This window comes from Drosophila bipectinata, chromosome 4, assembly GCF_030179905.1.
Source record: "Drosophila bipectinata strain 14024-0381.07 chromosome 4, DbipHiC1v2, whole genome shotgun sequence".
NCBI lineage: Eukaryota > Metazoa > Arthropoda > Insecta > Diptera > Drosophilidae > Drosophila > Drosophila bipectinata.
Window position 1 is genome coordinate 9,741,300 of NC_091740.1, and position 51,314 is coordinate 9,792,613.

General features: G+C 37.5%; 4 protein-coding genes across 4 annotated transcripts; 3 read left to right on the forward strand and 1 right to left on the reverse strand.

Moving 5' to 3' along the window:
* Positions 1-1,392: 1,392 nt before the first annotated feature.
* Positions 1,393-4,987, forward strand: LOC122322069 (uncharacterized). The gene is made up of 4 exons (XM_070282505.1): positions 1,393-1,645; positions 2,649-3,182; positions 3,385-4,585; positions 4,705-4,987. Exons 1-4 carry the CDS (start codon positions 1,393-1,395, stop codon positions 4,985-4,987), a joined length of 2,271 nt encoding a protein of 756 aa, XP_070138606.1.
* A 401-nt stretch (positions 4,988-5,388) lies between these two features.
* Positions 5,389-6,024, forward strand: LOC122322054 (uncharacterized). The gene has a single exon (XM_043213306.2). It carries the CDS (start codon positions 5,389-5,391, stop codon positions 6,022-6,024), a length of 636 nt encoding a protein of 211 aa, XP_043069241.2.
* A 303-nt stretch (positions 6,025-6,327) lies between these two features.
* Positions 6,328-8,506, forward strand: LOC138926899 (uncharacterized). The gene is made up of 2 exons (XM_070282506.1): positions 6,328-7,033; positions 8,334-8,506. Exons 1-2 carry the CDS (start codon positions 6,328-6,330, stop codon positions 8,504-8,506), a joined length of 879 nt encoding a protein of 292 aa, XP_070138607.1.
* A 15,488-nt stretch (positions 8,507-23,994) lies between these two features.
* On the reverse strand, positions 23,995-29,199 carry LOC122322071 (uncharacterized). The gene is made up of 3 exons (XM_043213426.1): positions 28,764-29,199; positions 27,816-28,490; positions 23,995-27,587 (listed from the first exon to the last, which is right to left on the reverse strand). The coding sequence occupies exons 1-3, from the start codon at positions 29,197-29,199 to the stop codon at positions 23,995-23,997; spliced, it is 4,704 nt and encodes a 1,567-aa protein (XP_043069361.1).
* Positions 29,200-51,314: the final 22,115 nt, after the last annotated feature.

The following is a 51,314-nucleotide window of genomic DNA, read 5'->3' on the forward strand; positions in this document are numbered from 1 at the left end:
ATAACATGTCAGGCTCTTTCCTACATCTATATCGAAAATATTATTCGATAGAAACTTGGATAAAAATTCCTTTTTTACTTCGCCACGTACAATTATATTGGAAAACTTGTTTAGTGGAGAAACTACATCGCTTAAGCAGTTATAGGGTATTTTTCCTTCCATCCAGTCCAATCCGTTAATGTTTTTTCGATGAATATTATGTTGTTGTAATGTATCATAATTTAACTTCTTAATGTTGTATGGAGGTTTGAAGTGAAACAGGTTTGGTATTACAGTTCCTCCAGGCATGAAGGCCAATTCCTTAACAAAAATTTGAATGTTTATTTCCAACAACATATTGAAAATCTACTATAACGGAATTTGATCTATCAAATTTAGTCATTTTAGAATGACTGACTTTGGTGTCTACATTTTAGGTCTTTATATACCATTCATTTTATTATATAATACATGCATTATGTAATATATAATATAAAAGTTGCCCTCTTATCTTAGGAGTTTGTATATATGGATATATATTTCATTTCATTATTTCATTATACATAATGTATAATAAATATTTATATATGTTACCGCCGTCATAGAATTAAGTTTATATTTAAAAAACGAAATCGTTAAAATTAGTGTTGAATAATGTTTAGAATAAGTTTTGAAAAAACGCTAGACGTAAGCTTATCGATATACGGAAAAATGGCGGAAGAACGAGGCGTTTGCGATCGCTAGGTGAAGCTAACGAGGCGAGGGAAAACGACGATGTTATTTTTAGCTCTCTCTCTCGCGCGCCATGATTTGAGTTTAAATAAAGGAAAGAACAACCAAATCCATGTTTGCTTAAAAAATCGTGCACCAACCTCGCCCCGACCTCAACATTTCTAAAAAAACTTCCTCCAAAACTTCGTTACCTGCGGATTAAGGCAGAAAAACAGCGTCAGTCGGAGGCGACAAATTTTGGAAGTAACAAAAGTGAAGGCGTCGCGTCCCTAGCAGCCAAGGCTAGGTTGAGTTGAGCACGCCATTCTTGGGGAAAACCAGAACTCTTGCGGATAAAGGCAGATATAAGGCGTCGCGACCCTAGCAGCCACAGGCTAGGTCGAGTAAGCACGCAGTGAAAAAGAAGAAAAGCAGACGCCATATTGCACGCACGCCGGACGACGCGAAGCATGAACATTGAGGTGTGCAGAATTTGCGAGAACAAAAACGAAACAGCGTCAGAAAATTGGGTGCAGTGCGACGTTTGCGGAAGGTGGTACCATTTCGAGTGTGCCGGCGGAGAGGACGACATTGAGAGCAAGGATTGGAGCTGCGATTACTGTCTTGCGGGTTTGCAGCCACATAGCACCGTTCAGCGGTATGCAACGATCACCAGTACAGCCTCAAACACGTGAAGACGCAATGGATACCCCTGAACCGCACGGCAAAGCGCTAGCCGTCGATACGCTAATCGATACTGCCGGCAACGGAAAGAACATGAATGTTCGGAAAGGCAATCCGGACATGAACAAGAACCAACTCTTGTTAGATATGCTCAAGAAGAAAAGACAGTCTGAGGCAAAGTTCATAGAAGAAAAGTACAAAATTCTCATGCGGATGAACCCCGCTGACGTAGCGGTAGCTGGGATGTTTCGAGCCACAGATTCACCTACAAGTACTTAAATAGCGGCCCGGCAAGCTATACCCAAGGACCTTCCAACATTCAGCGGGGATCCTGAGGACTGGCCGTTAATTATCAGCACATTTGAACACAGTACGACAGCAGCGGGATATACGAATGTGGAAAACATGCTACGTCTGCAAAAGTCGCTTAAAGGGAAAGCTCGTGACTTGGTTAGAGATAGGGATGTCGGAAATATATCAAAATATCGATATATCGATATATTTTCTCTTAAAAAAATATTATTATCGTGATATTTTTTGGGCAAAAATAGTCGATAATAATATTTTTGAGTTGGTGTTCTCCGATATTAGTTGCGAAAGAAAGGAAATGCAGGTTTACTTGAGTATGCCATTTTGTAGTTGGGAGACAAATCCGTTGGAATTCTGGAACTCACAAATTTCAACGATGCCGATGCTAGCGAAGGTTGCTTTAAGTTTTCTTATCACGCCTGGAAGTTCGGTTCCATCTGAACGGTTGGCTTCTGCCATTAAATGTATTGTCTGTGACTCCCGTAGTCGAATGACACCCCAGCATATAACCGAAAGAGTTTTTTTTAAATCATTGAAGAAAGATTCATTTTGTAATTAAGAGTAATTAAGAGCATTAAATAAGAGAATTAAGTAATTAGCATTATTAAGTACATATTCCATGAATTCCATGAAACCTTTTTTTTTTTGTATTAAGTTTTTTTTATAAATAAATTTGAATACAATGTCCTTAATAATTTTGTTATTTTTTATTTCAAAGAACTTAAATAAAAGTTGCTTGAGAGTGGGTATAAATATTTGTTGTTTTTTCAATTCACTTTTTAAATAAAGAAATATGTCTTATTTGCAGTCCATGGCGGATGAAAACACATATTAAAACCTTTTTTTTAATTTAAAAATAACCTTTTTTCAAATTTAGCTGACTATAAAAAATATCGAAAATACTCGATATATCGATTTTTTTTGGTGATATTTCTGAATATTATCGATTGATATTTTTTTCACAGCAAATATCATCAATACGATATTTTTTCAAAAACCAACAACCCTAGTTAGAGATAAACTCCTACTTCCTAACCAAGTCCCAGAAGTCATCAGCACTTTGAAGATGTTCTTCGGCAGACCAGAGCACATCCTAGAAAGAATGGTGGAAAAGGTGCGAAGACTGGCGCCACCCAAAGACAGATTGGAGGCGTTAATAGAGTACGCGCTGGCAGTGCGAAACGTCTGTGCTACTATGGAGGCGTGCGATCTGAAGGCGCATCTCAACAATCCAATGCTGGTCAAGGAGCTGGTAGATAAGCTTCCCAACCAACACAAGCTAAACTGGGCAATGCAACCCCGCGACGATAGAGTGGCCGCAGTCAAGGCGTTCAGTGTTTGGCTGTATAAAATCGCAGAGGCAGCGTCATTAGTGGTGGCGCCATCGTTTTACAAAACGGGCGCAGTTAATTCCCACAATAGTCGCCGCCACCAGCACGAGGACAAACACGATCGAACGCGATCCATACTGAAGCAGCTCAGCAGCAAGTTCAACAGAGGTGCGTAGCTTGCGGCGACCCGAGTCACAACCCAGCACATTGTCAGGTATTCTTGAACCTTGACGCGGAGCACAGGTGGCAGGTAATCAGAGCGGGTAAAGCCTGTTTCTGCTGCCTCAAGGTACACCGGAACAGATGCCGAACCGGGAACTGTGAAATTAATGGAGACACCATGAATATGTTCCTAACACAATCGGCCAAGACAGACCACAGAGTCACGTGAGTACGCACCGAGACGACAACCACGGATGTCAGTTCTTTCGCATCATTCCAGTCAAGCTGCATTACGGCAGCAGGCAGACTGAGATCTACGCCTTTCTAGATGAAGGATCATCCGTGACCTTAGCAGATGCATCCGTATTCCAAAGATTGGGAATACAAGGCCAGGCAGCGCCAATGTGTTTGCAGTGGGCCGCACAGACGACTCGACTCGAGAGTGGGTCCGTGAAAGCATCCGTCCAAATCTCGGAAGTGAACTGCGATAAGGTTTACTGGTTGAACAACGTCCAGACCGTTCAGAACCTAGCATTACCGAGACAGACAGTCAACATGAAGGAGCTATGCGAAAGATTCCAGCATTTGAAAGACTTGCCGCTACGGTCCTACTCTGCCCAGCAGACTTTGCTAATCGGAACTAATAACTGGAAGCTAGCAGTCCCTCGCAAGATCCGCGAAGGAAAATGGAACGAGCCGATAGCATCGAAGTGCATGCTAGGATGGAGCATCCAAGGATCGGCGAACCCACAACGATTCATTTTCATGCACCACTGCGACTGCGACTGGCAAGAACTCTATGATGACATCAAGGAACATTTCAACCTTGATGCACTCGTACCACGAAAGCTGTACTCAGCTGAAGATGAGCTGGCAGCGAAGATACTGGAAAACACGTGCCAAAAGAAGTCCGGAAAATATGAAGTTGGACTTCCGTGGCGCGGTGGTATCGACAAACTCTCTGAGAGCCGGAGAAACGCTCTGAAGCGGCTTACTTGCATGAGGATAAAGGTCTCTCAAGAACCAGATCTGTATGAAAAGATTGACGCCCAAATCAGGAACCTCCTAGACAAAGGATACGCGGTTAAGCTATCCGAGGATGAAACCAGCCGGGAGAACAGCCGTACATGGTATCTGCCAATATTCATAGCGCTGAATCCAAACAAGCCGAAAAAGATAAGGCTCGTATGGGATGCAGCCGCAAAGGCACACGGACACGCGCTAAATGACTACCTACTCAAGGGACCAGATTGCCTGAACCCACTCATAGATGTCTTGCTAGCCTTTCGGGTCAACAAAATAGCGATTTGTGGTGACATTGCGGAAATGTTTCACAGGATCAACATTCGCGAGGAGGATATGCAGGCGCAGCGATTTTTGACAAAGGCAGCGACAAAGAAGACACCTATGTTATGCGAGCTATGACTTTTGGAATTAGCTGCGCGCCGTTTATAGCGCACTTTGTTTGAGATAAGAACGCGGAAACCCACCAAGAAGAGTTCCCATTTGCCTTAAACTCCATTTAAAGGGCGCACTACGTTGACGACTTCATCGAGAGCATGAGGAACGAACAGGAGGCCATCCAGATCACCAGACAAGTCATAGAAGTACATCGCAGAGGTGGATTTGAGATCCGTACCTGGTCATCGAATTCGGAAGAAGTACTTAAAAGCTTTCAGGATAATGGCAACGCTGGAACCCAAAAGCCCGTGGATTTTTGTGCAACAGAAAAGATATTTGGCATGTTCTGGGACCCACAAAATGATATCTTCAAATTTATCTGCATTTATCTTTTCAAGGCTGAAGCGTGATGTGCTGGCGGAAAACGCAGTCCCTACCAAGCGAGAAGTATTACAAGTTCTGATGTCGATCTTCGATCCATTGGGATTTTTATCATGCCAGACGATTGGACTAAAAATACTTCTCCAGTGCATATGGCGGCAAAAAATTGAATGGAATCAGGAGCTACCTGAGAGAATTCTAGAAGAATGGCGCCAATGGAAAACCATTTTGCATGACATAAGGACTTTCGAGGTCCCTAGATGCTTTTCCCCAGCCACATCGGAGCCATGTCAAATTGGACTCCATACATTCGTCGACGCCAGCGAGCACGCATATTCTGCAGTCTGCTACTTGCGTCGACAGAGTCGTCGTATCTTTGGTGATAGCGAAATCTAAGGTGGCACCTTTAAAACCACTTTCGATTCCGCGTATGGAGCTGCAGGCAGCAGTTATGAGAGCACGTTTAGTCCAAAAGGTGATGAGCACACGCAACCTACGAATTGACAACGCCACATATTGGTCGGACTCCAAGACAGTGTTGAAGTGGCTAACTATGGACCCCCGCAACTTTCATCAGTTCGTGATGCACAGAGTCGCCGAAATTCTGGAAACAACACTGGTCGAGCAATGGCGGTGGATTACTTCAAAGCTGAACTTGGCAGATGGAGCTACCAAGGTCACCGGGCAAAACCAACAAGAGACGTGGATATCGGGCCCGGAGTTCCTGAAGACCGATGCGAGCAACTGGCCAATATCCAAGAAGCAAGAGAGCATCATCGATAGCTCGGAGATCCGGAAGCATGTGACGACGCATACGAAATCAGTGGTTATGTTCAACGCGAACTATTTCTCAAATTGGCGGCGGTTATACAGAGCAGTAGCGCTAGTACTCCTGTTTATCGATTGGCTGCGATCGAAATCTGCCGGACAAGATATGCCAGCAACCACGACAATGGCTCATGTAAGCAAGGCAAAGATGCTGCTATACAAGCTATACAGGCGATCTCAATCCATCGCCTTCGCAGCAGAACTAAAAACGTTATCCGCGGAAACGGCGCTCCTCTAGGGAAGCAGATTGGCCGGATTGAACGCATACGTGGACAACGATGGAGTACTACGCACAAGAGGCAGATTGAACGCAGTTGACATAGCTGAGGACGCCATCATACTACATGTAGCTCATGGATGCCGGATATCCGACCTCATAGTTAGGAGCTTCCACGAAAAGTATCACCATCTCGCTCACGAAACTGTAATAAACGACATCAAAAATTCGTTTTATATCAGCCGGCTACGAGTATTGCACAAATCTGTGAGAAACACATACCAACGATGCAAGATCGACAGAGCAGTTCCCAGACCACCCCAGATGGCACCGATCCCGAGGGCAAGAGGTGGAAGCTTCGAGAGGCCGTTCACCTATACAGGCGTTGACTATTTTGGCCCGTTATTGGTGAACGTCGGCCGTCGCAAAGAGAAGAGTTGGGTAGCTCTGTTCACCTGTCTTACGTTGCGCGAGGTGCATTTTGAGATCGCGTACAGTCTAGATACTAGTTCATGTATCATGTGCCTACCCAATTTTATGGCCCTTCGAGGGACACCGAGGGAGATATTCTCAGACAACGGTACAAATTTCAGAGCCACGGAAAAAGCCGTGCGCGAGGAGCTGAAAAAGATCGAGCACGATAAGATCACTATTAAGTTCGACGGCATAAAGTGGCGATTCAACCCATCAGGAGCACCGCACATGGGTGGAGCATGGGAGAGACTCGTCCGGACAACGAAAGGAATCTTGAAGAACATTTGCCCAAGTTACTCTTTCAACGACGAGGGGTTGAGAAACGCACTGAAGGAGGCGCATTTTATCATCAACTCGCGACCCCTCACGTTCGTAAGTTTGGATTCCGAGGATGACGCTGTCCCGACTCCAAACCACCTGCTGCTAGGATCAGCGAACGGATACGCTGATACCTTTCAGCAAAAGGTACCTCCAATCACCATCGGAAGCTTTATTAAGCGTCGCTCCACCACCACAAACTTATTGGAGTTGACATCCTTTGTCATAGATGGCTTTTGTAAGGGATATCAAACCGATGTAATTTACACAGACTTCAGCAAAGCATTTGATTCAGTTAATCACTCACTCTTGTTGAGTAAACTAAATATACTGGGTTTTCCTAAAGACCTCTTAACGTGGATCTCCAGCTGCCTAGATGGAAGGACACAAAGAGTCTTATTTAAAAACATACAGTACCGTCTGGTCCGTGCTACATCCGGCGTCCCTCAAGGAAGTCATCTTGGCCCGTTATTATTTACGTTTTTTATAAACGACTGGCCCCCTGCTTTAACGAACTCTCTAGTTCTTATGTATGCGGATGATGTAAAGCTTTGTCTTCAGTACAAGTCCATCTCTGCCCAATGCAGTCTTCAGTCTGACCTTGATAACTTTCAAAAATGGTGTTTAGCTAATGATCTAATACTTAATGGATCGTTCTTTTTATCGTTCTTTCCCTCTGCAAGCTACTTATTCTATTAATGGGATTGCCTTAGAAAAATTAACCCAGGTTAATGATCTCGGCATCCTATTAGACATCAAACTTAAATTTGTCGACCATATTTCCTTAATGGTTAATAAGGCTAAAGGAGTCCTTGGTTTTATCAAAAGGTGGTCAAAAGAATTTAATGACACCTATATAACCAAAACATTATTTATTTCCTTGGTCCGTCCTATACTAGAGTACGGTTCATGTGTCTGGAGTCCCCAATATGGAGTACATAAGGACCGCATAGAATCCGTACAAAAGAACTTTTTAATATTTGCACTTAGAGGTCTATACTGGGATGCAAATCTTCAACTTCCATCCTACAGTAGCAGACTTTTACTTATAAACTTACCTAGCTTAACAAATCGTAGGACAATGCTCGGTGTAGTTTTTCTGCATAACCTGATTAACGGGGATGTAGATAGCCAGCATTTACTAACACGCTTAAATTTTAACATTCCTAATAGAAGGACTCGAAACTTTAGTCCTCTGTTCCTTAGCCGTTGTAGCTCGACATATGCACTGAATGACCCTTTTAGGGTATTATGTTCGAACTACAATGGTCTCTACTCTATTACATCTCTTTCCTGTCCCTCTAGTTTAAAATATAGAATTTTAAATTTCCTTACTAACTCCTCTTAGCTTAACAAATTTCAAATAGCTTAATATGTACTAACAAATCGTTTCTCGAGCGCCCCTCGGTCGTCTGGGCCTCTAAGCTTTATGATGAATACCGGAATGCTAGCTGATGCTCTTATTGATGCACAAGCCATTCCCAAATTCTGAAAGACCGCGAAAAAAAAAAAAAAAAAAAAACAAAGCATCGTCGTAGTCGTGGATGAGCTTCTTCCCAGGAACCTGTGGCTAAAAGGACGCGTGACTGACGCAATGATGGCCAACGATGGACAAGTTCGGCGGGTTACCATCAAGATGCAGCATGGTGCTATAGAAAGACCAGCAACAAAGGTAGCAGTTCTGGACGTCGACTTGGAAAATGGTAACTGACCACGGATCGGGATCAATTACGGGGGAGGGAATGTTATCGCCGTCATAGAATTAAGTTTATATTTGAAAAACGAAATCGTTAAAACTAGTGTTAAATAATGTTTAGAATAAGTTTTGAAAAACGCTAGACGTAAGCTTATCGATATACGGAAAAATGGCGGAAGAACGAGGCGTTTGCGATCGCTTTTTATTTTTAGTTTTTTTAGTTTTTTTTTAGCACTCTCTCTCGCGCTCAGATCAGATAAACAATATGTTCTGATACTAAATCAATTCGGTAAAAAAATTGAAATAGATAGTGACACTTGGAGATCATTAATTCGCCTAGCTATATTTATACCCTTGCAGAAGGTATTATAATTTTGTCCAAAAGTGTGCAACGCAGTGAAGGAGACATCTCCAACCCTATAAAGTATATATATTCTTGATCAGGATCACCTCCTGAGTTGATATGAGCATGTCCGTCTGTACGTCTGTCTGTCCGTCTGTCTGTCTGTCCGTTTCTACGCGAACTAGTCTCTCAGTTTTGAAGCTATCGTCTTGAAACTTTGCACACACCCTTCTTTCCTTTGCACGCAGTATATAAGTCGGAACGGCCGGGATCGGCCGACTATATCCTATAGCTGCCATATAACTGATTGATCGGAAATGGTATAACTTTGGTGTTTTTAGAGTTAGAGACTTCAAATTTGACATGAGAGCTATTTTGGGCAACAAATTACGACATGCCAAATTTTATAAGGATCGGCCTTAAATTTTATAAGGATGTTTTTGAAGATAGAAAGCTGGAACTTGGTACAGATTATATTTTTAGGAAATTTCATTAGGATCGGCCAACTATATCCTATAGCTGCCATATAACTGAACGATTGGAAATGGTATTTGGTAGATATATCAACTTTCTTATTTTTGAAGATAGAAGCTTGGGACTTGTTTTAGATTTTTTATTTTAGTTAATTGGTTTTATTATGATGTGTTCATAAGGATCGGCCAACTATATCCGATGTTTGCGATATATATCCGGTTTTACCCGCAAGGGTATATAAACTTCGGCTCCGCCCGAAGTTAGCTTTCCTTTCTTGTTTTAACTACAAATATCCTATCTGTACTATAATCATATCATTCCAAAGTGTGTCTCTTTACAAAAATTTGATATTCAATTATCCGATTTAGAAGGTAACTATGATAAAAACGTTCAAATAGATTTAACACGTTTATGTTTCGAAATATCTAAAAAATGACAAAAGAAATAAAAGAAGATGTAAAAGAAATCATTAATCTCTAAGACCTCAAACATTAACAATAAAAAATAAGTTTTTTTTAAAATAAAAATGAGTAAGCAACAAGTTGTTGAGAAATACATAAAACTTGTAGAAAAAATTTTTTACGTCGAAAGTTTGTTCAAAAAGGGTTGCATGATACTTGGCAAATTGATTTGGTTGAAATGATCCCATATTCCAATCAGAATAATGGATATAAATATTTACTAACGGTTATTGATACATTTTCAAAAAATGCTTTTGCTAAGCCTGTAAAATCAAAATCGGCAATGGATGTTGCAACTGTTATGAAATCTATATTGAAAGATTCAAAATACAAGCAAAAAAATATACATTCCGATCAAGGAAAAGAATTTTTTAATCAACTCTTTAAAGAACTTATGAAGAAAAATAATATAAATCATTATCATACATTTACACACCTTAAGGCTTCGATTTGTGAACGATTTAACAAACTTAAAAAAATAGGATGTGGAAAATGTTTAGTTTAAATGGAAATTATCGATGGATTACCCATTTGCATTCGCTTGTAGAAGACTACAACCATTCTTACCACAGAACTATAAAAATGAGGCCAATCGATGTTTGTAAACAGAATGAAGAGTTTATTTTGAAAACATGTTATAACATTGTTAAGGTATTTCCAAGGCATAAATATGTAGTAGGAGACCATGTTAGAATAAGCAAATACAAGGGTGTATTTGTTAAAGGATATGAACCTAACTGGACAACTGAAATATTTACAATTTCAAAAATTAAGACTACATTCCCAGTTACTTACGAGCTCATTGATTATAAGGGTGACCCTATAAAAGGTACATTTTATGAAGCTAAAATTCAAAAAGTTAAAGACAAAAGTGCATTCCTAGTTGAAAAAGTAATAAAAAGAAAAAAAAGACCAGATTTTTGTAAAATGGTTAGGTTTTGATGAAACACCTAACTCATGGATAAATAAAACAGATTTATTAAAATAAAATTTTACAAATTGGAATTTATTTATACAAATTATACATGCATATATACATTTTTAATTTTTATACCCTTGCAGAGGGTATTATAATTTTGTTCAAAAGTGTGCAACGCAGTTAAGGAGACATCTCCGACCCTATAAAGTATATATATTCTTGATCAGGATCACCTCCTGAGTTGATATGAGCATGTCCTTCTGTCCGTCTGTCCGTCTGTCTGTCTGTCTGTTTCTACGCGAACTAGTCTCTCAGTTTTGAAGCTATCGACTTGAAACTTTGCACACACCCTTCTTTTCTTTGCACGCAGTATATAAGTCGGAACGACCGGGATCGGTTGACTATATCCTATAGCTGCCATATAACTGATTGATCGGAAATGGTATAACTTTGGTGTTTTTAGAGTTAGAGAGTTCAAATTTGACATGAAAGCTACTTTTGGCAAAATAATACGACGTGCCGAATTTCATAAGGATCGGCCGACTATATCCTATAGCTGCCATATAACTGAACGATCGGAAATGACCCAACTTTCGTGTTTTTAAATATAGAAAGCTGGAATTTAATACAGATTATATTTTTGGTCAATTGATCCAACCTACCAAATTTCATAAGGATCGGCCGACTGTATCCTATAGCTGCCATATAACTGAAGGATCGGAATTGACCCAACTTTTGTGTTTTTGAAGATAGAAAGCTGGAACTTGGTACAGATTATATTTTTGATCCTACCAACCTACCAAATTTCATAACAATCGGCTGACTATATCTTATAGCTGCCATATAACTGAACGATCGGAAATGGTTTTTGGTAGAAATACCAACTTTGGTATGTTTGAAGATAGAAGTTTGGGACTTTTATAGATTTTGTATTGTAATAAATTGGATTATATATTCATATTCCCATAAGGATCGGCCAACTATATCCGATGTTTGCGATATATATCCGGTTTTAACTGCAAGGGTATATAAACTTCGGCTCCGCCCGAAGTTAGCTTTTCTTTCTTGTTATACTTAATATGTATGCATAATGCAAACAATTTTCTTTAGAATTTTCTATATCCAATATATCAATATGGTTGCTTTTAACTTCTTTAGTCCTAATTGTAGGACCTTCTATGCGACCTTTATAAATTTCATATGGGCATTTCCTGGGGTCGCGAACGTACGTTCGTACGCAATTAGTGCCAAAAAATTAAAGAAAAAAACATTTTCTGATACTTTTTTTTCCGATAAATTAAATTAAATTAAAAAAGGGGTAATTAAAATAATTAGTACGGGTCGCGAACGTACGACCCGTACGTACGTACGAACGTACGATTTTTCCCCACATACAATTTTTTGTATTTTTTACCTTTTTGTTTTTATAAATAAATTTATATTTTTTTAAAAAATCATGTTCCACCACATTTTTTTTTTACATTAAATTTTAATTTTATTTTTAATTTTAATTAAATTTAATTTTAGTCGTCACTTCTTTTATCCATCTAAAAATATTTATAAGCTTGTTAAACAAAAAAAAATTTTTTTTTTAAATAATATATTTTATACGTACGTCATACATATGGTCGCGAACGTACGCCACTTTAAAATTCAATAGAAAACAAATTTCTTGAAAAAGTCGGGATTTTTTGTTAAATTTCAATAGTGTAAATAGTAAATTTCAAATGACTTAACACATAAAGTTTCATCCACCTGCTTTCACTTAATGCGAAGCAATTACAATAAAATTATGTTTTGGGTCGCGAACGTACGACTAGAACATCAAAATACAAATTACGACTAGTTAAAAATCAAAATACAAATTAAGAGGTAATTGAACATTTTTTCGCCCTCTTTGAATTTTTTTCGTCTTATTAGATTGTTATTAAGAGATTTAGTACAAAAAGAGCAAACACATCATATGTTTTCCTTGAGAAATAAATAAACATAAAAATGTCTTTAAAAGTAAACAAGAAAGGAAAGCTAACTTCGGGCGGAACCGAAGTTTATATACCCTTGCTGTTAAATCCGGATATATATCGCAAACATCGGATATAGTTGGCCGATCCTTATGGGAATAGGAATATATAACCCAATTTATTACAATACAAAATCTAAAAAAAGTCCCAAACTTCTATCTTCAAAAATACGAAAGTTGATATTTCTACCAAATACCATTTCCGATCGTTCAGGTATACGGCAGCTATGGGATATAGTCGGCCGATCCTAATGAAATTTGGTCAACTGACCAACTGACCAAAAATAGAATCTGTATTAAATTCCAGCTTTCTATCTTCAAAAACACGAAAGTTGGGTCATTTCCGATCGTTCAGTTATATGGCAGCTATAGGATATAGTCGGCCGATTCTTATGAAATTCGGCATGACATAATGTTTTGCCAAAAATAGCTCTCATATCAAATTGGAACTCTCTAACTCTAAAAACACCAAAGTTATACCATTTCCGATCAATCAGTTATATGGCAGCTATAGGATATAGTCGGCCGATCCCGGCCGTTCCGACTTATATACTGCGTGCAAAGGAAAGAAGGGTGTGTGCAAAGTTTCAAGACGATAGCTTTAAAACTGAGAGACTAGTTCGCGTAGAAACCGACAGACGGACAGACAGACGGACAGACAGACGGACAGACGGACTGACGGATATGCTCATATCAACTCAGGAGGTGATCCTGATCAAGAATATATATACTTTATAGGGTCGGAGATGTCTCCTTCACTGCGTTGCACACTTTTGACCAAAATTATAATACCCTCTGCAAGGGTATAAAAAAATGGTAAAAATTACCAGCTTTTTTTTTTTTTTAAAAAGCTGAGATATGCTATGAATCCAATAGATTGTGAAAATTTGGATATTTATTTATGAAAAAACAAAAAAAGAATCGAGGAATATGGACATTAATTTTTTTGGTCCTGGTTGACCATCTGCTGGAATAGCTTATATACATTTATGCTGTAATTTGAATACGTTATTTTTCTCGAACAGCTTTATTCCATCCTTTGTAATTGGAAACTCTATTCCCGAAAATTGTAATCTTTTTTGATCATATTTTATAATGGGTTGGCTAATATCCAAAATTCCATAATATTTCTTTTCCTTATACCATTAGGTGCTTCAATATATCCCGAACCAGGAAGATGCTCCAGCTTCAATATTTGAATTTCATACAATATAAAATGTTTAATAGCCCATCCTGAATCCTTTCCTGGAATTCATCAGCTTTCGCAATTAGTTCTTCATCATCATTGTTTAAAATTTCTTCGATGTCGTTGTATGAACTAGCGTAAATGGCTTTTTACGTTGTTGAAAAATGTTTAGTTTCTTCATGAAACTTATCAGCTTCTTCAGTTGGTTTTATATACTTTCCATGAACTGATAGACGCACTTTCATAGCTCTTAATTCGCTTAGTGCATATTTTATAATGTTTTTAAGATGAGGTTTAAATTCAGTGTAAAAATCATTTAAATAGAGTTCGCGCTTTCCGAATACCTTATATTTTTTTATATAAAAGTATCACTTTGTTTTATAGGAAAAATGTTAGCATTTTGCCACACAAGTTTCCGCGGTCCTTCACATCGCTCATAATGGGTTATAAACTCATTCACACTAATAATTTTAGAGCACAAGTCACATGCAACTTTCGACTCAATTTTTAAGTTTTTGGGTTTTTGTTTTTTTATTTTTTGTAAAAAGAAGAAGCGTAAAAATTGCTTTAGCCGGCAAGGCTAGATTTATACTAAAAATTTGATTCTTAGTATAAACCTCAAAACCTATTGATCCTCGAAAACGGAAAACAGGTACTTGTGTTTGAATGTATTGGTATCATCAATACATGTACATGAGTTAACGCATGAAAAACACCCCAATTTTCCACACATTTTTCCGGTTAATGAATCGGGAAAACCAATCAGAAGACTCGAAAGAAAAGATAACGCTTAGAGCCTAGAGCCTACAGTAGGGAGTAAATAGGCAATCGGCTGATTTCTTGCGTCATATCCGTAAATGCAAGTTATCCAACCCCTAAATACAAGCCACTTATGGCTTTTATAAACAATATTTTCAATCTCTGCATTTGCCTTTGGCTTGATATTTGGCTCAATTATCCAACCCATAAGTAATAAGTTTTTTTTTTAAATAAAAATGAGTAAGCAACAAGTTGTTGAGAAATACATAAAACTTGTAGAAAAAATTTTTTACGTCGAAAGTTCGTTCAAAAAAGGTTGCATGATACTTGGCAAATTGATTTGGTTGAAATGATCCCATATTCCAATCAGAATAATGGATATAAATATTTACTAACGGTTATTGATACATTTTCAAAAAATGCTTTTGCTAAGCCTGTAAAATCAAAATCGGCAATGGATGTTGCAACTGTTATGAAATCTATATTGAAAGATTCAAAATACAAGCAAAAAAATATACATTCCGATCAAGGAAAAGAATTTTTTAATCAACTCTTTAAAGAACTTATGAAGAAAAATAATATAAATCATTATCATACATTTACACACCTTAAGGCTTCGATTTGTGAACGATTTAACAAACTTAAAAAAATAGGATGTGGAAAATGTTTAGTTTTAATGGAAATTATCGATGGATTACCCATTTGCATTCGCTTGTAGAAGACTACAACCATTCTTACCACAGAACTATAAAAATGAGGCCAATCGATGTTTGTAAACAGAATGAAGAGTTTATTTTGAAAACATGTTATAACATTGTTAAGGTATTTCCAAGGCATAAATATGTAGTAGGAGACCATGTTAGAATAAGCAAATACAAGGGTGTATTTGTTAAAGGATATGAACCTAACTGGACAACTGAAATATTTACAATTTCAAAAATTAAGACTACATTCCCAGTTACTTACGAGCTCATTGATTATAAGGGTGACCCTATAAAAGGTACATTTTATGAAGCTAAAATTCAAAAAGTTAAAGAAAAAAGTGCATTCCTAGTTGAAAAAGTAATAAAAAGAAAAAAAGACCAGATTTTTGTAAAATGGTTAGGTTTTGATGAAACACCTAACTCATGGATAAATAAAACAGATTTATTAAAATAAAATTTTACAAATTGGAATTTATTTATACAAATTATACATGCATATATACATTTTTAATTTTTATACCCTTGCAGAGGGTATTATAATTTTGTCCAAAAGTGTGCAACGCAGTTAAGTAGACATCTCCGACCCTATAAAGTATATATATTCTTGATCAGGATCACCTCCTGAGTTGATATGAGCACGTCCGTCTGTCCGTCTGTCCGTCTGTCTGTCTGTCTGTTTCTACGCGAACTAGTCTCTCAGTTTTGAATCTATCGACTTGAAACTTTGCACACACCCTTCTTTCCTTTGCACGCAGTATATAAGTCGGAACGACCGGGATCGGTTGACTATATCCTATAGCTGCCATATAACTGATTGATCGGAAATGGTATAACTTTGGTGTTTTTAGAGTTAGAGAGTTCAAATTTGACATGAAAGCTACTTTTGGCAAAATAATACGACATGCCGAATTTCATAAGGATCGGCCGACTATATCCTATAGCTGCCATATAACTGAACGATCGGAAATGACCCAACTTTCGTGTTTTTAAAAATAGAAAGCTGGAATTTAATACAGATTATATTTTTGGTCAATTGATCCAACCTACCAAATTTCATAAGGATCGGCCGACTGTATCCTATAGCTGCCATATAACTGAAGGATCGGAATTGACCCAACTTTTGTGTTTTTGAAGATAGAAAGCTGGAACTTGGTACAGATTATATTTTTGATCCTACCAACCTACCAAATTTCATAACGATCGGCTGACTATATCTTATAGCTGCCATATAACTGAACGATCGGAAATGGTTTTTGGTAGAAATACCAACTTTGGTATGTTTGAAGATAGAAGTTTGGGACTTTTATAGATTTTGTATTGTAATAAATTGGATTATATATTCATATTCCCATAAGGATCGGCCAACTATATCCGATGTTTGCGATATATATCCGGTTTTAACTGCAAGGGTATATAAACTTCGGCTCCGCCCGAAGTTAGCTTTTCTTTCTTGTTATACTTAATATGTATGCATAATGCAAACAATTTTCTTTAGAATTTTCTATATCCAATATATCAATATGGTTGCTTTTAACTTCTTTAGTCCTAATTGTAGGACCTTCTATGCGACCTTTATAAATTTCATATGGGCATTTCCTGGGGTCGCGAACGTACGTTCGTACGCAATTAGTGCCAAAAAATTAAAGAAAAAAACATTTTCTGATACTTTTTTTTCCGATAAATTAAATTAAATTAAAAAAGGGGTAATTAAAATAATTAGTACGGGTCGCGAACGTACGACCCGTACGTACGTACGAACGTACGATTTTTCCCCACATACAATTTTTTGTATTTTTTACCTTTTTGTTTTTATAAATAAATTTATATTTTTTTAAAAAATCATGTTCCACCACATTTTTTTTTTTACATTAAATTTTAATTTTATTTTTAATTTTAATTAAATTTAATTTTAGTCGTCACTTCTTTTATCCATCTAAAAATATTTATGTTAAACAAAAAAAAATTTTTTTTTTAAATAATATATTTTATACGTACGTCATACATATGGTCGCGAACGTACGCCACTTTAAAATTCAATAGAAAAAAAATTTCTTGAAAAAGTCGGGATTTTTTGTTAAATATCAATAGTGTAAATAGTAAATTTCAAATGACTTAACACATAAAGTTTCATCCACCTGCTTTCACTTAATGCGAAGCAATTACAATAAAATTATGTTTTGGGTCGCGAACGTACGACTAGAACATCAAAATACAAATTACGACTAGTTAAAAATCAAAATACAAATTAAGAGGTAATTGAACATTTTTTCGCCCTCTTTGAATTTTTTTCGTCTTATTAGATTGTTATTAAGAGATTTAGTACAAAAAGAGCAAACACATCATATGTTTTCCTTGAGAAATAAATAAACATAAAAATGTCTTTAAAAGTAAACAAGAAAGGAAAGCTAACTTCGGGCGGAACCGAAGTTTATATACCCTTGCAGTTAAAACCGGATATATATCGCAAACATCGGATATAGTTGGCCGATCCTTATGGGAATAGGAATATATAACCCAATTTATTACAATACAAAATCTAAAAAAAGTCCCAAACTTCTATCTTCAAAAATACGAAAGTTGATATTTCTACCAAATACCATTTCCGATCGTTCAGGTATATGGCAGCTATGGGATATAGTCGGCCGATCCTAATGAAATTTGGTCAACTGACCAACTGACCAAAAATAGAATCTGTATTAAATTCCAGCTTTCTATCTTCAAAAACACGAAAGTTGGGTCATTTCCGATCGTTCAGTTATATGGCAGCTATAGGATATAGTCGGCCGATTCTTATGAAATTCGGCATGACATAATGTTTTGCCAAAAATAGCTCTCATATCAAATTGGAACTCTCTAACTCTAAAAACACCAAAGTTATACCATTTCCGATCAATCAGTTATATGGCAGCTATAGGATATAGTCGGCCGATCCCGGCCGTTCCGACTTATATACTGCGTGCAAAGGAAAGAAGGGTGTGTGCAAAGTTTCAAGACGATAGCTTTAAAACTGAGAGACTAGTTCGCGTAGAAACCGACAGACGGACAGACAGACGGACAGACAGACGGACAGACAGACGGACAGACGGACAGACGGACATGCTCATATCAACTCAGGAGGTGATCCTGATCAAGAATATATATACTTTATAGGGTCGGAGATGTCTCCTACACTGCGTTGCACACTTTTGACCAAAATTATAATACCCTCTGCAAGGGTATAAAAAAATGGTAAAAATTACCAGCTTTTTTTTTTTTTTTAAAAGCTGAGGTATGCTATGAATCCAATAGATTGTGAAAATTTGGATATTTATTTATGAAAAAACAAAAAAAGAATCGAGGAATATGGACATTAATTTTTTTGGTCCTGGTTGACCATCTGCTGGAATAGCTTATATACATTTATGCTGTAATTTGAATACGTTATTTTTCTCGAACAGCTTTATTCCATCCTTTGTAATTGGAAACTCTATTCCCGAAAATTGTAATCTTTTTTGATCATATTTTATAATGGGTTGGCTAATATCCAAAATTCCATAATATTTCTTTTCCTTATACCATTAGGTGCTTCAATATATCCCGAACCAGGAGGGTGCTCCAGCTTCAATATTTGAATATCATACAATATAAAATGCTTAATAGCCCATCCTGAATCCTTTTCCTGGAATTCATCAGCTTTTGCAATTAGTTCTTCATTATCATTGTTTAAAATTTCTTCGATGTCGTTGTATGAACTAGCGTAAATGGCTTTATACGTTGTTGAAAAATGTTTAGTTTCTTCATGAAACTTATCAGCTTCTTCAGTTGGTTTTATATACTTTCCATGAACTGATAGACGCACTTTTATAGCTCTTAATTCGCTCAGTGCATACTTTATAATGTTTTTAAGATGAGGTTTACATTCAGTGTAAAAATCATTTAAATAGAGTTCGCGCTTTCCGAATACCTTATATTTTTTTATATAAAAGTATCACTTTGTTTTATAGGAAAAATGTTAGCATTTTGCCACACAAGTTTCCGCGGTCCTTCACATCGCTCATAATGGGTTATAAACTCATTCACACTAATAATTTTAGAGCACAAGTCACATGCAACTTTCGACTCAATTTTTAAGTTTTTGGGTTTTTGTTTTTTTATTTTTTGTAAAAAGAAGAAGCGTAAAAATTGCTTTAGCCGGCAAGGCTAGATTTATACTAAAAATTTGATTCTTAGTATAAACCTCAAAACCTATTGATCCTCGAAAACGGAAAACAGGTACTTGTGTTTGAATGTATTGGTATCATCAATACATGTACATGAGTTAACGCATGAAAAACACCCCAATTTTCCACACATTTTTCCGGTTAATGAATCGGGAAAACCAATCAGAAGACTCGAAAGAAAAGATAACGCTTAGAGCCTAGAGCCTACAGTAGGGAGTAAATAGGCAATCGGCTGATTTCTTGCGTCATATCCGTAAATGCAAGTTATCCAACCCCTAAATACAAGCCACTTATGGCTTTTATAAACAATATTTTCAATCTCTGCATTTGCCTTTGGCTTGATATTTGGCTCAATTATCCAACCCATAAATCCAGGCCACTTATCGCTTTCCACTTATGAATTTTATAAACAATATTTTCAAACTCTGCATTTGCCTTCGGCTTTGTCTTTGGCTCTGAGGTCCGATCTCGGTTCCCCATTAACAAATCAAAATCAAAAGTAAACATCAGCTTCCCTCCGAAGCCCAATAAATTACGCCTTTTGCGTTTCAAGTACCCGATCTGCATCGATCAGCTTAATCGAATTTCACAATAAGATGCGACAGTTTCATCTTAAGCCTCTAATCTAAATACAACTAATAAGTTAAAGAAAAATAAGTTAGAAAAACAAGTTAAAAGCAAAAAAGGAAAGCTAACTTCGGGCGGAACCGAAGTTTATATACCCTTGCAGTTAAAACCGGATATATATCGCAAACATCGGATATAGTTGGCCGATCCTTATGGGAATAGGAATATATAACCCAATTTATTACAATACAAAATCTAAAAAAAGTCCCAAACTTCTATCTTCAAAAATACGAAAGTTGATATTTCTACCAAATACCATTTCCGATCGTTCAGGTATATGGCAGCTATGGGATATAGTCGCCGATCCTAATGAAATTTGGTAGGTTGGATCAACTGACCAAAAATAGAATCTGTATTAAATTCCAGCTTTCTATCTTCAAAAACACGAAAGTTGGGTCATTTCCGATCGTTCAGTTATATGGCAGCTATAGGATATAGTCGGCCGATCCTTATGCAATTCGGCATGACGTAATGTTTTGCCAAAAATAGCTCTCATATCAAATTTGAACTCTCTAACTCTAAAAACACCAAAGTTATACCATTTCCGATCAATCAGTTATATGGCAGCTATAGGATATAGTCGGCCGATCCCGGCCGTTCCGACTTATATACTGCGTGCAAAGGAAAGAAGGGTGTGTGCAAAGTTTCAAGACGATAGCTTTAAAACTGAGAGACTAGTTCGCGTAGAAACAGACAGACGGACAGACAGACGGACAGACGGACATGCTCATATCAACTCAGGAGGTGATCCTGATCAAGAATATATATACTTTATAGGGTCGGAGATGTCTCCTTCACTGCGTTGCACACTTTTGACCAAAATTATAATACCTTCTGCAAGGGTATAATAAACGGAACTCGCGCGGTCAACAACTCAACATTTTTAGTGGAAAAATTAAAACATCCGCCAAACGACACTACCAAGTGACAATGATCGTTAACAACAAAGTAAATGGAAATTAATTAATGAAATAATCCATAAACAGTGAATTAAAACAAAGGTGGACCGAAATTTTAAACCAAACAATTACAAGAACACAAAACTAAAAATATCAACGCACAAAAAAAAAACAAACAAGAACAACAAAAACAAATAAAACGACAACTCCAACAAGAAAAACCAAGGAAGGAAGGCAGGGCATTCTCAAATAAAAACGACAACTCGCTCCAACAAGAAAAACCAAGGAAGGAAGACAGAACATTCTCTATCCATTTATCAACTGTATCCAGGAAGGACGATCAACCACCAACCACACAGAAGGAAGACCCCAACGGGACAATATCGTGAGGTATTAATTTAAAATAATAAAAAAATGTAAGTCTATAATTTAAGATCTGTGAATTTGAGAAAAATAATATAAGATTTATATATTGCAAAAAGTAAGATTCGCGATTTAACAAATTATATAAAGAATAAATCTGGAAGATTTGATAAATAGCTTTTGTGAATTAAATCTAACAATGGCAACCGGAGGTTCCGCACCAAATTTTTCTGCAGGCAGTGTAGCCACAGCCGGCAGTTTAACAGTAGAATTGATAAACAGATTAATAAACGCTCAATTGAATGAAGTTAGCAGGAAAGTAGAATGTTTAGAAGGAAGGCTAGGCACAGATGCAAAAACTGTGTAAGATTATAAAGTACAAACAATTGACCCAGCTATAAAATGCGATACAACACTTGAGGTTGAGGTTGAGGTTGAGGCGGCGATGAGGGCCGGTTCTGACCCCCATCCACTTGAGCCGCTGGGGCTCCTTGTGATACCGCACAGGCAAAGATCCTACAAAAGGACCTCTCCCTTCCCACTACTTATGTGCCCAAGGGGTGCTCTATCCTTCTTGAAGCGGCTCGCGGTCCCATCCAGATTTACGGATGAAGGTTACGAGTCTGTGCAGAGCGACCTCCGCGAGGTCTGTAAGGTCTGTAAGTATTGCTGCGCCCAGGAATTTGAGTCGGATGCGCCCCAGCGCAGGGCATTGACACAGGAGGTGTGCGACTGTCTCTTCCTCTTCTTCGTCTCCACAGCTCCTGCAGTAGTCATAATGAGGCACCGCTAGTCTAGCCGCGTGTGCTCCTATTAACCAATGTCCCGTAATGGCCTTGATCGCCAGACTACAGTCCTGCCTATTCAGGGCGATAAGCATCATTGACCTCTTCCTAGATCGGATTGGCCATATCATGCGGGAGTTCCTGCAGTTTTGGAGGTTTCTTCATTTCCGCAGTGATGCGCGGTCAAAGTGATCCCTGCATTTTAGCCTACACAAGGGGATACCTACTGGTTCCTTCTCCGGTAGGAGAGGATTGGTAGTACCTGCTCTTGCTAGTTCGTCGGCGGCGCAGTTACCCTCGTGGTCCCTATGCCCGGGCACCCATATGAGGTGTATGTCATGCTGCTCTGCCATCTCGTTAAGAGATCTGCGACAGTCATTCACTGTCTTGGAGTTGGATGAAAGACCGTCAAGGGCTTTGAGTGCCGCTTGACTGTCTGAGAAGATACAGATTGTGTCCTGATTACCAATAAGTGCTGGGGATCTGAGTGCTTCTCCGATAGCTATTACTTCTGCTTGGAAAACACTACAGTGGTCTGGGAGTCTGAAGGACTCATTTAAACACAGCTGTTCGCAATGGAAACCGCCTCCCACCTGGCCATTCAATTTTGAACGGTCTGTGTAAATATGGAGGGAACCGGTTGGTCCCGGGATTTGTGTGTCCCATTCCTCCCTTGTTGGAATGTAGACCTTGTATTTTAAGGTGGGATTATCGACAGGATACAACACTTGAAGTGGTAAAATCTTTACCAAATTTCACAGGGGAAACAACAAAATATGTAGGTCGGAGGGAAGCTGCAGAAACTGCAATGAGTCTCTATAAAATTGAAAGTGAACAATATTTTATCGCCCTAACAATTTTACGAAATAAAATTATGGGAGCTGCCCATGATGCTCTTACCAATCATGGCACAGTTTTTAACTTTAAAGCAATCTTATCCCGATTGGACTTTATATATAGTGACAAACGACCAATACATGTTCTCGAGTCAGAACTAAGTATCCTCAGGCAAGGACGAATGACAATTACTGAGTATTATAACGAAGTCAATAAAAAAATGACCTTACTAATAAACAAAACCATAATGACATACGGAAAGGACAGTGTAATTACCAAAGAAACAAACAATTCAATAAGGGGAAATGCTCTACGAGTATTTATATCCGGACTTAATGGATCTATTTCAGAAACTCTTTTCTCATTAAATCCACCAGATTTGCCCAATGCTTTGGCAAAGGTCCAAGAGTTAGAATCAAACAACTTCCGTGCTCAATTCGCAAATAGGTTTAATGGATTTAAAAATGAAAGTAAATATCGGGGAAACAACTTACGATTTGATCAAATAATAATACCACTTGTTTATGAATAGTGGACTGTATTTGTTTTTTGTATTAGTTTTATGCATTTATTTTCACTATTTAGCGGGTTTACAATACTTTAAGCGGGGTTGCTATCAGCGAGCGGTTGCGGTTAATATCAACAAGCGAATGCGGCCGGCTTGCAAAACGTGCATAAAAAGAACAGAAAAACGATCGCGTGATGTTCTAATACTAACGCATTGCACTGCAATTTCGGCTATGCGTGTGAGCTTAAAGCTCCCAAATGGTTACAATACAATGATGTGCGCAAAAATAGGTACTATAGGTAATAGGTAAAAATAGGTAATAGGTAAATAAGCAAAAGTAAAGAAGCAAATGTAATACTATTTAAATGCAACAAAAAGACGAACTATTTCCCAACATACCGGCCCCCCTGAACGACGGTTCAGTTCAAAGGAAGCACAGCAATTTTCGTAACAGGGCGCTTGTAGATTCCCTTGGCGGTTTTAACGGTGACCACCCGAACCCTCTGATCCTGGCCAGGGTGAACTTCGGTGACTCGTCCTAGCATCCACTTGCTTGGCGGTTGATTGGGCTCCTTCAGCACAACCAGTGTGTCCACGGCAACATTTGGAGTATCTTGATGCCATTTCGTGCGAGGTTGAAGCGTGCTGAGATACTCGAGATTCCAACGTTTCCAGAAACCTTGAACCTTGGCCTGTAGTTGTCTCCAGCGCTGCAGTCTGTTGATATTTACATCCAGGAAAGATGGTTCTGGTACCGAAGTGAGAGGCTGACCTGTTAGAAAATGAGAAGGAGTTAGCGGGTTAAGACTGTGATCGCTAGGTGCGCATGAAGGGCGAGAGTTCAGAAGCCCTTCAATCTGAATTAACAGGGTCGAATACTCCTCGAATGTCAAGGCACTGCTGCCAATGACTCGTTTTAAGTGCAGCTTTATGGATCTCACACCAGTCTCCCAAATGCCTCCGAAATGGGGAGCAGATGGCGGAATGAAGTGCCAATTAATCTCGTGGCTGGCCATGAAGCTTGAAATTTCTTCATCTTGACTTTGAGCTATTGCCATTCGTTGCATTTCAGCTAAATCTCTTTTGGCTCCATGAAAAGTCGTTCCATTGTCCGAGTATAAATCCGATATAGGTCCACGTCGAGACCAAAAGCGTTTGAAAGCGGCTATAAAGGCGGGTGTCGTCAAATCGCTGACCAATTCTATGTGAATAGCTTTTGTAGATAGGCAGACAAAGATCGCAAACCAAGCTTTGCCAAATCTTGGTGTCCGGCCTGTCGATGTTTTGATTGACACAGGTCCAGCATAATCCAATCCAGTGTGCAGGAAACAACGAGCGGGTTGAACTCGAAACTCCGGTAAATCAGCCATAAGTTGAGAACTCGTGTGTCTTCGCTGCAGAAAGCAAGTTCTGCAATTGAATACAGTTTTGCGGACGAGGTTCCGAGCTCCTAGAATCCAATACCTTTGGCGTAGACTATGAAACGTGTATTCGACTCCAGCGTGTAACAATGCAGCATGTTGATAGCGAACTAGCAGACCAGCTATTGGAGATTCCTTAGGAAGGAGAATGGGATGCTTTGCGTCATAAGTAGCTATAGAATTATCGATGCGACCACCAACACGCATTACTCTCTGCTCGTCTAAAAAGGGTGTGTAGCGAATCAACTTCGATTTCTTCGACAATGGCTGTCCGGTAGTTAACTGCTTGTACTCCAAGTGGAAGAACTCTTCTTGAGCGCGCGTGAAGATCTTAGCTCGTGCATATTGTAGCTCCCACGCCGATAGGAATGGTGAAAGTCGATTCCTCTCACGAAGACGATGAACGAAGCGAAGGCAGTAGCTGACTATCCTTAATAAACGGGACCATGAGGACGATTTGTTGATCATACAAGATAGCGAATTTCCGTCGTCGGAAATGTGTAGATTAACTTTCGTTTCAGCCTTCATCTCTAGGCAGGCCTCTTCTTCTGTCGACAGAACAAACTTAGCTTTAACAGGTGGCCAAGCTGAACGTGACTGAGATAGCCAAGGTGGTCCATTCCACCATATTTGATGATCCACGAGGTCCTTTGGCAGTACTCCTCGCGATGCGCAGTCTGCGGGATTATCACCACTTCGAATATGTTGCCAGCAGCTGCGTGGGCAAACCTCTAGAATTTCAGCAGTGCGGTTGCAAACATAGGTGTTCCAAGTCCTAGGCGGAGAAGATAGCCAATGCAGGACTATTTCAGAGTCTGACCAACAATTAATTCTGGAAATAGGAACAGTTAATGATTGCTTGACCAGATAAATCAGTTTAGAGAGTAAATGAGCTGCGTTTAACTCTAGTCGCGGAATGGAGATAGGCTTAATAGGGGCTACGCGAGTTTTAGCCATAATCAGTTTGACAGCATATCCATTGTTGACTTCGACGCGGCTATAGATGACGGCAGCATACGCTTGAGATGATGCATCAGCAAATCCGTGCAGTTCCATTTCTTGATGTGGTGCAGATATGTAGCGAGGAACTCGACAAGTTTCCAATAAATGCATTTCCGATGCAAACTGTTGCCATCGTGTACATATTTGCTGCGGTAGTACTTCATTCCAATCGACAGAACTTAGCCAACTATCTTGAAATAGGATCTTCAGAAAAACAACAGTTGGCGAAAGCAAACCCAGCGGGTCGTAGATCTTGGCTAGTTCTGAAAGCAATATGCGTTTAGTAAGAGCAGTCGTAAATGCGGGGGTTTCTAATTTGAAGAAAATATAGTCCGGTTTTGGTTCCCAACACAATCCCAGGACTTTAACAAATCGAAATGAGCGGTCTTCCTCTAAATCCTCTGGTGGATACTCACAAATCTCCTTTGGCAACGACTTTAAAAGGGCGTAACAGTTTGAGCTCCACTTTCGCAATTTGAATTGAGCTTCGCTAAGAAGCAGAATCAATTCATCTTTGAGTGCAATGACATCCTTGATGTTGTCGCATCCAGTAGGAATATCATCAACGTACGCGTCTCTGTTGAGCACGACAGCAGCGGTGGGATACAATTCGGCATAGTCATTCGAGAGCTGTTTAAGAACTCGAACTGCAATAAACGGCGATGAAGCTAATCCATATGTTACTGTCAACAGTCGATAATGATCCAGCGTAGCGTTTTCATCCTTCCTCCAAACTATGCGTTGGTACTGTGTATGTTCGTCCGACACCAAAATGCCTCTAAACATCTTCTCGATGTCTGCACAAAATACATAGCGATGCTGACGAAATCGAAGGCATACTCCAATTAAGTCCCTTTGAATAGGCGGACCTATATGCAGTCGCGAATTAAGAGAATGACCCGTGGAATCCTTTCCAGAGCCGTCAAATACCACTCGGCAACGTGTGGTAGTACTATCTGGCTTAAAAACTGCATGGTGTGCCAAATAGTTGTAGCGTGCGGGATCCTCACCGCCTGCAGCAGCCGGAATCAATTCCATATGTCCTCGATTTAAATAATCATCCATGAAATCCACATATTGTTGTTTGAGTGCGGGGAATCTTCTAAATTTCCTTTCCAAAGCGGCGAAGCGGTTTAAAGCCTGTGGCAAAGTGGAGCCAATTGGCGTGCGGGGCTCCTTGAATGGGTATTGAACAATATAAACACCATCTTCTCTACGAGCATGTGTTTTCAGAAAATGTTGTTCGGCGGGATCACTGGCGTCTATCGTTGTTTTACTCGGATGCACTTGTTCCATGTCCATAAATGAGCGAACTAAGGAATCCAAATCTTCATAAGCATGATGAACTTGTGCGTGCGCAGATGCTTCGTTACAATCAATATAGCTGCCTGTAATAACCCAACCAAAATTAGTATGCAGTGCAATGGGGTATTCGATACCAAACTCTCGGCGATGTCCAGTATATAAGTTCCACAGCTGATCAGCGCCTAAGATAACGTCGATTTTGCCCGGAGATCCAAACGTCGGGTCAGCTAGCGGTAGGCTGCGAATCTTGGTCCAAATAGTTGCATTTGATTTGACCTGCTGAGCTGGAATCGTAGAAGTTAGAGAACTCATAATTAGACAAGAGACTTCCAATGATGCAGTCGTGGTTCTTGAGAGTAAGGTGAAGCTAGCGCGACCTCGGCTAACACCAGCCGGGTTAGCACCTAAACCAACTACCGAAATGCGGGCATGCGTGCGAGGAATACCGATCCTTTGGATAAAGGACTCAGATACCATAGTTATTGTTGATCCAGTATCGAGCAATAACCTACATGAGGTCTCGTTTCCCCATGTGTCAATTACATTGGCGACAACAGTTGGCAGTAGGGCTGGATTGTTGGCCCTCTCCAAAATATGATGGCTAACAGCGGCAGTATTCGTATCAACGACAGTCGAGTGCGCAGGTGCCACAGGAACCGATCTCGCTTCAATCGGGTGTACTAACGTGTGATGCTTAGCATTGCACTGACGGCAAGTGTTCGATGAATTACAATCCCTGACTTGATGCGATCGACTCAAGCAGTTGAAGCATAATTTTGTATCCTTGGCGAAGGTGCGGCGACCGACTACATCCAGTGCCTTGAATTCATTGCATGAATATATAGAATGCTGTCCTTGGCAATATATACATTCGCGAGACGACTGAGTTGATCCACTGGCATGAAAGGCGGATTGGCGGCGTCTACTCTGGGCTGGTCTTGAGGGTTGCGTTGCGGGTAAGTCCTGACAAGACTCCAAAGTATCACAATGGGCGAAAAGAAAGGCGAACAGCTCATCTATGGTGGCGTCTTCAGTGGCCGATAGACTGCAGTTGGCCCAAGCTTGTTTAATTTCTGAACCTAACTTTGACAGCAAAATATGAATGAGCCATACATCGCGGCTGTCACAGTTCAGCGCATGTAAGCCTCGAATGCATTCGTCGGCCGAGTCAATTACCTTGCGTAATTCTGCAATATTCGAATTGTTAGCGGTTGGCAACGATAAAAAATTCTGAACAAACGATCGAGCGATGAGCGACCTTTTATTATAACGATTTTCTAATTTTTCCCATGCGTCTTGGTAATTATCGTTACAGACGGCAATATGTTTAATTAGGGACAGTGCTTCTCCCTCCAGATATGATTTGAGATAATGAAACTTTTGGCAATTGGAGAGCTTTTCGTTACTATTTACTGAGCTTAAGAACAGATCACTAAACTGGCTCCAATCCTCATATTTACCAGAAAATGTGGGAATCCGAATTTTCTCAAACCTTAAATCAGCAGTTCCCGATGAAGTATGAATTTTCTCCAAAAGGTTGTTTTGTCCCTCAAATAGACGTTCCACTGTACTTGAAAGTAGAATGTTCGACTGGTCCTGTCCATGATCTTGACCTCCCATGTCCTTGATGGCGTTACTAAAAATAGCATGCGCGGCGTAGAACTTGTCCTCGTATTCGGGTATGTCCAATCCAGGGTCTTCATATCCCTCCTCCAAGTGAAATTCCACTAAATCATCTGAGAGCTCCATAAAGTGGTTGAAAGTAGCGACCAAACGCTCCAGCTTGAATTGCAATGTTTCCACATTTTCACATCTTTGTGAAAACTCCACAGCACTGTTGAGGGTGCGCGTTATTTGCCCCTTGCAGGCACCACGTTGTTGAATCTTTCTATGCATTATCGCGTTCATGACGAAAAAGCGGTAAATTTGTCTCTAATGTTCACAAAAGTAAATGCACAAATAAACGCGGGTATCCGGCTCGAAGGACCAAAATTTTTATTATGTTTATGAATAGTGGACTGTATTTGTTTTTTGTATTAGTTTTATGCATTTATTTTCACTATTTAGCGGGTTTACAATACTTTAAGCGGGGTTGCTATCAGCGAGCGGTTGCGGTTAATATCAACAAGCGAATGCGGCCGGCTTGCAAAACGTGCATAAAAAGAACAGAAAAACGATCGCGTGATGTTCTAATACTAACGCATTGCACTGCAATTTCGGCTATGCGTGTGAGCTTAAAGCTCCCAAATGGTTACAATACAATGATGTGCGCAAAAATAGGTACTATAGGTAATAGGTAAAAATAGGTAATAGGTAAATAAGCAAAAGTAAAGAAGCAAATGTAATACTATTTAAATGCAACAAAAAGACGAACTATTTCCCAACACCACTAAAATGGGAAATAATTTTAATCATAACCAAAATTACATTTGGCCCCAAAAGGGAAATTTTTGGCAAAATAATAATCAAAATAATTATCATAAGCAATAAGCTATCGAGCCAATGGATGTTGATCCACCGATTCAACTCCAGAATAAATCTAATAACAATCGGCAGCCGAGCCAAAATTGGCAGTCAAATAGTAACCAAGGAAGATATAATAATTGGCAGGCAAACGATAATCAAGGTAGATATAATAATAGCTATCATCAAAATAAAAATTGTTCAAATTTCTATAACACAAATCAAAATAGAGAGCAAACTCAAGCTCAAAAAAGGGAATCAGATGGAACAGAAAGTCAGCCAGCTAATAAAGTAACCAGATTAAATAATATTAATGAAGACCATTTTTAAGACCAGACCCCTACAGAGGAATGCCTTATTTAAATAGGATAGATCGAAAAACCAAGAAGCAGCTAAAAGTTTTAATAGATACAGGAGCCACTGCTTGTTACATAAAAAGGGGAATTTTTGAAAATAAAAACGAGCTACCAATATACAAAAAGGTAAAAACAGTTCATGGCTACTCAATTATTAGGTATTACCATATTATAAATATATTTGAAACAAAACAATTATTTTATGAAATCGAATGTTTAGAATCTGATTTTCTAATTGGATTCAATTTATTAAGAAAAATTGGAGCTATAATAAATATAGATAAGGGAATATTGGAATATAATGCGAAACAGGAGAAGTTAAAATATTATGATAATGAGGAGAAAAATGAATACGTTTAATTGAAGAAAATAATATTCTTCCGTTAAAAGAATTTATTATAAAAAAGTATTTTAATGATAATGGTAGCGAAAACACATATTAATTATTTGTTGAAAATAGTGAGAAAAGCTTGGGAATTAAAAATCCCTAGAACGCCGACGTAGAAATATCCGTCAACAAAAATATAAATATCTTGGGAACTAAAAATTCCGAGAACGCCGACGTAGAAATATCCGTCAACAAAAATACAAATGTCTTGGGAACTAAAAATCCTGAGAACGCCGACGTAGAAATATCCGTCAATAAAAATAAAAATATCTTGGGCATTAAAAACCCTGAGAACGCCGACGTAGAAATATCCGTTAATAAAAATAAAAATATTTTGGGAATTAAAAATCCTGAGAGTGCCGACGAAGTGAATACCGTCAAAAATCAAATAAATAATATAGGTACCGACCAATTAGGCGGATTGAGGGAAAAGATAGTTCACTATATTGAAAAGGAGCATTCAAAGATAAATATGCAAATTCCTTTTAGAACAGACATAAAGGGGGAAATAAATCTTATCCACGATAGGCCTATATACGGGAAGCAATATCCGTATGCTCTATCTGTCAACGACTTCGTGAATAGCGAAATCAATGCTATCAGAAAAAATAATAAGGCCTAGAAGCCCTTACAATTAACCACTTCTGGTAGTCCCAAATAATAAAGCCTAGCAGAATCCCTTACAATTCACCACTTCTGGTAGTCCCAAAGAAAGGAGAGAATCAAGACGGAAGCCGTAAATCAAGACTCGTCATTGATTATAAAAAATTAAATGAAAGTACTATACCTGACAGGTACCCAATGCAAGACCCATCAGTAATTCTATAAAATTTGGGAAAAGCAAGATATTTTTCAACAATAGATTTAGAGTCAGGATTTCATCAGATACTAATGAAAGAATCTGATGTCGAAAAAACAGCTTTTTCAATAAATAATGGAAAATACGAATTTTTAAGAATGCCATTCGGATTAACAAATGCACCAAGAATCTTTCAGAGAGCAATGGACGATATTCTAAGAGAACAAATAGGGAAAACATGTCATGTCTATATGGACGACATTATAATATTCTTAAACTCAATTGAACAACACTATACAGATCTAAACGAAATTATAAATATGTTATTGAGGGCAAACATGAAAATCTCTTTAGAAAAATCTAAGTTTTTCAAACGCGAAACCCGTTTTCTAGAATACATGGTATCCTATAACGTCATCAAGACAGACCCAGAGAAAATTGAAACCATTAGAAAATATCCGCTTCCAAAAAATATTCGGGAAATAAGAAGTTTCCTAGGTTTTACGGGCTATTATAGAAAATTTGTTTCAAACTACGCCTACATAGCCAAACCTCTAACAAAATATCTTGGAGGTCATAATGGCAAAATCTCTAAAAGAATGTCAACAAAAATGTTACTTCAGCTGGATGAACCAGCAATTAAAGCTTTTAACGAGCTGAAAAAAAATCTCATTGCTCAAGCAGAACTAGTTCAACCGGACTATAATAAAAAATTTACCTTGGCCACCGACGCTTGCAATTTGTGCAGTTTTATCTCATGAAGGAAAACCAATTACTTTTATTTAAGAAACCTTGTCTAAAACAGAACAAGCTTATGCTACTAATAAGAAGGAACTTTTAGCGATAGTATGGGCTCTTAAAAATCTAAGAAATTACTTATACGGAGTTATTGGAATTTAAATTCAAACCGACCATCAAACTTTATCTTACACAATTTCGGATAAAAATCCCAATGTAGATATGAAAGGATGGTATTCTTTCATACAAAGTTTTACACCGAAAATAACATTTAAGCCCGGTACAACAAATGTAGTTGCAGACGCATTATCTCGAATTCAGATAAATAATATTACCAACAGCGATATAGAACAAACAGACCAGTCAGACTCAGATCAGAACACACTGCATTCAGTTTTGAAAATGTAGTACAAGAGACCCGTAAACCGTTAAATCAATTTAAACAATACAATACATGAGTCACTGAAAATCTTTGACAGGACCCGATATTTAATTGAATATGACACACCAGAAAGTTTAATAACTATATTAAGAGAGTATCTCCCACCTAACATTACGGTAGGAATTCATTGTACCTTAGAGGACTTATTTCAAATTCAATTACCTTTAAAAAATAATTTCACAAACACATTCTTTTTTACAAGAATCTTTCTACAAGACGTGGAAAACGAGGAAGATAAAGCTATAATAATAGAAGAAGCACACAGCCGTGCTCATAGGGGGCTAGAAGAGTATTAAAAACAGATCAGTAAATTATATTATTGGCCAAACTGTTTTAAAAAATTAAAAGAATATATTAAAAATTGCGTGATTTGTAACGAAAATAAATATAACAGGCACCCAATAAAAATTCCAATTGGAGAAGCCCCAATTCCAAGTAAAGAAGGAGAAAATGTACACATTGACATATATTACGCGCAAGGTCTTACTTTCATAACTTGTATTGACGCTTACTCAAAATTTCTAGCAGTAAAAGAAATCCAAAATAAATTAAATATCGAAAATAAAGTAATGGAACTTCTTCAACATTTTCCACAAGCAAAAGTAATAATGACCGATAATGAACCGAGCTTTACCTCGCCCCAATTTAAATCTTTCGCACAAAGGTGCAATTTAACTTTACATTACGCAGACCAGAGGCACAGCACGTCAAACGGACAGGTTGAAAGGGCACATTCTACATTAACAGAATTAGCTCGATGCATTAATGAAGAATTTAATTTAACTGACTTTTCCGAAATAGTAATAAGAGCCGCTCAAGAATATAATCAGAGCATTCATTCTACAACGAACCAAAAACCTTTTGACGTACTATATAATATAATAGAGCACAATAACATTCCTGAACCCAAGAGAAAAAATTTATTTTTTGAAAAATACCCAAGAGAAAATGTTGGAAACACATAATGAAAACAGAAAAGAAAAAGAATATAATGTAGGACAGGTAATCTATGAAAAGAAACACGGGAAAAGAAATAAACTTAAAACCAACAAAATAATAATCATCAATAGAAATAGAATTATTCACAAAGATAATATAAAATTCTAAGTATTTATATATTATCCTTTTTTTCTTTCCTTTCCCAGAAAATGTTTTATCAGGTGCTCATACTACACCTTATTTTATTAACAAAATCAGAAATAATTGACTATACAAGTCACGAATATCTTCTATTTGGACAATAAAGACGTATTGACGTACGATTCATACGCAGATTTATTCCATGTAACTAACTTAAGCTTTTATAAAGAAATAATAAATTTGGAATCAGATAATATTAAAAGGGATACTAATAAAAGGTCACAATGGGAAATTAAATATGACATAAAAGCAATAGAACTAATTTTATCACAATTAATATCAACTAGATCAAAAAGAGGGATAAATGAGTTAGGCACCGTGTGGAAATGGTTAGCTGGAACTCCGGACCATGATGATTTTATTACAGTGCAGAATAAAATAATGAATTAATTGAAAACAATAATAAGCAGTCTATTATCAATTCCCGATTTTTCAATGAAATAGAATCTCTTTCCGATGAATTTAAAAAAGTATTTGTTGATCAAGAACCACCACTTCGAAAACATCGCTTGCGATTATTAACATTTGATCTGCAAAATTTAATTGACACAATCACTCTAGCAAAAATAGACGTTTTTAATTCCAAAATTTTAAACAATGATGACATCTTTGAAATACTAAAACATGAACAAAAACCAGTAATTATAGCTGATTTAATGGACATATCTTCTTTTAAAATCGCATTGCATAAAGAACTTTTAATAATTTATATAAAATACCCAATAATAAAAAACAGATGTGAAATATATCACGCTAGAGCGATTTCCCAAATCGATGGAAAACTAGTATTAAGCAATCAAGTCGCAAAATGCGAAAATGTTTTTTACGAAATGTCTAATTTTAAGAACGAACTTTTTAATAATTATTGCACTTTAAGTAACAAAAAAACTTGTTTTACCCGATTATTAAATGGTGAGAAATCAACCTGTAAAAAAATAAGAGAAAAAAAAAAATAGACATCATACAAGATGGTGCCATTCTTATAAATGGGAACAATATTGTTAACAACTCCCATTTAAACGGTTCGTTTTTAATAACATTTAATGGTACAACTAAAATTAATAATATCTCATATACCAAATTGGAAAATAAAATTCTTGAATACGAAACTACGAACCACTTTAAAAATTATGAAATATCCGATTACATATTATCAAATAACTCTGATCTTTCTTTAGATAATATAAACATTTTAAACCCTTACGTTAAAATTAAGAATACTAAAATATCACTTACATTTATATTATTGATTTTAATCATTATATATTTGATTCTTTCACTTATTATAAAATAAAAAAATGCTATATTATTTGTAACCAAAAAACATCGGCCTGAACCAGAAAAATCTATTAACCAAGAAAATTTTTTAACAGACTCGGGACGATCCATTTTAGAAGGGGGAGAGTTATCCAGCCCCTAAATACAGGCCACTTATGGCTTTTATAAACAATATTATCAATCTCTGCATTTGCCTTTGGCTTGATCTTTGGCTCAATTATCCAACCCATAAATCCAGGCCACTTATGGCTTTCCACTTATCAATTTTATAAACAATTTTTTCAAACTCTGCATTTGCCTTTGGCTTTGTCTTTGGCTCTGAGGTCCGATCTCGGTTCCCCATAAACAAATCAAAATCAAAAGTAAACATCAGCTTCCCTCCGAAGCCCAATCAATTACGCCTTTTGCGTTTCAAGTACCCATCAAATTGCATCGATCAGCTTAATCGAATTTCACAATAAGATGCGACAGTTTCATCTTAAGCCTCTAATCTAAACACAACTGATGGCCGAGGTTCTTTGGATTAGATTTAGAATTAAGAAGTCAGTCCCTTTTTGACCGAGACCGCGAACGGTTGATAAAAAATATTTAAGAGAAATCAAAAGTGTATTGTAATTGTTACGTCTAATAAATAAAGGTTTAACACCAAGTTGTATAATTAAAAAAAAAAAATACATTTTTTTAATTCACCGAACTAAAAACAATTTAACTTGCATGTATATGTTGGTGGGAACGAAAATCCACAATCCAATATACACTCATATATATTTACATGAGTCGTTCTTTGCCCGAATAAAAAATATCAGATTTATTTTATATCCGTTGGTTATTCTTTATTAGAGCGTTGGAAAAAGACTAATTGTATGTTACAGAATTGGTTAGAAAGAAACCTCGGTTTGTGTCTTAGAATTTACTGTTAGTGCATTAGGTGACGCAATAGCAAGTGGATGATGCGATCGCCACTTCTTTGTTTATGTTTACATAATTCGGTCTTATTAGATTTTGCGATCTTATTGGATTTTTACGTTTATGAAATTATGTCATTGTTGACGTTCGGACTTAATCAATTTTCTTCTGTATCGTTTTTAATCAAAGCCAAAATGCGGGATCTCGAGCTTCTGTGTCGTTTTTAATCAAAGCCGAAATTGGCGATTCTGTTTATTTGTGAACGGTTTCGTTCTTTGAACTGGTGGCCGTTGAGAAATCGCAGTGTAGACACGTCACTTCCCTATCACTTAGACAAAATCGTATGGTTATTTATGTGATTTTGGGGTATAGTTTTGGTATTTCTTGTAACTCTTGTGAGTCTAGTATTGTGTCGTCACCTTTTGTGTTATTGTATTTTATAAGTATTCTTTTAGGTATTTCCTTAAATTTATAAAGTAGGTACAGTGATATATTTAATTTTAAGAGACCCAGTGTTACAATTACAATTATTTTGTAAATCTGGTTTTCTTTATTTTGTTCAAAAAATATTTCTTTTGCTTGTATGTATGATATTGGGTGACATTATTTCTGGTTTATATGCTTTGTGTGTAGTCAGAATTATAATAACTAATGGATAAATCGTTAATTGCAATTGACCAATTTTGTATTTTGATCATATTGTTTCCTTCAATTACAATTTCATTCTTAATACAATTTTGATTCAGTATAGTTTTTGACAAATTCCATGTAACTATGATATTTGGTTCGACATAATTAATTTGGGTAGTTAAGAGCGTTTTTTTGTACCTGCAACTAGTATCTGTTTTATTAATGAGGCCTAAAAGACATGTGTTGGTAACAGGTTTTTTTGTTTCTTTGTTATACAAACTATTTCTGTATACGTAATATTTTTTTTGGGTGTTATCTTGTAATATTTTATTATTTTCATCTGGATAAAGTAATATTTCGTATACGGGAAGGTTCTTTATTTCTCTGGGTATGTGGGATATGATTAAAATTTCGTTTGAATCTGACCTAAGCCAAGTTGAGGTTTTTATGTTCAGAAGTATCTCAGAATTAATGTTTGTCAATTAGTCGTGTTTTAATAACTTTGGATTGAATATTCCTAATCTTCCTAACTGCATTCCCATTTCCAGGTCTTCAATGTATTCTGCGAAATGTTCTAAATTAAAAATCAATAATTCAAGAATTTTTTCGTTTTCGTTGTATTCGAGTTGCTTGTTTATTATATCGATGCTTTTGTTAACTGCATCGATTATATTATTTAGTTCGTTTACCTGTACACTGTTTTGACCAATTACACTGGTTTTTTCTTCTAATTCTTCTTTATCATTATTATCTAATGTTCCAAAAAGATATTTGTAAGCTGTTCCTTCAAAATTAGCTAATCCCCTTTTGTTTTTTTCTAACAATTTTTAACCCATTCATTTCTCTTTGTAGTTTTTCAATTAAATATTTAATCTATATTATTTCCTTAAAGCCAAACTCTTGTGATAGAAAATTTTTGTACGTTTCTTCCGTTTTTATACCCTTGCAGAGGGTATTATAATTTTGTCCAAAAGTGTGCAACGCAGTGAAGGAGACATCTCCGACCCTATAAAGTATATATATTCTTGATCAGGATCACCTCCTGAGTTGATATGAGCATGTCCGTCTGTCCGTCTGTCCGTCTGTCCTTCTGTCCGTCTGTCCGTCTGTCCGTCTGTCTGTCTGTCTGTTTCTACCCGAACTAGTCTCTCAGTTTTAAAGCTATCGTCTTGAAACTTTGCACACACCCTTCTTTCCTTCGCACGCAGTATATAAGTCGGAACGGCCGGGATTGGCCGACTATATCCTATAGCTGCCATATAACTGATTGATCGGAAATGGTATAACTTTGGTGTTTTTAGAGTTAGAGAGTTCAAGTTTGTCATGAGAGCTATTTTTGGCAAAATATTACGACATGCCAAATTTCATAAGGATCGGCCGACTATATCCTATAGCTGCCATATAACTGAACGATCGGAAATGACCCAACTTTCGTGTTTTTGATGATAGAAAGCTGGCACTTGGTACACATTCTATTTTTGGTCAGTTAATCCGATCTACCAAATTTCATAACGATCGGTTGACTATATCTTGTAGCTGACATATAACTGTACGATCGGAAATGGTTTTTGGTAGAAATACCAACTTTGGTATTTTTTAAGATAGAAGCTTGAGACTTTTTTTAGATTTTGTATTGTAATAAATTGGATTATATATTCATATTCCCATAAGGATCGGCCTACTATATCCGATGTTTGCGATATATATCCGGTTTTAGCTGCAAGGGTATATCAACTTCGGCTCCGCCCGAAGTTAGCTTTGCTTTCTTGTTGTAATATTAATTGTGAGACAATGGTATTCAAAACTATCTGGGATGTTGATTGTGTCAGTCATAAATAACAAATAGCCATTGTATGATTTTATAGGGTTAATTTCTATAAATTGGATGTTACCCATTGGCATCATTATTATTAACGTTGATATCAGAAAGATGAAAGTCAAAGCACTGGGTCTTGATCTGGGTCCTCCTGCAAATATTTACTTTTATTAACTTTCTTTTGCCTCTGGAAGTTTGTTTTGTAATGTTTTATTTTTCGACCTTTGTTAGTTTCCTCAAAATGATCGTTATCTATTTGTACTATATTTCCTGTCTTTTTATAAGGATTGTGTAATTTCCCGTGAATTATGGGAGCCTTTCTAAATTTGGTATTTACCTCGAAATGTTGTCGTTTTTATTAAGTTGTTCTATTTTAGCTTCTTTTATAATTTGGCTATTATATGCAGGGATATCAGCTGGGGTTCTACCTGTTGCATTGTGTTTTGTTTTATGATTGTAAGTATACAGTATTACTTTAATTTTCATAAGTTTATTTTCCGGATTGTCGCTGGTCTCGATCACACGTATTTTTCGTTAATTGTTTTGTGTAATCTTTCTACATCTGATACTCCATTTTTACTTGTTGTTATCTGAATATTTACGTTTTCTGTGTCCAGCCAATGTTTAAGCGCTAAACTCATAAAAGCACTATCCCTATCTTTTTTTTTAAGGTTCTGGGTTTTCCCATTGAATTAAATATTCGAAAAAGTCCTCCTTTAACTTCCATCCAGTCCTTTCCGTTTAATTCAATCGCGCTTCCAAATTTTGAGTATAAATCAATACAAGTTAGGTAATTTTGATTTTTGATCGTGTAAATATCTGCGACGTAAATTTCCCTACAAAATTCTGTTTCTGGAGTTGTTTTTAATAAAAGCGATGTTTTTCTATGTTCGGTTTTTGCTTGGTTACAAACATTACACTCATTAATTAAATTCTGAATTAAATTCTGGTAGTCGGGATAATAATAGGTTTCTTTGAAAAGCCTTACCATTTTTTCGATTCCTGGGTGCAATAGTTTTTCGTGGTTGCTAACAATAATTTCTTTAAATTCAGCGTAAGTTTTTATGTCCTGTAATTTAATTACTGCTCTTACAATTTTTGTAGTAGTGTTCATAACCTGTTTAAAAGCCTCTTGAATAATTTCAAAATCAGAGTCGTGTTCGATGTAAAGTGCACTTGACTTGGTACAAAAGTGTTTTATTAATATTTGCTTACCTTTTTCGATGTTTAATTCATTAAACATTATTTTAATCTTGACTTTGTTAAAATAATTTTCACTTTCCTCACCTTCTTTATTGCTTCGAATAATTTCTACCTGTCTTGCGAAATGATGGTATGGTAAGGATTAAGGTAATTGATGAACCGGTATCGACGAGGCAACGATAATTTTTATTATTTATAGTTATTTCTATGTAAGTAATTGGTCCGAGGCGTGCATTGGAAAATTTTAATTTTCATTATAAACATCTTCTTTGTACTCCTTATTTTGTTAATAATTTTCGTCTACTTGCATTCTTGATTGTCCACTATTACTTTCTCTGACTCTCTTTTATGGTTGGTTGGGTACTGAGCCCGAAACTCTTGGTAACTTTCCCTATTTTGGTCAAAAGTATTATTTCTGTTATTCGATTGGAACCTTTAATTTTGTGGAACCATTCTTTGGGGTTGGTTGGGGTGACGTTGAATTGAAAGAGCTGGGCCAGGATTAAATTGTTGGGTGTTGTACAAATTAGTGTAAGGGTAGGGGTTACGTGTATAATTTGTTTGTTGATAGTAGGGAGTAAATAGGCAATCGGCTGATTTCTTGCGTCATATCCGTGTATACATGTAAATATACAATTATTCTTCTTCGTCTCCGTGGCGGAAGTAGCCTTTGAGCTAGCGGCGCACCGGAATCTCGGTTTCACCCCTTTGGCGTAAGCGGCGGCGAAGGCCTGCAGCTATTTATGTGCCTCTGGCTGAAGCTCGATAGAGTCTTGGCCAGTTGGGATTGGTGCCACGTGTGCTATTAGGTTAACCAGTGAGACAGAGACCACGCAATTTTCTTTTTTCCAATTTATTGCTGCGTGACAATCGATTGCAGATCTTAGACTAACTTAGCCTGTCCTACTGTACCCTAAGTCCACGCCTAAGTTCTTCGTATTCTCCTTTACTCCATTCCGCTTACCGTTTGCTTTTAAACCGTTTGTGGTTCGTAGTGTTGATACTCTTTCAATAAGAGTGGCACCTACGAATACCAATCGATTTGGTATTACTCCGCTATAGGGAGTCCGAAAAAATGAAAATGCTCTTTTTAAATATGACCGTCCTCGGCTATACTCATGTTGGCGTGGTTCACACGAGTGCAAGCCAACAAAAGGTTTCCACAACCTTTCAACAGAGCGGAAGGCAAATAACCTTTTTGCAGTTTGTCCCATGGCGCTTTAAGTGCGGAGCTCAATTATAGCCGGAACCGTGTATCATTGGGACAGGCCAGCGATGCATCCAACGGTACTTTGTGACTTTGGCGTTGATGAGTCGGTCGTGAATAAACGGAGCAATGCTACATAACGCAGGCTGAAGGTTTTCGACGCAAGTATCGTCTATAAGTTGCAGCAGCTAGGCCATTGCAAATTGTTTAACTGCATAGACCAGGAAAATGCTTATTCGTTAAAATTTACAAAGTGTAGGATATCTTACAGACTAGTATCTAAGCGCTACTTGCAGAAATTTTCTTCATAATCGCCATAAATTTGCTTAAATCAATTACGTTTTGTCTTAATCTTACAACTTTTACGACAATCTCTAGGTATATCGAGAGAGGTTAGCTAGCCTTGCGTCGGTCAAAGCCGCTTAAATGAAAAATCAAAATGTGCCCAAGGATAGCAAGAGAAACAGAAGCCAAAAGAGTAAAAAAGGACTACCTGATATTATCTTTGTGCACCATCCTCCCTTTTACTAAGACAGTGGTTCCCAGATCAGCTTCAACTGTGTTCTCTACGTACAGTGGGGTAAACTTGTCTCCTAATCGCCTATTGGATTTTACCAGAACCGTTTCGCCTACCTCAAAAACCCTATTTTGCCGAGCTCGATTCTTTTGATCTAGCTGCTCCTGCTTTAGTTAGTTTACTAACTATGCCCGGAGCAAGATCAGCGCTCGCATGGACAATCTCAACTGGTTTTCTGTTCGTTACCGAGTGAAATGTTCTATTATTTTCTAAAGTGGCCTGGAGAAATAACTCAACAACATTATCTATCCCATGATACAATTATATAAGGTAGTCCATTCCACTGACATATCGTTCGGGTTTGGTCCCTTAATTTTAAACTGTCAAACTGAAAGGTGATTTTTTTTTCAAAACTTTAACCTTTTAGTGGCCAAGCAAAAAAAATGACTGTGACGCTTACTATGTTAAAATTAAAATAAGGGACTTAAGTCAACGAATGGATTACCTTATATAATTGTATCATGATCTATCCTACGTTGAAGTTTCAAGCATCTAGCAATCTCCACTAGAGTGCTATGAAGTCTCTCCACCTGGCCATTTGACGGGCTATGTAACGGGGGAGCGTTAATTACATCTATGCCGTATTGCCCTTTTAGCAAAGATCGGATCGTTTCGGAAACAAAGGCCGGTTCATTGTCACAGTATATTGTTCTAATATTTGGAAAAACATTGACTAACTGCAGAATGGGGGCTTTAACATCTTCAATTGTGCGCGAAGGAATAGGCCGCACCAATGAGAACTTAGAGAACTTGTCAACTGCCCTAAGGAAATGCTTTCCCGCAGTTGAGAATATGTCGATGTGCAACATCTCGCCTACGCGCGTAGATATTGGAGTCACCCCAAGCTCTTGTTTTCTTGGATGTCTGTCGTATTTTGATCTATCGCATACATCGCAGTTTATTACCACTTCGGTTGCTATTTTGCCCATTTTCGGAAAATAGTATTCGAGTAACACCTGTTTAATACTTTCTTGGGCAGCCCTGTGAGCCCTGTTATGCTCTATAACCATAATCTACTTCTGCTCGTCCCGTCTGACAATATCTGTCACCCTAGATTTGCAGTACCAGAACTTGGTAGCGGGAAATAGCCTAATCAAACTATCTTGAATATGGGCCAGAATCGGCAGCTCGCAGTGGATTGCATTTACCACGTTTGGAGTTACATAATTTTTTACCAAATCTGACAAACTCTCTCTACTGTTAAACGTGATAAGGTGGCGTGTCTTTGACCCGAATAGTATGAACATTCTGTGACCAGAAGTGGTTGCTTCTTCCAGAATTTTTTGATTTTGGAAGCAGTTGACCGGCTTGTCACTTGCTTCGATAACATAGGTCAACGACTCTTCGCTATGTACCGTGGCGGCATCTGACTTCGGCTCATTCTGTAACGCATGAACGTTCTGGCGCGACAAAGCGTCCGCTACGTAGTTCTCCTTTACTGGTTTATACAGGACCCTAGCACCACTCTCCTCGATACGCGCTTTCCATCGCTTAATCTTAGAGTTGGGGTTTTTATCGGAGACTGCAAATGTGAGAGGCTGATGGTCAGTGTAAATGTTGATGTAATTTTTTCCGTATAGGTAATGAAGCAGGGTGTCCAAAGCCCATACAATCGCCAAAAGTTCTCTCTCATTTGTGGCGTAGTTGACTTCCCTGTCCTTTAGAGTTCGCGAAATCATGGTTATCGGTCTTTTATCTTGCGACAAAACTGCACCTATACCCGTAGAGGAAGCGTCTGTTGTCAGGTCAAATGGTCGAGAAAAATCTGGGTAGTGTAGGGTAACGTCCTCTGAGGCAAGAATGCTCTTAAGTTTGTCAAATGCGTTGCTTTGGGTATCATCGAAATCAATTGGCATATTCTTCGATCGATACTTGCTAACTCTACCAGCTTCTCCCTCTAGAATATTCGTCAAGGGCCTCGCTATCGTAGCGAAATCTTTAATGAAACGCTGGTAGTAGCTAGCAAGGCCTATGAATGACCTTAGCTCATAGATGCTACTGGGCTTTTTAAATTCTTTAATGGCCTTCACTTTATCTAAGCTCGTTTTTATACCGTCCTTGGAGACAACAAAGCCGAGAAACTCAACACTTTCCATAAAAAATTGAGATTTTTGCTTTGAAATCCTCATATTAGGGTCGTACAATTTCTTAAGGACTTCGTCAACATGAGAAACACGCTCCTCCCTCATTTTTGAGAAAATAATGACTTCATCTACATATACGTAGCAGGAACGACCAATTTTATCTCGAAGGACATCATCTACTGCTCTCTGGAAAATGCTGGAAGCGTTTTTCAGACCAAAGGGTAAGCGGCAGAACTCATACTTTCCACTGTTTACCGAGAAAGATGTTTTTTCTCGATCACCCTCCGCTAGGTTAATCTGGTGATATCCAGACTTAAGGTCAAGGGTCGTGAAGTAGTTTGCCTTTCCCAGGTTTGAAAGTATCATAGAAATACTCGGCATCGGGTATTTATCGGCGATAGTCTTCGAGTTTAATTTCCTAAAATCAATAACCAGCCTTTTATTAGGCGACCCCGAGACATCGGTACCCTTTTTTCCTACAACCCATATAGGATTATTATAGGGGGAAAGTGATGGTCGAATAATACCGTTTTTGAGCAGATCTTTGATTTCATTGTTAACGAAATCTGCAGCTCCCATGGGAAACTGATACATTTTTGAATATACTGGCTCATTGTTCTCTGTTCGGATATATGCCATCACTTTTGTGTTAAACGGCAGCAGTTTATCTGGGTTTGCAAAGGCATATAGATTCGAAGACATCATATGCCTAAAATCCGACTGTATTTCAGGTGGAACAACTATGTCACTGATATCGGTAAAGTTAACCTGCGAGCAACTGTGAAACTGTAGTGCCTCAACACCTTCATTGATGGTTATAGTTCCTTTTTCGAGGTCAATGTATGCGCCTACCTATGTTAGCAGGTCAAGCCCAATTATGCCATCAAAAGCAGTTAGTCCGGGCAGAAGAAAAAAGGGGCTACTCACACCAAGGATCAAGTAGCACTTCTTTTCTATCTTATTAAAGCCATGAATGGATTGTACATTAAAAGGAGACTGCACAGGGACTGGGATTGACATTTCTATACTGTCTTTAATGTAACTTTTTGCTGCCCCTGTGTCTATGAGAAATTTTCTTAGTTTCGTGCAACGAACAGTAGCAGGGACGCTCCGCTAAAAAATAAACGTCGTCATCCTCATAGTTCGTTTCCTGGCCGGCATCTATGTCGTCTGCAGCGTCCTCGGCTACCTCATTATACTGTCTGACCGCCTGCTCTTCTTGAGACAGATGATAGACTCTCTGGCGCCTCTGATCCGACACCCCCAGCGAAGTCGCAACTCTCTTATAGATTCCCTGTTGCTGACTACTTCCATACACTTGAGGCATAGCCGGGCCCTGAGCAAGCGTTTCTTGGCTTTGTTGCTGCTGGAAGTTTGTAGGCTGCCTATATGTCGAAGACGATGGATCTACATCCATTCTTTCCACTGGGTCACGTGCAGCTGTGCTGACCTGACGAGGAGCTCGCTCTCTGGCAAAAAAAGGATTTTTCCCACCATGCCTAGCCTGTTGGTCAGAGCTGCCCTCACCCCAACCATGGCCAGCACGCCCAGGATGCGGATGGGCCAGTCTCAATGGACTTAGCATATTGCGACGCGAGACATACCGTTCATGGTTAGATTCCAGTTCTTGTGCCAGCGCAAGTGCCGATGGCAAGTCCTTAGGTTGAGTCGCAAATAATATATCTGTGAGATTCTTTTTTAGGCCAGAAATGAATACGCGCAACGCATTTGCCCTATGAGTGTCGTTCATAAGGCTAGCCTGATGAGGCTCATACGTCATAGTAGTTTTATTAATAATAAGAGTTAGTTTTTTTTCAACCTCCTCAAAAAACTGTACTATTGACATTAAGGTACTATTGTACTATTGACTGTCTTAAGGTCGACAATTCTCTTTCAAGAAGGTGAAACGGACGTTTGTCTGAATAAATAAAGTCGAGGCGGCTAATGATTGCATCAAAATTTAAAACTGTATTAAAGGAAGATAACGCACGATTCGCCGCTCCTTTAATACGATTCCGAATTATTAAAACGGCTTGGTGATGCCTTGAACTTCCGTTATAGGGTCTGAATGTTTCATACGCAGCCAATGTAGCTTGCCGCCACGAGACATACTCTTCCTCTGAACCGAGAAAGTTTGGCAGTGACTTTACTGCATCTAAACCTTCATCACAACCCACCCCGCTCACAATCTTTACTGGCTCGTAGACTACTACATCGGGGACCGACAATGTTACCGCCCTAAACTGGTCTGTATTTGCTTCAGCTTAATTTCAAAATCTGCCTTCTGTGCCTGCAATGCAGCCGAGACCGCGGCACTTATGATAGCTTGCAACTGTTGCGGGTCCATCATACTGGCTCTTAGTCGCTCACTGTCAGATCTTTTCTTTTGTAGCACAAGTTTGTTAAAATGCTCGGCTAATTCGTCGGACTCAGATTCGGACATAAAGTTAGAGTACCACTAAAGAAGTCAATCAAAACGGAACACTAAACAATTGAACACAGAAATGTACGTAGGCTTATATTTTTTTTAATTAGGTATCTTTGCACGAACGTAGCAAAAAGGAAAATGGAATAACACATAAAAGGTTCGATTCACAATTTTCACTCAATCAAACCTCTTATCTCTCCTACTAATTTAGAGCGCAAATTTAAACTCACTATATTATGCTATGACTCTCACTTAGTTTCATGCCGTTTTATTTTATCTTTAATTTTAACTTTAAGTTTAACTTTGGCAATAATGAAAAAAACTTCCACTTACATGTTTTTTTGTTTAACTAGTCCGCCCGTTGGCCTTGGTTTTTCTTCTCAGCGTTGACGATCGGCTTCGTAGCCCAGAGCGGCCCGCTCTGGTGTGGCAGTGATTTGGTGAATTGCCTGTTAAGCCTCTTGGCTGCGATCTCAGGAACAAGTAGGGGTTGCAGACTTTGTTGGGCGCCAATTAACAATTAGTCTTCTTCGTCTCCGTGGCGGAAGTAGCCTTTGAGCTAGCCTGCACAGGGAGGCGCACCGGAATCTCGGTTTCACCCCTTTGGCGAAAGCGGCGGCGAAGGCCTGCAGCTATTTATGTGCCTCTGGCTGAAGCTCGATAGAGTCTTGGCCAGTTGGGATTGGTGCCACGTGTGCTATTAGGTTAACCAGTGAGACAGAGACTACGCAGTTTTCTTTTTTCCAATTTATTGCTGCGTGACAATCGATTGCAGAGCTTAGACTAACTTAGCCTGTCCTACTGTACCCTAAGTCCACGCCTAAGTTCTTCGTATTCTCCTTTACTCCATTCTGCTTATCGTTTGCGGTTAAACCGTTTGTGCTTAAACCGTTTGCGGTTAAACTATCCGGATGAAAGGTCAATATGTATTTTTTATTTAGGAGTATATATATATGTGAGTGTATATGTATATATAGTATAGTGTATATATAGTGTATATACACTCACATATATATACTCCTAAATAAAAAATACATATTGACCTTTCATCCGACCCTGACATAAATATGTCTCCTGCAAGAAAGTGATAAAAAGGGATCGCAGCAGGTCAATTGGTTCGTTTTTTTTTATCTTGAAATCACTCAAATTCGGAACGATACTTTTGTAAAAATTGCCTACAATTTTATTGCACCACAAACAAGACCCAAAATATTAAGGAGTGCGGTCAAGTGGCTGCACTATACCCCCAACCGAACACAAAAACCACATTTGAGAATTTTTCTAAAAAACTGTCACCACCAGTGGTAATTTATGCGGATATTGAGGCTGTTTTGGAAAATTACCACACAGCCTCTAATAATCCAAACGCCTTTTACACCAAGCCTGTACAGAAACATACAGCATGTGCTGTTTCGTTTTATGTGGCTCATAAATACAATCCGCATCTGAATAAATTATGGACCTATGAAGGTAAATAAATTCAAATCATAAAATTATAAGTTTTAAAATTAATAATAATATTATTTTATTCCTTTTTATAAATTACAGGGCATGACTGTATGAAGGTGTTTGTAAAAACTTTGGAAGAGGAGACAATGGTTTTATATAATAAATACTGGAAGGGTCAAAAAAACCTATATACAACTACGACATCTGCGACGAGGACTACCAGGAGCATGGAAACTTTTATGCGTGTGAAGAGGCCATCAGTACGGATGAACGCGTACAATATTTTAACCAGTTCACGGGTAAACAGCAAGGAGTAAATAGGCAATCGGCTGATTTCTTGCGTCATATCCGTGTATGCATGTATATGTTGGTGGGAACGTAAATCCACAATCCAATATACACTCACATATATATATAATCCTAAATAAAAAATACATATTGACCTTTCATCCGACCCTGACATAAATATGTCTCCTGCAAGAAAGTGATAAAAAGGGATCGCAGCAGGTCAATTGGTTCCTTTTTTTTCTTGACCCTTCCGGGTGGATTTTCACTTTTCTACGAAAAGGTTTTCTTGTGATATACTTACTCCTTGTAAAATTCTGTATTATATTTTATATTATAAAATTAAATTTCTTTATATAAGTCCGAGTTAATTTAAAATTAATTAAAAAAGAATTGGAGTAAAAAATCCTTCTAAATGATATGCAACACCATAATAAAATTTTGGATATTTTTTTTTAAATAATTATTTGTTCTTCATCATTAATTTTAAATTAATTACAAAAGAATTATAGTAAAATACACTTTTAAATAAACTGCAGCACCATGAATATAATTTTTGTAAATAAGCATTTTATTTTTTGTTCATCAATTTTATTTATTTTTTCACGATCCTGAATCCTATTTATTTTTTCACGATCCTGAATCTTAGACAGGTAGCTTAAGTGGGCAGTTGAATTTGTAGGGAATTAGGCAAACAGCGTATAAGCGGCAGAAAAATTTTAGTAGTATGTAATTGTGAAAATCCACCCTGAACGGAAAAGAAAAAAAATGAACCAATTGACCTGCTGCGATCTCTTTTTATCACTTTCTTGCAGGAGACATATTTATGTCAGGGTCGGATGAAAGGTCAATATGTATTTTTTATTTAGGATTATATATATATGTGAGTGTATATTGGATTGTGGATTTACATACGTTCCCATCAACATATACATGCATACACGGATATGACGCAAGAAATCAGCCGATTGCCTATTTACTCCCTACTGTATGCTCTAGGCTCTAAGCGTTATCTTTTCTTTCCATTCTTCTGCTGGGTTTTCCCGATTCATTAACCGGAAAAATGTGTGGAAAATTGAGGTGGTTTTCATGCGTTAACTCATGTACATGCATTGATGATACCAATACATTCAAACACAAGTACCTGTTTTCCGTTTTCGAGGATCAATAGGTATTGAGGTTTATGCTAAGAATCAAATTTTTAGTATAAATCTTGCCTTGCCGGTTAAAGCAATTTTTACGATTTTTCTTTTTACAAAAATTAAAAAAAAAAATTAAAAATTAAATTAAATATGAGCGAGTTAGAAATTATATTCGAGGACACCCAACCAGCTCTTAGTGACATTTGTGTATCGAACGGTGCACTTTTATCATTAATTGTTATTGGGGAGAAAACCCAAGAAGAGCTTTTTAAGAATCTAGAGGATAATTCTGTGTCATCCATATACGAATTATTGACACCAACATGGGATTATTTAGCAACTACCATCGATGATAAAACGTATGCCCCGGACTCTCAAAAAAATATATTCGAGGAATTCGACGACGACGACATACCAGTTTCTCCGTGCTTTATTCCGGTGACCCCCGAGGGAGAGGAAAAATCGTCAACAGAATTTTCTTTCCCGGACGATGACCACATATTTTTTGAAGTAAATGACGGAAATGATAATTATATAAGTTTAATAGACGAGGAATTTGATAAAATTTTAATTGATTGGCTTAGATATAATGAATAAATAAAAGACTATATTATAATATTTCATTATTATATAATTATTTTTATTTCATGAAAAATAAAATTTTTTTCAAAAAAAAAAAAATTACTTTGGACCTATTACTTTTGGATTTATTTTTATCAAGGTTTAGTTCAAATTTATTCGAAATTAAATGAAAAACAATATTTGAAATTTAAAAGAAATATTTTGAAGTGAATATTTTTTTGAATATTTTGTTTGTGTTAAGTTAATTATTTCCATTAATATCGTTGGATGATCCATTAAGAAATGGTTGTATAATTCACTTCGGAGCCAGTACGTTTTCACTTCAGAACAGAAGTAGCAATTATAGTATGAGGATCGTGCTTTTGTTTTGCTGAAGTTGTGGTTTTTTAGAATATGACGTTTTAATCTATACCGATATTTAAAGGAAAGACTTTCTATACAGAGTTCACAAACGAAAGTTTTCGTTTCATAGAACTTCTTTTATATATTTTTAAGAGTGAATCTATGCTATTGTTTATAATTTACAAACATATTTTAAAATGAAATAACCATACAGCCATCTCTTTCATTCCTAATAAAAAGTATATATTACTTCTATATATATATATATATATATACTTATATATATATATGTATATATATATATCTATAAACATAGATATATATATATATATATATATATATATATGTTAATATATATATACAAAGGCGAGTGAATTATTAAAAAGTATATAAGATCGGGATCACTGATTAAGTTGATTAGTACCTAACAGTAACCTTTTTGGAACGAAACCAGCAGTGGCGGACTAAGGCCCTTTTTTTGACTACTTTAAGACTACTTTTGAGGCCCGGGGCGGTTTGTCTTGGTTTTGTAACCAAAATTCCAAGAAACACAAAAATGTGAAGTTGCACATTGGAGGCAGTAACGTGCCTGCACGTAACGTGAAGAATCACGAATTGTTTCTATCGCTTCAATCAAATTGACGATGTTGTTTCTTGCTGCTTTTACGCTTTGATAATGTGCGCTCCAGCGAGTATCAGTTAATCTTTTCAAGGTCGTGTCTATGTTTTTCAGAAGAATTTCCCATCTATGAGTGGAAGCAGCGAAGAAAGCGTATATCTTCTCAAGTGTGCCGAAGAATGTCACGCTGGAGGTCACACAACCGAACCAATGAATTCCACAGAGATTTAAAGAATGATTAGAGCATGGGTTGAAGATAGCCTTGGGATTTAGATCTCGAATCCTCGTTTGCACTCCTTTATGTCGACCAGACATTGTAAAAGCGTTGTCGTAACCTTAAGATGTGCACAGTTGAATGTCCAGTTTGTCTTTCTCCAATTCATTCAGAATATCTTCAGTTATGTCAGCTGCTGTTTTTCCATTCATTTCAAAAAACCCCAAAAACGATTCTCGCACTTCAACAACTTTTTCTTCAATGTGGACGTACCTTACAATTTTACACATTTGATCTATGTGACTGTTGTCTGGTGTACTATCAAGTAGCAGGCCATAATACTTCGCTTTTTTGACATCTGATACGATATTTTCCAAAACGTGGTCCCCCAAAATGCAAATGAACTCATTTTGAATCCCCTTTGATAAATACGAAGGCAGCCTTTCTGATCCACCAGAACATTTTTCTAATTTTGCCCAATGTTCTCTCAAGACAGGATCATATCCAGCCATCAATTTGATCAGCTCCAAAAAGTTGCCCCGATTTTCTGATTCAAAATCTTCTCTGTGGCCGCGGAATGCAAGGTTTTGTTTGGCCAAAAAAAGAGTCGCTTGTAATAGCCTGTGTAAAATATCTCGCCATTTCTTCTTTTTTAACATTAATGGCTATTTGGGTGACGTGGTCTATGGTGTTTTCGCTTTTGAGCCTGACTGTCAGCGTTTTCCATTTTTCAAAATTCGACAAGTGTTCATTAGATGAATTGCATGTTGTGCAATTTTAGGATTCAATTTCCACCATTGATCAAAACCGGAAACGAATGTTTTCTGAAGGTCGTTAGTGGTAGCGAAGATTCGACAGCAAAAACAGTATAACTTGTTGGTGGATGTTGAGTAAATCATCCACTTTCTCAGAACGTTGGTTTC

What these genes read in the sequence shown, in the direction of transcription:
- LOC122322069 (XM_070282505.1), top strand. Translation starts at nt 1,393, where the DNA reads ATGGATACCCCTGAACCGCACGGCAAAGCGCTAGCCGTCGATACGCTA. An exon ending in CAGCAGCAAGTTCAACAGAG is followed by an intron (nt 3,183 to 3,384) that starts GTGCGTAGCTTG and finishes CAATCGGCCAAG; the next exon opens with ACAGACCACAGAGTCACGTG. An exon ending in GCGACAAAGAAGACACCTAT is followed by an intron (nt 4,586 to 4,704) that starts GTTATGCGAGCT and finishes CTCCATTTAAAG; the next exon opens with GGCGCACTACGTTGACGACT.
- LOC122322054 (XM_043213306.2), top strand. Translation starts at nt 5,389, where the DNA reads ATGGAGCTGCAGGCAGCAGTTATGAGAGCACGTTTAGTCCAAAAGGTG.
- LOC138926899 (XM_070282506.1), top strand. Translation starts at nt 6,328, where the DNA reads ATGGCACCGATCCCGAGGGCAAGAGGTGGAAGCTTCGAGAGGCCGTTC. An exon ending in CTTTGTCATAGATGGCTTTT is followed by an intron (nt 7,034 to 8,333) that starts GTAAGGGATATC and finishes GCATCGTCGTAG; the next exon opens with TCGTGGATGAGCTTCTTCCC.
- LOC122322071 (XM_043213426.1), bottom strand. Translation starts at nt 29,199, where the DNA reads ATGCATAGAAAGATTCAACAACGTGGTGCCTGCAAGGGGCAAATAACG. An exon ending in TCGGATTCCCACATTTTCTG is followed by an intron (nt 28,491 to 28,763) that starts GTAAATATGAGG and finishes CGAATATTGCAG; the next exon opens with AATTACGCAAGGTAATTGAC. An exon ending in ATGGGGAAACGAGACCTCAT is followed by an intron (nt 27,588 to 27,815) that starts GTAGGTTATTGC and finishes CTACGATTCCAG; the next exon opens with CTCAGCAGGTCAAATCAAAT.